This window comes from Leopardus geoffroyi, chromosome X (genome assembly GCF_018350155.1).
Source record: "Leopardus geoffroyi isolate Oge1 chromosome X, O.geoffroyi_Oge1_pat1.0, whole genome shotgun sequence".
NCBI classification, from domain to species: Eukaryota; Metazoa; Chordata; class Mammalia; order Carnivora; family Felidae; genus Leopardus; species Leopardus geoffroyi.
In genome coordinates this window covers 1,802,375-1,873,191 of record NC_059343.1, presented here as the reverse complement: position 1 = coordinate 1,873,191, position 70,817 = coordinate 1,802,375, and the positions used below count along the sequence as shown (strand labels likewise).

Sequence of the window (70,817 nt, the reverse complement as noted above, 5' to 3'; positions counted from 1 at the left end):
TGAAACCTGACTTTGACTTCTGGTCCACGGTTTTTGAGGAATGATAAATTCCCTATGAGGGCAAGAAATGATTAACATGTTCTTCTGCTCATCTGTGAATGAAGGAACACATTTCCGGGCTCCCTGATAATAGATATTCAGAATTGTGCAGCCCTAACCTCTGAGCTGTTAAAACATATTTTATAAGGAGGCATTTTGGGGCAAGTTTATTTAGAACACATTGTGCCATAGAATGGGCATATGATACAGCAATTCCACGACTGGGTATTTATTCGAAAGAATCTGGAAGCAGAGACATACAGATATTTGCAGAAGGCTGCTAACAGCATGATTCACGATGGCCAAGAAATGGAAACAACACAGGTATCCATGGCTCGATGGATGGATAAAGAAAACATGACCCAGGCACACGGAGGAAGATGATGCTGTCTTGAAAAGGAAGGACGTTCTGCACCTGTTACAACGCGGACAGACCTTGAGAGCGTGATGCTCACTGACATAAGCCAGTCGCTAAAGGACGCATCCTATGTGATTCCACATATGTGGGGTCCCTAGAAGAGTCACCCCGGGGGACAGAAAGTAGAAAAGTGGTTCCAGGGCTGGGACAGGGATGGGAGTTAGTGTTTACTGGGGACAGAGTTTCAGTTTGGAAAGATAAAAAGTTCTGGACAGAGATGGCAGGGATGGTTGCCCAACCAGGTAGTGTGGTTAATGCCACTGAGCTGTGTACCTCAAGTGGTTACAATGGTAAGTTTTGGGCTGTGTATTTGTCCCACAACAACAACAAAGCTGTTGCTTCATCCGGGTCCCTGTGGCTCTTTTTAAAAAATTTTTTTTTAAATGTTTATTTATTTTTGAGAGAAAGAGAGTATGTGGGAGAACGAGCAGGGGAGGGACAGGGAAAGGGTAGGACACAGAATCCTAAGCAGGATCCAGGCTCTGAGCTGTCACCACAGAGCCCGACGCGGGGCTCGAACTCACAAACAGTGAGATCATGACCTGAGCTGAAGTCGGACGGTGAACCGACTGAGCCACCCAGGCGCCCCTTTGTTTTATGTTTATTTATTTATGTTTTTCATACATCAGTTATTTTATTTTATTTTATTTTATTTTATTTTATTTTATTTTATTTTATTTTATTTTACTGTATTGTATTGTATTGTATTGTATTGTACTGTATTGTATTCTATTTATTTTTTAAATATAATTTATTGTCTAATTGGCTTCCTTAGGGCACACTGCGCCCTGGGTGTTGTCTGCGGTGCTCTTAAAGACATTTGTCGAAACTGAAGGAGAAATCCCGCCTCCATTCAGACACGCCTCAAGCCAGGTCTCGGCAAGTCCCCGACAAGCAGCGTGTAACACGTGACGTTTGCCAGGACCTCTCCTCACTAGCACACACCCCTGCTGCCATGTCGCACAACTGCTTGGAAGCCCCATAGCTTGCAGCCTAGCCACGCGGGACTCACTGTCCCTTTGCAATCTGTGTCTCTTGTCACCTCTCTGGTCACCCACTGAAAAACATCCTTAAAGTTCCACAAAGCCAAAGGCACTTTTTGCTTCTTACCCAACACTCCTGAGCCGGCTCCGGGTCCCGTCCGCCCACAGGCAATGACAAAGTTGGCCATTTAAGAACACCTGAGACTAAACTATTTCTTTTTAAAAATCCCTTATCCCGGTTTTAACTGGGCAATCGGACTCGGAAATTTCGGGGTGGGGTGGTTACAGACAGAGAAAATAATATCCCCATTCTACCTAGGGGCACGAAGCCTTCACCGAACCCGTAACCATGTTCTAAAAGCTGTATCAGACACTTTCCATTCGTAGCGACCTCCCCCCACCCCCCAGGAAATAATTTTATTATCATCATCCCCATTTGGGGGGCAGTGTATCTTTGTTACTTCAACACTAGCAGACTAATACACCATCCATCATCTGTGGTCCAGCTCAGAGGGCTTTGCTTTGCATCGAACAAGACAGAGGATGGTCCAAGAGAGTTTCAAGCTCAGAGTGGGCTCACGTTGCTGTCGCCAGGGTGATGGCCGATCTCCAGAGACAGTGTGTGATTCGGGCAATGGCCCAGGCTGGTTCTGAGTGTGGCATCCATCCATGCGTGGGTGGGTGGAAGGTGGCTAGGAAAAAAAGAGCATGCATCTTGTGGGATCTACCGGGGGCCACTTGGGTGGACAGGGCTGCCTACTAAGTGTTCCGGAGTGCTCCTGACGTTCTGCAAGGGCAGACTTTCTGTGCCCACTGAGATTTAACTACCATAGACAAGAGGAAATAGTTACCACACTTACATTTTTAATAACACTTCATTCGGGCTACGTCACCTGAAGCCACTGGACTCCTCAAGACTTAGGTGATCCCATGATCATATGGTCTCTGTACGCGCGACCCTGGGACTTGTACATTCCTGCCTTTTTCTCCTCCTGCCTTACAAACACTCTGAAAGAGAAAGTATTTCTCTAAGAATTGGATTTGCCAAAACGCATGTGCGTTCATTTATTCCAAACAGAGTCCAAATGCTGAATTTTCATCATTCCCTTCTACTTTTTTTTTTTTTTTTTTTCTTTTTTAGCTTTTGGCTTGAGTTTACCTCCACTCTCCCCCCGCACCTTTTAGTTCCGAAGGCACATCCAAAGAGTACACACAGAAAATAATTTAACGAGTTTTCTCTTCCTAAAGTATTTTCATAATCTCAGATGTCAGTGCCGTTGTCCTAAATTTATGTATTTTCACAAAGAAAAATATATCATCTTACAGGCACAAGAAGCTGGACTTACAGTCAAATGAAAAAAAAAAAAAAAAGTAGACTTGCTCCAAACACCAGAGGAATGAAGAAAACAGACTCTCTTCTCTCTGGTCAGTTAGAAATGCGTTCAGTTATTTTTATGGCTTCTCTGAGCCAACTTAACAAATGACGGAATGCAGGTGATACTGAAGTCCGGTAACTGTGGTTCTAATACTTGGGAAGTCTCTGAGATTCACGTGTGTCTCCGATCCAGCGGGTCCCAAGTAATGTTCCCAATGGAGCGCTTCTGCGGTCACTCCGAGATTGGTCACTCCCAGCTCCGTGTTGTCTGAGATACTGTCGTCCAGAGGCAGATCTTCAAGCACCGGTCTCGGTCAGAAGTCCTCTGGGCTGGCAATGGGTCCCCACATTGACCCTGCCCAAACCCAGTCTGGAAATTCTCCCGAGCTGGGTGTGGCTGGAGACAAACCGCACCCCAGGGGCCATTTGTTGGCCTTATGTGCCCCAGGACGTTGCTCATCCCACTTTCTACGATCATTATTTTCCATCTCCCCCCACCGTCCCCCACCCTGTTTCCCTAAAACGATGCTGCCTCCGTCTAAGCCAATGAGCTCACCTCAAACCTTATAGAAAGTATACATCCTATCAGCTGCCCTCAACCATACCTTCCCTCCATCAAATGTACCATTCTACCTGCAAAACCCCCCACCTTGTCCCTATTGCCTCCAATTCAAGTGGAAGAGGTGTCTGAGATCATTAACATTTCCACCTCCATCGCCTGCCCCTGGAAACGTCCCCCCGCAGGGCTGGCAAGCCCTGTCCGTGGCACATCTCCTCGGCGGTGCTCAGCTCCAGGGGCAGGCGATGTCCGTTGTCCTGTGCCCGTAGGCAACGTTCCACCTGCAGTGCCGGCTGATACCTGGTCCATCTCAGGGTTTGTTCAAAGCTCAGATGTGGGGTCAGGGAGGTGACGGGGAGTGCCTTCTGGCTTCTCCATAACCAACAGGAGTGGGTTTGGGGCATGGGATGTCCAACGCTCCAGTCCATCGTCAAGACTGGTCCCTGACACTCTTCTACAAGCATGCTGATAGAGTCCCCAGTGGGACTCAAGCCCAGCTGTCCCTCTGTCACCTTGCCTGTCTTCCTGTCTCTCTCATCCATCTTCTTCGGACAGCCTCCAAAATAAACCACCTCCTCCAGGTCTCTGGCCGGGGCTCTGTTTTTCATGGCAGCAAGAGTTAACGGAAAGCACTTCCGTTTCCATCATCCAGAACAAAGACCTCATCATTTCTCTGACAGTGACAAGAGGCTCACCTCAAACAAAAAGCCTGGGGAAATTCTTCCTTGGGGCTTAGAACTAGGAGCTGGATACCATCCCATCTTCCTTCCCCCCCCCCAACCTGGTTAACCCCTGATTCCTGGTAACCACTTTTCTCCCCACAGTTTCTAGGACTTTCATTTGTATTTAGATTCTATGTGGAAGGGAGATCATACAGTACATGTCTGACTTCACAAACTCTGTCTGACTTAACACATTTTCCCCGATGATGAGGGATGTGGAGCATCTTTTCATGTGTCTGCTGGTCATCTGGATGGCTTCTTTGGAGACATGTCTGTTCTTGTCTTCTGCTCATTTTTAAACCGGATTGGTTGCTTTCTTGCTACTGAGCACTGTGAGTTCATCGCATCTTTCTTGATGGTGTTAGTTTCAGAAACCAAAAGTACAATCGTTTGCAAATGGCCGCTTATTTGTGTCACAGACGGGACGCAGCATGGATGAGAGGTAAAGAGGGTCCCAGACAGCAGCACCCGTGGCTAACGGCTCTGGCCTGGGCTATGTTAGAGTTCCAACGGGGAATCACAAAAGCCTTGGGGAAAGGGCCCTGATCTGAGTAACTCACCTTGAATGAAAGGCTTAACTGCTTCTTGAGAAACTGTTTAAAACTGGGAGGCCACGTAGCTGTTGTATCTTCATTAACATACTGAAAATGAAAATTAGTTAGCAATGGCCTGTGCTCGAAACACACTTGGAGTTTTTGACTCGGATATTGACTCACTGGCGAATACTTGGCTTACATTTCTGTTCGGAAGTGGATTGTCTTCTGAAATGTGGGTACGGCGAGAGGCCCACGTGCATAGTTCTGCCACAATAACTAGTTGAACAGCCAGAGAATTGGTTTCCCAGATTTCTTAACCTGCTAGACAGGAACTCCAAGAAGCGGAGAAAGTGCCTATGTGTTTTTCTTCTCATGGAATGTTTCTCCTTTAGCAAAGTATTACCCAAGAGTGAAGGAAGCAAGAATGACAGTCTTCCCGGAAACAGGTGTATCTAAAATTATAATGTTTTTTTCATCAACTGCCTCTCTTTCATGATTGTTCTTACTTTCCCTGGACTTTATGGAGGGCTGAAATGACTTTTACCTCCAGATCATAAAGTATATGGTAACAAGACGAGCGGCTTAAGGATTTCCACGCAAGCAGAATCAGTGAAGAAAACCTCTTTTGGCGAGTGGTAGTGGTTTGTTGAAGACGTTAACCCAAGATATTCTTGAGGGCTGAGTGTCCCTTGATGGTGAATCCAGGTACAATACCCAAACCTAAAAAGAAAATCACTACCTTGAGAGGTTCTGTATATCCCAACGGATATTCCCATCTCTGTGTGTACGTTATGGGCTAAATTGTGTCATTTCCCAAATTCCTATATTGAAACCCTCATCCCCAGGACCTAAGAATGAGGCTGTATTTGGAGCTGGGATCTTTAAAGAGGCGTTTAAGGTAAAATGAGGTCACTAGGGTGCAATCTAACCCCATATGACTGGTGTCTGTGTAAGAAGAGGGGTTGGGGACATAGACACCCACAGAGGGACGGCCACGTGAGGACACGGAGAACACGGGATCGACACGCTGAGGAGAGAAGCCTCAGGAGAAACCAGCGTCAGTCCCTGCCTGGATCTCAGACCCCCCAGCCTCAACCCCTCCTTGATCTCAGCCTCCCAGCCTCCCGCCTTGCCTGGATCTCAGCCTCCCAGCCTCAGCCCTGTCTGGACCTCAGACTCCCAGCCTCAGGCCTGCCTGGGGTCGCCGACTCCCGGCCTCCAGAACCCTGAGAGACAAATCTCTATTATTTACCACCCAGTCGATGGACTTTTGTTATGGCCGCCTTAGCAAAATACTACAAGGCTCCAAATGGCTGTTTGATATGAAACAATGGTGTCAACGAGAATCAGGGTATTGTTCTCTGCTTAAGCTTCCTGATAACACAGGCATGTTCAGATTTAGGCCAAGCAAGTTGTCTTTAGCATTTCCACTCTACCCTCCCCGGGGAAACATGGTTTCAACCCAAACAGTGAGGAGGGGGGAGGGGGAACACGAGTAAATGGAAAAGAGAAAACAGCTAATGGGGGCAGGGATATGGCGGTAAAGGACGGATCATCCATTAAATTGCACTGTTAACATTGGCCCGTTTTGTTCTTTTCCCATCGCTACATCATGCACACAGAAGGCAGAAAAACGAAAAAAATATTGGAAAATGAAATGCCGCTTACTTGCTGGACCTTTAACGAAATGACTCAGAGGTCACTTTTCAAGGCAAGACTTTGTACTACCCTCATTCACACTGTGGGACATTCCCTTTATGGGCGTTGGCAGCTCGAAAACCATTTTAACTCTCAGAATCTAGTCTCTCCAACCTGGGATAACTTTTCACTGAAAGAGAGAGACAGAGAGAGAGAGAAATGAATTGCATAGGTATTACATACTTCCATGAGGTTATTTAAAAACTCATGGAACTGGAGGGGCCCCTGGGGGGTTCAGTCAGTTAAGCATCCAACTTCGGCTCAGGTCATGGTCACCCAGTTCGTGGGTTCGAGCCCCACGTTGGGCTCTGTGCTGACAGCTCGGAGCCTGGAGCCTGCTTCCAATTCTGTGTCTCCCTCTCCCTCTGTCCCTCCCTTGCTCACACACTCTCTCTCTGCCTCTCTGAAAAATAAAAGAAATGTTCCAAAAAAAGGAGTACGCATTAGAAGTAGATCACCAGAGTACAGAATTATAGGCAGACTGGAAGACTGGTGATTTACGGACTCACAGCAGCTCGGGAAGTAGAAATACACAAAGGCCACTGCACACACATGCACACGAACTGAAATTGACTTCGCATCATGTTTGTCTTGGGGCAAGAGCGGATTTATTAAATCTTAAATCTGAGAGCGGATTTATTGAGTCCATGGCCCAGGCAGCTAACCACTGGGAGATACTGTCTTAGACACCCGGGTTTCGGAGGCGTATGGCCGTGTCCACTGGCTATGGGAATGTGCCCGCTTTCCCTGTGCAATTCCTTGTAAAGCGAGAAAGGACTCATCATCAGTTTAGAAAAAATCCATTCTGTCCATCATATATAATAAAAACACTTGATACAGGGGCAAAACACTTTCTCATTGACTTCAGGTTGATTCGGTGCAAACACCCTTGAAAACGCTTAGATGTTTCAAAACGCCTTGATTTTGCAGCCCAAATACCAACCTCTGTCACGGAGCTGAAGCGGTATTGGGGAGACGTTCCCATAAAGCGCCAGCACACTGAGCTCAACAGGATCCTTTGTCTTCAACTCCAAATCTTTTCAGCACCCGGAGTTGACGGGAGGGTCCAATTTCGGATCTCCAGAAAAGCCCATTGACCGAGTGTCCCTCAAGCAATCGTTGAATGGCGACGTTTAGCGGGAGTTCTGCGCAGGGCAGAGATACAGATTTGGAAGCTGCCTCTCCGGCAAGAACCCAGAGTCCTGATGTTGACAACAAACCAGCCGGTGAAAGCCAGCGTTGTGTCTCTTCATGACCACATGGACCTGAGGCAGCATCGTGCATCTAACCAACATCGCCACCGCGTGACGTGGAAGAAGGTTGCCTGGCACGAAAATCTCCCCAGGGAATATTTCTGCTTTGACACCAATGTTCACAGTGTGCTCAACACCATAAGGAGCAGAACGTTGGCCACCGCTGATTATCCTGCACGAATTTGCACATTGTTTACCCTTATCAAAGCCACAGGTTCACTCACGTCCTTCATCAATTGATGTCGTGTGCCAATGTCCCACTTAGCCCAGGGGGGCTGTCGAGAAAAGTTCTCTGCTTTTCAACACTGAACATCGAAAACAAACAATCAGCACTCGTCTTGCCTTAAAAGCAAGCTCAGCGTTCCAACATGGTTGATTTTACCGGGTCAGCGTCTGGGCGGAAAAAAAAAAACAAAAAAAAATCCGTCTTTGACAAAGATATAGTGGCTTGGCCCCGCTCCCTTCTCCCCGCAGGTTGGGAAGGGGCGCTTCTGCAAGGATAGTCCTGCTGTCGGTGGACCTCTTTGTTTAAAAACAGTGCTCTCATGTGAAACAGGCTGCTTGTTTTTTATATATACTCCTTTTAACATGTTCTTGGGACATGAAACGCACATCAAGCAAAGACACGGACATATGCACACACACAGTGCAGACAACGGACGTGTGCAATGTTGTAAGCACACACCCACACGTAGGTGTGGTAAATCTCTTGCCCGCTCTGTTTCTTTGTCTGGGACCAATTAGAGCCCTGATGTGGGTGAGGAGGGAAACCTAGGTCACTCAGGTTTTGGGGGTAAAAATCTACAAAAGGGTGCAGCGTCCCGGCAAAGCCCTGCACCTTCTAATAAAATGACTTTTAGCCCGTTTGGATAAGCAGTGATTGGAAGGTCACAGATGAGATCCTGGGCGAGTGGGGCGTTTTTATCAGCTTCAGCCCTTTGTCCTCTGATCTGTAGGCTGCGCGGCCAGCCTTGGGCTCGCCACTGTCCCCCAGGGTCACCCCTTCACCTTCTTTGCTGCGTCTGCTTACTGGGATCAAGTGACGCTGTGCTCCTGATTGTCTGAGGAACGTAGCCCTGGAGGGACAGCCCAACTCAACACGTGCGGCATTTGCCAACTTCCCTGGCATTCGTGCTCTCAGCAAAGCTGATCGGAAGCCATCAGTGACTTAAGCGCCTGCCTCGTGCACACACGACCTCCGCAGAACAGAGGGTCCCAAACTTGGGTGCACATCGGCATCACCCGGGGAGCCTGCAAAAGTCCTAATGTCCAGTATGCATCCCTGGACAGTTAAACAGAACACCTAGCATATGCCCCGGGTGTCAGTATCTTTAAAGACGTCTGGATGATTCCAATGCACGATCAAGTTGGCTCCAGGGGTGAAGCCATTAATCAATCAGCCAGTTACCTCATTACAATAGTTTTCTTTTTCTTTTTTTTAATTTTTTTAATGTTTATTTATTTTTGAGACAGAGAGAGACAGAGCATGAATGGGGGAGGGTCAGAGAGAGAGGGAGACACAGAATCTGAAGCAGGCTCCAGGCTCTGAGCTGTCAGCACAGGGCCCGACGCGGGGCTCGAATTCACGGACCGTGAGATCGTGACCTGAGCCGAAGTCGCTTAACGCTTAACCGACTGAGCCACCCAGGCGCCCCTCATTACAATATTTTTCAGAAGATCTGCTCGTGGCCAACTCTGACATGTCTGAGTGTTCAGGGCTGTGCTGGAGATCCTCACCTTAAGGTCTTTGTAACATCTATTTGCCCGTGTCCCCGTGAGTGATCAAAATTAAATCTGGCATTGCACATCAATTCATATACTAGCTTCATGGAGATTTTTTTTAAAAACCATTTTTTTAAACACAAAATTAATGTTTACTTTTGAGAGAGAGGGGGGAGAGAGAGATGTGATGATGATTGTTCACGTGAGGTCATCGGTTGTACCTAACATTCCATCTGGCTGAGATGGTGATACTGGGGAGTCTGTGCCTGTGTGGGGGTTGGGGGGATACAAGCAATCTCTGTACTTTCCTGTCAATTTTGCTGAGAACCTAAAATTGCTCTTAAAACGAAAACACTTAAAAAATCCAATTTGCCTCACGCAGGTTGAATATTTTTTCCCCATTTGTAATTAGCTTAAAAATAGTAATTGTAGGGGCACCTGGGTGACTCAGTCAGTTAAACATCCAACTTCAGCTCAGGTCATGATCTCGCGGTCCGTGAGTTCGAGCCCCGCGTCGGGTTCTGGGCTGAGAGCTCGGAGCCAGGAGCTTGCTTCGGATTCTGTGTCTCCCTCTCTCTCTCTGCCCCTCCCCAGCATATTCTCTCTCTCTCTCTCTCTAAAAAAAATAAATAAACATTAAAAAATAAATAAATTTTTAGATAGTAATTGTAGAAAGAATTGACCTTTTCCATTTCTTTCTTTCTTTTTTGTTTTTTTGAAGCTTGAAACGTTTACATAAGCTGAGTTAGACCCCAGGCACTGGGTTCTCGACTTGCCCTCTACTCACTGGGTGAATTTTCTTCCCAGCCCTGCTCTGCAAAAGGCAGAAAAGCTGAAGGTTTCAGGGTGTCATTAATGCGCACGCGGTAAAGCAAGGACTTGCAGGCTGGTTGACCGCAGTTCTCGAGATATTCTCTCTCGTGAACCATCTTTGGACCTTGTTGGGCTTTGGGCACGATCCAGTGAGACGCCACTCGCAGAAGCCACTCCCTTTGTCATGTACTATGTCCTACAGGCAGTCTCAAAGACTGCCAGGCCAGCAGCTGGAAACATACGATGGATCTCACCCTTGAACAACACGGGTTGGAACTTTGCAAGGCTCCTTATACAGGTTTTTTTTTTTTCCCCCAGTAAAAACAACACAGTCTTGTAAAGGGAGTTTCTCTTCCTTATGACTTTCTTGGTCACATGTTTCCCCCTCTAGTTTACTTTATTGCAAGGATATGGTGTAGAGAACACGGAACACAAAATAAGTGTGAATCGACCATTTATGTATGGGTAGGGCTCCCAGTTGACAGTAAGCTATCGGTCGTGAAGGTTTGGGGAGAGTCGAAAGTTAAATACGGGTTTTCCCCAATTCAGCAGTGGGCTCCCAACCGCCATGTTGTTCAACGATCACCTGTACCAGCAGCACGTCGATCAGGGATATCGCCAAAAGTCAATGGTTGATGAAAGTCTTTTCCTTTTCAAATGAATGAGCGCATCTGATCTGGAGAAGGACATTTCACTCGTGTGTTTGGGAACCGCCTGGCTCCCTACCAGGCATCTTGGACCCGAGTCCCTGCACCTTGACAAAACAGATCTCCACATGCTTCCCAGCCTGGGGTCATCACCCGAATCAAGCAGTTCTTAGGATTCATAGGATGTGAGGCAAGCAATGCCCCCTGGAGAGTCCTCACCCTCCGGAGTCTGAAGTTTAGAAGTGAGAAAAAGCCACGTAGTCGAACGACATTAAACTCAATGTGTTGCCATGAGCTAAATAAGGAACCTCTTTCAACGTTTTCGTGAACTCTGCTGTGGGAGCTACCCAAGCACATTCTTTGCTTTTCAGTATCATCAGGAAGAGCCAGAACAAGCACTCCTGGGGGACAGAGTTTCCTGTTTAACGTTCCCGTCCAAGACAGGCTTTCTGGTAGCTTAATCTTTAACTAGCTCGGTAGTGCAGTCCTTGTATCCATCTGTTCATGGGCCATTGTGTGCTCTCGGCCAGGCACAGAGCTAGGTGATGGGGATTAGGGAGGGAACACAACCAGACGAGTGTGGATGTAGAGCTCATAGTCTAGTGGAGGCAGGTGGTCACAAAACAGTCAGGCCAGCAGATGAGTGATGGCAGGCTGTGGGAGGTGCCATGACGCAAGTGAGGATCATTCTGGAGAAGGAGGGAGTGCGTTGGTCCCAGAGGTCAGAGACGGCTCTTCTGTGCTTCAGGCTCTTCCGGGAAGACTTGGGTACAGCCACGCATCTCCAGCAGGGCAAGTGCGGGAAAGCCATGGTGCCTGGAGGGCAATGCAAACGGGACAGAAGTGAGAAATGGAACCAGGGATGCGAGGAGGGCCGGAGCTGAGAGTCTTGTGCACTAGGTCAAGGATATCGTGCGTTGTGAGAGCAACGGCCAGCAGCTAGATGGCATAAAGAAGCAGGGCTGTCTCTAGGGCAAGGGGATTTCAGAAACGTCACTGTGGCTGCAGGATAAGCAATACGGATCGGACCTGGTCCACAAGGTGGCCGCTTACGGAGCAGAGAAAGTGTCCAGGTAAGAGTCAATGGTAGTTTCCACTGCATTGACCGTGCTGGCCGTGCAGAGATACGCACAAATGACAGTGACCCATGAAGGCTGAAGCTGAGTCAGAGAAGGTGGCATGGAAACCTCCAGGCGCCATCCACCCTGGACCCGCCTGGCTGGAGCACAAGTTTGCTTTTTGGTCTCGCTGAGCTTACTAAAGTATGAGACAAGACATGCTGAGGACGTGCCAGGCAGTTTTGGAAACTGGAACTGAAATCATTCATAAGCAGAAGCAGCTCTCTCCCATTTAACATCATGGCCACTTGCCAAAACGCAGCCTTTGTTTTGTTTTGTTTTGTTTTGTTTTGTTTTGTTTTCTTTGAACGTTCCAAAAGTCACCAAGTCTAGGAAAAGCAGAAGACCGCTCCTGAAAATACTTGTTCACGATTTCAGGAAAGAAGCAGGATCCGTTCCTGGAGAAGCCAGGAGGCGGGTCGCAGCCAGCCCCCTCCCACCCCACCCCCCCACCTCCGTCCTCAAAATCTGATCAGTGGGAAGTGGCTGAGTTTTCCTGGATGGAAATGCATGTTCAGCAAATGTGATTTCCACGCCTAGCCTGCTGACCAGGCTGGAGGGCTTTGAAGGCCCTCTTGTCCAGATGCACGGGGCCCCCCTCCCGCGCTGTCAGTGTGTGGCCAGCAGCCAGTCCTGCTGGGCGGTGGGGGCAGGGGGACAGGAGACAGCCGGCCCTGTCTGGGAAGGGGGGAGGCAAGGAACCACCAACCAGGAGATGACACACGTTTCTTCCCTCCCAGAAAGAAACCCAGGATGGGAGTTTACACCGTGGTCTACTGGTCTCTCGGAGGCCACGGGAAAGGTTGCTGGGGAGAGCCAGGCTGCCCCCTGACCCCAGTTTCCTCCTCCCAGGCTCCCTCCCCCACCAAAGACCTGCCTCTCCTCTCCTTCCATCCCCTACTCCCAGAGAATGACTTTCCCTTCAGCCGACTGGCAGTTCATTCTCTTTTCTCCCACCGTCTCTTCCCAGCACATGGCCACTACACCCAAGATGGCTCAACGCTGCAACCTTCGAGAAGGGACAGCTGAGCAGAGTGTTGATCCGAAGAAACCTTCTGGGTGACTCGATCGAGCCACAAAGGCACCCCCTAACCTCCCCCGGGGCTTGAGGATACGGCTCAGAACACCAATGTCCATGTGAGTGTTCGTGTCTTACGGCTGCCGTAATGAAGCAACAAGCTTTTCATCTTCTACCAACCACAGAATGGGGGGCTGACACAAGAGACATTGATGTCCCACCGTCCTGGAGGCTGGCCGTCCAAGATTCAGGCGGGGCCGAGGCTCAGCTCCTCCCGAGCCCTCTCTTCTTGGCGTGTAGAGGCCATCTGTCTAGAGCACCAGTCATACCTGCCCACCTTGTCCACATACTTGAACTGGATCGTGTCCATCTTTCTAGGCCTTTCCATGTCAGTGAGAACCAAGGCAGCTTATTTCAACGTATTTGCCTCATGCTCTACGCCTTACCTCAACTTTCAGCTTACGTTCATGATCTATTTTATTTTATTTTATTTTAATTCCACTATATGTAACAAAAATAAACTCAGAACAGATGAAAGGCCTAAATGTGAGACCTGAAACCATAAAAATCCTACAAGAAAACACAGGCCATAATTTCTCTACATGGGCTGTAGCAACATTTTTCTAGATGTGTCTCCTGAGGCAAGGGAAACAAAAGCAAACACAAAACAAAACAAAAAACTATTGGGACTATGTCAAGATAAACAGCTTTTGCACAGCAAAGGAAACCAGCAAAGTAAAAGACAACTTACCCAATGGGACAAGATATTTGCAAATGACATATCTGATAAAGGATTAGTATCCAAAATATATAAAGAATGTATACAACTGAACACACAAAAAAAAAACCCCAAATAATCCAATCAAAAATAGGCAGAAGATATGATCTTTAACTCATGTAAAGCTTTATTTTAAAACAATGGTTTATAGAGTTTTGAAACTCTGACATAGACAGTCCATAACAATGGGTTTCAATTTTTAGAGATTAATAGATTTTGTGTATCTCTTTTCCCATTAGCAATAAAAGCTGCCATTCATTACTAACTTGTAACAAATATTCATTGAATCAAATCTCAGTAACAGCAAATGTCCAGTCACTTAAAGGATTCCCAAGTAAATCACAAAGGTGATCAGGAAGTATCACACCCTTGAATAGGTTCATAGAAACTCATAAGTCATGAGCCCTTTTGATACACAAGAAACATAAACACAAGCAAGGTAGCATTTTTAGAGCCTCCTAACAATGTGCAAAATCAATTGAGTTCAAGCCCTGCATGTGTTCACGTTTTTGTCACATTTGCACAACCACCAATACAGGGTGAAGTGTTTGTTAGGGCCAGAGTAATGAGCCAGGCAAATAAGGCAACACGTGCCCGCATGCGCGCGCACCCACACACACACGACACATTGTTGCAAGAGGCATGCCATTTTAGATTGCAAAGAAAACATCACGGTCAGCAGCTAATGTTGCCTGCTTCAAAAGAAGCCATTGTAAGTTGGATCGCGGTGTGTACTGGAGGTGAGATATGGCGGGCGTAATCTGGCACCTTACATTTGCAGCTGGCATCCTTACAAAGCTTCCATGCTTGGGTCTAATCAGCAGATTATCTCCGTGTCTAGACAGTGAGTTAGGCCTGGCAAGAGGTTGGCTTTGCTCATGCAGATAGAGGGGGCTGGCAAAGTCTATCAAAGGTCTTTGAGTACAGAGCCCTTCCCACACACGAACTGGCTTTTTGAATTCCAATGGATGTGTTGGCTCTATCCAATGAAAAACCTCCCACACATTATTTACCTAAAAACGTTGCTTGTTGAGATCATTTTTGGCAAGAGCCATGGAGTATGATTAATCATTATTCCCCCTTCTTCATATTGGTGGTCATTTTTGTTTGCATGTGGTATTCTATCATTCCCTGGGGGACGCTTTCACATGCTAAAGGTTTACCCCTTTCTGCACACAAATCTATCTAAAACTATCTCATGGCTTCAGCATCTTGTTCGTAAGTAGCATGTCTGGAATAGTAAGGCATAAAAGAAAGCTACTTGTCTGGTTGATAACAAAAAAAAAAAAAAAAAAAAAAAGAAGAGAAACATGGCCATGAACTGACTCCTCCATTGTAAAGAAGGAAAGTGCTATAAAACCATCACGATAATATTGGTTGAATGTTATCTGTGAGCTAAGTACTGTGCTAATTGCTTCACAGACATTATCTTCCTGAAACTAGTGAGTCAGGGCTATTGGGATTATTCAAGTGGGAGCTGGAGTCTGAACTCAGGGTTTGGCTTCAGCCTCTGAGTTCTTAACCACTAGTCTATACAACAGAGCATTTCAGGGCTCAGCATAATTATTATATGTGGGTTTTTTTTTTTCTTTTCACATCAGGATCTTGGAGTTCTTTCAAAGTATAAATAAATGGGGAATTTTTTTTTTGTGAAACAGAAACTTTTTGCTAGAAAAAAATTTTTTTTTTTTTGCTTTTTCTATTTAATCTTTCTCCAAGCAGAAGATTATAACTGAGGGGAAAATGGTGAACCCGCTCAAGCAGGAATAGCTGATTATGCGTAAGAAGATACGAAACACCCTTGTGACTTTGTTCCAACACAAACTGGGAGCGGGGCCGTCGGAGAAACCAGTTCTCAGCCACCAGTTGGGCCCCTCGACTTGGAATCGATGACTTCTGTCGAGGTATTTTTCATTGGTGGTTTCTACAAGGTGCCAACGGCTTTTTCTCAATGTGAAGTTTCTCAACGAGAGACTCTGTGCATATCTGTTTCCCACATGCTCCTGAAGGCCTCAGAGCTGTGAAAAAGAAAATCATTTGTTTCTGGAAGTACAGAATTGGGGACAGCCCTGTGACTTCCCCATTTTGTTCAGTTGCAAAGGGACAGTGCGGATTGAAGCTCCCAGACTTCTGTTTTTCCCTCTTTACCCCTGGCCATTTTATGTTCCCATCACACCGCGTGGTGACAAATTTGTCGTCTCTTGCTGATGGCCTCGAGAGGAAGGAGTGATCGCAGTGTGTGGTTGTTACTGGTAGGACATCCATCCGGCGAACAATGAGACTTTCTAAGGGTATTTCTTGAATCGGCCGGAGCCCAGTGGAGTCCTGGCTGAATGCCTCTATTTCAACCATCTGTCTGGATCTCTTCTCTTCTTCCTCGTGTTCCCTATTACCTCCTGCCTCGCCATGACATCGCCTCCTCCTACGGGCTCAAAAAATGGCGTCTTCCCTTTGGACAGGCAAGGTCACCACCAACGGACCGATGGAAAGAATATATTTGTGACTGAATTTCTTGCATTTGGAACTCTTCAGCCACGAGCAGTTGATTTTTTCTCCATCACGCAAAGTTCCTCAGATCACCGATACTGGCCAGAATCTGCACTGAAACGAGATCCCTGGGTGATGCATATGCACATTACAGCTTTATTTAAAAAGCCTGCCCTAGAAGGATTTCTCACATCCTTATATTATGGTTCTTATCGTTGCAAAGCAACACACATGATACCCTATATACTGAAATTAGAAAGCACCCATTTTATATTCAAAAGCTCTTACCAGGATTCCATGAAACACATTCACCCCAGATTACTCCATATACCCCGATACTACATCTACACTTAAAATTTCTTTTTGGGTTTCTAGGGGCGCCTGGGTGGCTCGGTCGGTTGAGTGTCTGACCTTGACTCAGGTTGCGATCTCACAGTTCGTGAGTTCGAGCCCCGCGTCGGGCTCTGTGCTGACAGCTTCACATTCTGTGTCTCTCTCTCTCTGTCCCTCCCCAGCTTGCTCTCTCTCTTTCTCTTTCTCAAAAATAAGTAAACGCTAAAAAAATTTTTTAAAAATTCTTTTTTTTTGAACAGATTTGCTCTCACAATCCATTAACTCAATGCGGGTTAAGTTATGAGCCAAAGAGGAACCCTAGCCCTCTTTCAAAGTAAACAGTATTCAGAAAGACTCCTACAGTGGCTCATCGTCCCCCCCCCCTCAAAACCAAAGCTAAACCCCCAAAGGGCATGCGCTCCAATGCCAGGGCACCATGTGAAATCTTAGAAACAAATTATACGTTAACAATTTGCAACCACAAATTCCCAGATGACCAGTAACTGTAAGAGTTCCTTACAAAGAAAAGAAAAAAGAAGAAACAAGAAACGAAAAAGAAAGCAGACATTCTTCCGGCGAAGGCTTTATTTTCTCATGTGGAAACTGGCTTCTTTATCACGTTTCTCTTCCAAGATGTGGATCAACTTAACGGCTGGCTACTTGCCACGTGCTTCATTTGCTTTGAAATGCCTCTGATCAATTTGTTTTTTGACCACTGCGTTCTCCTCCTTCTAATCTACCTGCTTAGCCACAGTTACCATGTACATGTGGGGTAAGCGGCTGCACTTTTCAAGGTCTTTGCCAAAATTATATAAGTAGATGCACTTGTCTTTCTTTATTAAGCTAATTTTTTTTTTTTTTTTTTTTTTTTTGCTTTCAGCTCTGATGTGCCATTGACCGCGGTTTACCCTCATTTCTACTAATCTCACTTCCACTTGTAACGGGTATTCGCCACGTGCATGATTCACCTAAAATGTGTTATATTTCCCATTTATAGTGTATCCTGTTATAGCAAAACCACGGCAGATTTTTTTTTTCTGGGTTGTGGTCTCTGTAAGAACAGTTCAAATGAAAATGTCTAAAAATGCCAACTTTCCTTTCCCAGGCCCCTCCCCCCGTTTTGGATGTAGCTGGATTGAAGATCCAAAGGGTTTTGATATCATCAAAGGTTACTTCTGACTCCAGCACCAGGATGAAGAAGTTCGAGTCTTTTGAACTCACGTCAGTTGTATTTTCAAATGCTGGTCATATAATTGTTTGCAAATGTGTGGAACATACTTTAGAAACACCCAGAAGGCACGAGGCGGAGATGATCAAAGGAGACTAGGATTAATACTTGAGTATCACATATGGAGATGAATTTTCAAAAATACATTCAGTCTGCATTTCTACTTTCAAAGAAAAGCCTCCACTTCCTGTGGGTACGGGGGTTTATCTTTGTCCCTGAGCATCCGGATCTTGAGAAATGACCCAAGTGCTGAGGCACAGAACTCAGCAACCAGCTTTGACTTTGGACGGGTATCCCTACAGTACCTAACACAGTGTGATTTGAGGCAGACAGGGACATTCTCCCACCCAAAGCAACCAAAATAATCACAACAAGAAAATAAATAATAAGAAGAATGAATAATAATAATTCTGATGTTCAAGAGCCAGGTATTTGGTCTAAAACCAACTTCCTTAGCTTTTACTTCTGAAAATGCAAATGGCCAGTGGTGGGCTTGCCAGATTCAGCAAATAAGAATACAGAACATCCAGTGAAAGGGTGGTTTTGGATTAACAATGGGTACAGGGGATTCTGTATCTTCGGTGTCCCTAAAAATAGGGGAGCACAAGGTTGGGTCTACCTGGGAGGAGAGCTGGGCAGCCGTCTGCAGACATAGAGCTCCAGGTAGGAGGTGGCACCTGAGGATGGGTTGCCACGAGGAAGGAGAAAGGCATCCTGGGAAACTCTGTCCCGTCCATCACTCGGTCCTGAGCCAGCCTTGTTGCCGGGACCATCCCAACAGATCAGTGCTACCTGCCCCTTTCGCTGAAGATACGGGGGCCACGGAATGAACTCCTGAGATGTCTGCTGGGAGCTCCCAAGAACAAGTGCATATTGACAAGTTTATCCTTGCATGCCTGAAGTCCTTCGGTCCCCTAACCACCCGTCCCCTAACTTGCACTTTAGGCCAGGTGATCCTTTCCTCTGTCATCCAGTCTTGCCCCGTGAGCTTCATGCTCTTGGTGATTTAGCAAAATAAAGTCTAAGGGGAAAAGCAAAACGTCTTCCATTCCTGCCAAGTCCTCTCTCTCTCTGTCTCATTTCATTTGGCTTCTCTTTGCCCTTCTGTGTCCTCTTGTGTTGTCTCACGAAGCTAATGCAATACTAATGACATGTGGGTCCTAGCTGGCTTTGAGTGGAGAGGTGGGCAATCAATGCAGGAGAATTTAATATGAAATTGAGTCGCCTATGCAGAGAATCCCTGATTTACATGGATCCCAAAACTCCAGTGTACTTGCCTGGCACATAGTAATGCGTTTAATTTTGATATCTATCTATCTAGGTATGTATGTATGTATGTATGTATCTATCTATCTATCTATCTACCCGTCTATTATCTAGCTATTACCTACCCATCCATGTATCCACGTATCCATCTATTATCTATCATCCATTCATCTATCTAATCTATTATCTATGTATCTAGGTATCTATCTATCTATCATCTATGTATCATCCATCCATCCAATGTATGTATCTATCTATGTATCTACCTGTGTATCTATCTATCCATCTATCTCTCCATCTATTATCTATCACCTATCCATCCATCTATCAATACATCTACTATCTATCTATCTATCTATCTATCTATCATCTGTCCAATCCATATACCTATCTACCCATCTATCTCTTGATCTATTATCTATCACCCATCCATCCAGCCATCTATTATCTATCGTCTATCTATCTATCTATCTCCTGTCTATCCATCCATCCATCATCTACCCTATTCATCCATATATTATCTATCTATCTATCTATCTATAGATATATGTATCTATTGCCCATCCATCCATCCATCCATCCATCCATCCATCCATCTATCCATCTATTATCAATCACCTATCCATCTATTATCTATCTATCTATCTATCTATCTATCTATCTATCATCTAGCCACCCAACCATCCACCCATCCATCCATCCATCCATCCATCCATCCATCATCCTACCTACTTATCCATCTGTCTACCCACCTACCCCCATGGATTAACATGGTGAGATTATCCCCTCACTTAGGTTCCAAGATCCTTATTACTTTCCCCTCACAAAACCACCACACCATCCCAAACCACCCCCATAGTCTGACCTTAGATTATTACCCAATTTTATTTTTTCTTATAAGCCAGTCCAAGCCATCAGTTGCGTTAAAGCAAGTGGGACCAATATTCCCACACCATGTCACATCTATTCTCAGTGACAAGTTTTCAGTTTTTATCCAGTCTTCTTGACTGCGGAAGTCATTACGTTTATTTTGTTCTCTTTTTTTTGGGAGAGGTGGAGATTATGCTGCTCCAGAATGTGGGCGAGATCATCGCATCCTGGAAAAACAAAAGTAGACAAGCAGTGATGACATACCTATGGGACTCTTGTGCTAAGAACAATAATCATTAAGGTTGGCATTATTGTAATTTTCAATGCTATGGAAGAAGATCCAATCTATCAGAAGCCAGTGGCTGTTGCTTCACTCGCTTCTCAAGAATCTATCCTGGCTACAGTCATGCAGCTGTCGTATGAATCTTTCCAGCTCATTCCGAAGGGATGGACCAATGGGGAGATATAGGCAGATGTATAAAGATGTGTAAAGATGTTTCTCTGTCATCTCTCTAGCGCAGAGCCCTGAGATTATTTAAAATCCTCAGAAAGTCCGGTCCAGTTGCCAACACCGATGGCTAATTCACCACCGTGTCCTCAAATTGGCTTCCCCTCCTTCTCCCCGTCACCCTCCCCCCACTTCCTGAAGTTTGTTCCTGGCTTTCTGTCCTCAAGTACATGACTTGCACAGAAGCCTTGGCCTCCGGCTCTGCTCTCAGTGGTCCTCTGACGATTTTGTGCCTACAGACTAAACTCTGGGGGTAACAAACATCATCAAATGAATGCACTGACTTCTCTGAAAGGAAATCAGTTGTGTTTTTCTCACACTGACAAAATGAACCTCATTTTATTTTAAGACTATGAACTTTTTGGCAATCTGGGTTTTTAAAAAAAATTTTTAATGTTTATTTTTAAAAGAGAGACAGAATGTGAGTGGGGAAGGGGCAGAGTGAGAGTGAGACACAGAATCCGAAGCAGGCTCCAGGCTCTGAGCTGTCAGCACAGAGCCCGACGTGGGGCTCAAACCCACAAACTGTGAGATCATGACATGAGCCAAAGTCAGACGCTTAACTGACTGAGCCACCCAGGCACCTGGCAATCTGGTTTTTAATGACTCCCACATGTATGTCATTGAAAGAAAAGTGTGCCTCAGTGTATCCCCCTGAAGCATTTGAAATCTGAGAAAAAAAGGAACATATAAACTAGACAGAAAGGTACACCCCTCCACCCCCTATACACGGGGTTAATATCTAGAATATGCAAAGCATGTCTATTAAAACAAAGAAGAAATCTAACAGAAGATAGGGCAATGTATGGAGATACATGGTTCTTATTTTTTGTTTATTTATTTGTTTTGGTGGGGGAGGGGCAGAGAGAGAGAATCCCAAGCTCCAACCCACAAACTGTGAGACCATGAGCTGAGTCAAAATCAACAGCTGGATGCGTAACCAACAGAGCCACCCAGGCACCCCCAAAAAGTGGTTCTTAGAAGAGAAACTCAAACAGTTCGAATGGAAGGAATATGTTCCCTTTCATGGCACTGGAGAATGAAGGCAGCAGATGAAATTCAGATTGCCAGGCAGGTGATATTATAATAAGGAGATTCGGGGGGGGGGCACGTGGGTGGCTCAGTCAGTTAGGAGTTCCACTTCGGCTCAGGTCATGATCTCGTGGTGTATGGGTTTGAACCCTGCGTTAGGCTCTGTGCTGATGGCTCGGAGCCTGGAGCCTGCTTCAGGTTCTGTGTCTTTCTTTGCCCCTCCCCTGCTCGTGCTCTGTCTCTATGTCTCAGGAATAAACAAACATTAAAAGAAATTTTCAGAAAATAAGGAGATGGTCCTGGCTTATCCAGGTGGGCCCAATGCAACCGAAAGAGGTCACAGGTTTGACCCAACATTGGTGGCTCTGAAGATGGGAGAAGGACCCATGAGCCAAGATGTGCAGGCAGCCCCATGGGGTCACTCTACACTTCTTCTCGCACTTTCCAGGCACTCTTATTTCCTCCACATTCTCCTTATTTCTTGTATTTTCTTATTTCTTGGATGGTAACACAGCCGCGTGTCCCTGACACAGGAGACGGACAAAACCTGTTCTGGCTTAAAACAGCAGTCCTCAAACTGGGCACCGAACCCGTTTCAGTTAGAAAGGTGTCCCTTGATTCCCATCAAACGTTCGCAGACAAACCTACACGCTATTTATCCGTGGCCTTGGCACATTGAGAGACGGTGTGTAAGTAGTTTGCGGACTTCTGCCCATACGGAGGCAACAGAAACTTTGCCTGCTCTTCTCCCCGTGATATTTCTTTGTAGAAGAATTATTCCAGGGCCTTCTGCCAGTTGCAAAATGCTCACTTGGCAAATGCACCCTCTCTCCCTCACGTGGTTCTACAGAAAAGGCACAGCGTGGTTCTTACATATTCCTCAGCTGCTCCCGAGTCCTGGGCGGAGATGCTGGAGACCCGCATTTAGCCCCAGTCTTTCGTTTCGATGGCCTGACCGTCATGGGGGGTCCCGTGATTTTCTAGGCGGCTTCTGGAAAATGGAACAGCATGCATTCCTGAGGCCGGCATTGCACAGAAAACTAGTCCCTGTTCCCCTTCAGAGTGAACCAGCAAATACGACGTACCCACTAACTTTTCCTTCATTACGTTCCATTTCCATTATGAGTCTCTTGGATGACTTAGACTCTGCCAGGGCCCTTCATGCCTGAACACACAGCCAGAAAACTGGGTTGGCTTCGAATAAAAGAGTATTACAGTATTTTGTTGTTGTTCCCGTAAAGCACGGTGTATATGCTTTATTTCAGACACATGAATGGATGGTCTCTATCTGCTGACGGGGAGACCCAACTGTCTTCCCTACCTGGGTCCACCTGGATGGATACCCATGAGCCCCGAATGCTTCACTGTAAAAGGCTGTAGACGAGCAAAGCCTGTCATGAGGTGTCTCCACCACAACACGCACATACACGTATTTATTCTAAAGAAAAACACACAGGAAGCAGAGGGATGCCCAGCGATATCTGTTAACTCAGTCGTTCCTGAGTTAAGCCCACGAGCTGTGATTTCTGTCACATGGGAGTTTTTAACAACCAGAGCTAGACAAAGGCTCAGGTCACTTGGCTTCTGGAGTCGCACACGCTTTCCCCGCATCAAGGTCACGCTGCCATTATACCAACAGCGTCCTTATCTGCAATTAATTTCACTGCATAGATGATATATACAGGTTATTGTTTCCGTATGTGGAGAGCATGTGTATCGTATCTGTGTTCCTTCAAAAAAGAAAAAAAAAAAAAGAAGGTCTCATTTTCCAGGTGTTGAATAGTTGGTTTGGCCCCAGGGTTGAGGTTTATGTAGGAACATGTTACTTGCTTTTTACTCGCTTCACGGTCCTGAAATGTTTAGTCTCCACTGGAAACTTACACAACCTCGCGGCTTGGCGCGTGTCATGTAAGGATCCAGGATCAATGCGGCTCAGTAAACAAAAGCAGCCCCTCCTTCCTGGTCCCTCGGGCCGTGTGGGGAGGTGGGAGGTGGCTCATCAGAACACGGGTCTCATCCGTTGAGATCCTCGTTTGTGTGCACTCAGCCCTTCGTGTCAGGCTGATGGTCCCAGGGGCTCAGATTGTGCTGTTCGGTGCGTGTGTTTCTCTGGGCTCCCGGGTGGCTCAGTCGGTTAAGCCTTTGGCTCAGGTCATGATCTCATGGTTCGTGGGTTCGAGCCCCGCGTCGGGCTGTGTGCTGACAGCTCGGAGCCTGCTTTGGATTTTGTGTCTCCCTCTCTCTCTGCCCCTCCCCCACTCATGCTCTCTCTCTCTCTCTCTCTCTCTGTCTCCAAAATAAATATTCAAAAAAAGAAAGCTTTTTTTTTTTTTTATTTTATTTTAGAGACAGAGAGGCAGATGGAGAGAGAGAGAGAGAGAGAGAGAATCCCAAGGAGGCTGGAAAGACCCTGCCCCACGTGCCACGTTTGCTTTCCCACGGTCGCCAAAAGAGGTCACAGGTTTGACCCAACATTGGTGGCTGGGAAGACAGGAGCAGGAGCCGTGAGCCAAGATGGGCAGGCAGCCCCAGGGGGTCACTCTGTATAGTCGGAAGGGATGGACCGTCTCTGTGCCAGCCAACCGCAGCCAGCCATCGAACGATTGCAGTAGCCCGGCCGATCCCACGTGAAGGCCCTTTTTCCAAGGAGGAAAAGAAAGAAGGGCGCCAGGCCAACGAAGAAAAACGCATCCAGCCACATCAGTTGACAGTAAATCAGGAGTCGACATGTTCAACCAGAAAACACGACCTGGTTCTATTCCCTAAATTGCAATATTTCTATTATTAGTTGAAAAACATGGCATTTTAAGGTTGCTATAAGGTTGCTTATTACCCCTATTGTCATTGTAATGCAACATACTTAACCCTCGGATAGAGCGGACGGCTACTGGACAGGGGTGAATGGTGTCCCCTCAAAATGGAACACAGAATGTTCCTTATTTGTAAATAGGGTCACTGCAGATGTAATGAGTCAATATGAGTTCATCCGGGATCAGGGTGACCCTAAATCCAATGACAGGTGCCATTGTAACACACAGAAGAGGAACACACGCAGAGGAGAAGCCACGTGAAGAAGGAGGCAGAGACGGGAGGGATGCGGCCAAGAGCCCAGGGGCGCCTGGAGCCCCAGAAGCTGGAAGAGGCAGGAAGGAGCCTCCCCCAGAGCCTCTGGAAGGAGCACAGCCCTGCCTGGATTTAAGGGGCCCAGCGTCTCCTGGATCTCATTGGCCCTGCTCCTCCAGGATCTGAGTGGTCCTGTCCCTCTGGGATCTCAGTGGCCCTGCCCTACCTGGATCTCAGTAAACCTGCCCCTCCGGAATCTCAGCAGCCCTCCCCTGCCTGGATCTCAGCGGCCCTGCCCTGCCTGGATCTCAGTGGTCCTACCCCTCTTGGATCTCAGTCGCCCTGCCCTGCTTGGATCTCAGTGGCTCTGCCCTGAGTGGATGTCAGTGGCCCTGCCCCTCCTGGATCTCAGCAGCCCTCCCCTTCCTGGATCTCAGCGGCCCTGCCCTCCCTGGATCTCAGCGGCCCTGCCCTGCCTGGATCTCAGCAGCCCTGCCCTGCCTGGATCTCAGTAGCCCTTCCCTGCCTGGATCTCAGTGGTCCTGCCCTGCCTGGATCTCAGTGGCCCTGCCCCTCCAGGATCTGAGTGGCCCTATCCCTCCAGGATCTCAGTGGCCCTGCCTTACCTGGATCTCAGTGGACCTGCCCCTCCGGAATCTCAGCAGCCCTCCCCTGCCTGGATCTCAGCAGCCCTGCCCTGCCTGGATCTCAGTGGCCCTGCCCTGCCTGGATCTCCGTGGTCCTGCTCCTCCTGGGTCTCAGCAGCGCTGCCCCTCCTGGATCTCAGTGGCCCTGCCCTGCCTGGGTCTCAGTGGTCTTGCCCCTCCTGGATCTCAGTGGCCCTGCCCTGCCTGGATCTCAGTGGCCCTGCCCCTCCTGGATCTCAGTGGTCCTGCCCTGCCTGGGTCTCAGTGGTCCTACCCCTCTTGGATCTCAGTCGCCCTGCCCTGCTTGGATCTCAGTGGCTCTGCCCTGAGTGGATGTCAGTGGCCCTGCCCCTCCTGGATCTCAGCAGCCCTCCCCTTCCTGGATCTCAGCGGCCCTGCCCTGCCTGGATCTCAGCGGCCCTGCCCTGCCTGGATCTCAGCAGCCCTGCCCTGCCTGGATCTCAGTAGCCCTTCCCTGCCTGGATCTCAGTGGTCCTGCCCTGCCTGGATCTCAGTGGCCCTGCCCCTCCAGGATCTCAGTGGCCCTGCCTTACCTGGATCTCAGTGGACCTGCCCCTCCGGAATCTCAGCAGCCCTCCCCTGCCTGGATCTCAGCAGCCCTGCCCTGCCTGGATCTCAGTGGCCCTGCCCTGCCTGGATCTCCGTGGTCCTGCTCCTCCTGGGTCTCAGCAGCGCTGCCCCTCCTGGATCTCAGTGGTCCTGCCCTGCCTGGGTCTCAGTGGTCCTGCCCTGCCTGGATCTCAGGGACCCTGCCCTGCCTGGATCTCAGTGGTCCTGCCCTGCCTGGGTCTCAGTGGTCCTGCCCTGCCTGGATCTCAGGGACCCTGCCCTGCCTGGATCTCAGTGGTCCTGCCCTGCCTGGGTCTCAGTGGTCCTGCCCTGCCTGGATCTCAGGGACCCTGCCCTGCCTGGATCTTAGGGGCCCTGCCCTGCCCTGCCTGGATCTCAGCGGCCCTGCCCTGTCTGGATCTCAGCAGCCTTGCCCTGTCCTGATCTCAGTGGCCCTGCCCTGGCTGGATCTCAGTGGTCCTGCCCTCCTGGATCTCAGGGACCCTGCCCTGCCTGGATCTCAGGGACCCTGCCCTGCCTGAATCTTAGGGGCCCTGCCCTGCCCTGCCTGGATCTCAGCGGCCATGCCCTGTCTGGATCTCAGCAGCCTTGCCCTGTCCTGATCTCAGTGGCCCTGCCCTGCCTGGATCTCAGGGGTCCTGCCCCTCCTGGATTTCAGTGGCGCTGCCCTGCCTGGATCTCAGGGGTCCTGCCCCTCCTGGATCTCAGTGGCCCTGCCCCTCCTGGATCTCCGTGGCCCTGCCCTGCCTGGATCTTAGGGGCCCTGCCCTGCCCTGCCCTGCCTGGATCTCAGTGGCCCTGCCCCTCCTGGATCTCAGTGGCCCTGCCCTGCCTGGGTCTCAGTGGTCCTGCCCCTCCTGGATCTCAGTGGCCCTGCCCTGCCTGGATCTTAGGGGCCCTGCCCTGCCTGGATCTTAGCAGCCCTGTCCCTCTTGGATCTGAGTGGCCCTGCCCCTCCTGAATCTCAGGGGCCCTGCCCTGCCTGGATCTCAGACTTGTGGTGTTCAGAGCTGGGAGAGGATCCATTCCTGTAGTTTAAGACCCCTGGTTTTTGGTACTAATTTGTTAAGGCAGCCCCAGGAAACTCTTGCAGGAGGTATCCGAGTTTGAAGCCTAATTAGAAATGGTTACCACACGGCACAGTTTGTTTCAGTTAAATCTTTTCTTGGCCTTTTTTTCCCCTTTGTAAGAATTCAGTGTCTTGTGTGGGCGTGTCATTTTCTCCTCCAGAGATTTATATAATCATTTGAGTCATGTATTTCCCCCAGTTTATTCATAAATGACTTGTATTTACATCTTTTGACACCACATTCCAAGGCATGTGGATAATTTCTTTGGATTTCATTTGGGTGTTTTGTTTTGCTTGGGTTTCGCTTTGTTTCGTTTCGTTTCGTTTTGTTTCCGGATGTTTAACACAAACACACACCTGCCTTTATACCAACGGGGGAAACCAGCCCATTTCTATTCCCTGACACGCAGGGTAGGGCCACTGTGCACAAGGAATCCCTCCTACTTGTAGGATTCAGAATGGCCTCAACTGTGTCCAGAAGGCATCTTCTGTCCATCAGCGAGGTTACGCAACCTACTTCGCAAAAGGAATCCCCAGGGAAATGTCCTTAGGGGACCCGCTGAAGGGCTGGGTCTCAGCAGCCTTCAGCCTCAGAAGGAGCTTTTTAATGACATTCCTTCATTCTGGCGTCTGGGCCAGCTTCCCCCGGAAATACCCTAGAAGCTACTGGGTTTGCATTCCTAGAGACAGCTCGCATGTACAAAAGTAGTCAGCATGAATGCGGGCCAAAATGGGTCGTCCAAAAAAAAAAAAATCCTTTTTTAAAAAGTCTTTACAACACTTTGTAGAACTTAGCATATTCACTGTTTGTAGGACCCCTTTCTCCAGTGAATATTTTCACAATGAGGTCGAGACCTTGTGTGGTTTTTATTTTGCAAAGGGACAAAGGGCTTGGTGTTTACCAAAGTGCCATCCAGCGTGGAGGCCTTGGAGGCCATGCTCTGGAATGCGAGGACGCCCCCTCGCCTGCCCCCCACCCCCCCGTCTGCCTGTCGCTGGCCTGCGTGGTGGGGACAGAGGACAGACTGATAATTCCCTGACCTCATCCCCCTGCGTTGGTTTTCCACCCGGCAGCATTTGGGGACCCAGCATGAAGGACCATGTGCCCATGACCTTCCTTGTTCAAGGGGCTTCTGCTCACCTAACGGGCGGCCAGGGGTCAACACCCTTCCTGTTGCCCAGAATCCTTTCTAGACACGCGTCATGGGGAGCTGAGTCCCCACCACGGGCCCAACTGACTTCCCAGCTGTACACGATGCATTTTCTGCACGTCGCTGCCCTACTGGCTGAGCAGAGTTGTCCCCAGCCTCATGGGCAGAGGCACTAACTGGACTGTGCTCGGGAGATCTGCCCTGAGCCTCTGATGTCTTTTCCCCTTTAAATTATGCTGCCAAGAAAATCTGGAAGCGTTTTCGTCCAGGCAATGGAGCAGGAGAGTTCCGAGCGCGCGGTGTGTGAACAAACAAAGGAAACAAGCCTCCTCGCTCCCAGCTACGCGAGGAGACGTTTCCTGTGTAGGCTCTTTTCTCTGTCTCCTGGTCATGGGACAGGATTCAGGGTCAGTCCTTCCCGGGGTGATGGAGCCTGACAGCAGCCGGCCAGGCAGTCACGTGACTCAGAAGCGAGGTTTAAAATCCCTGTCAAGCAAAGAGCCACGTCACTCCTTGCTCATGCAGGGCCCTGCTTGGAATATTAAACTTTCCCATTCAAAAGCCACAGCCCGTCCGTCCGTCCCTGCAGCCAGAAACAGCCCAACTGTCCCTGCAGGGATCCTGCCTTGATTAGGGGGAAGGGCTGGGGGAACGGACACAAAAGACACAAGAACGCAGTAAAAATAAATGACGGTCGGTTCACCGGATCATCCGCATTAAGGACAGATACCCTACTGCCTCGCACAGCACTGACAAGGGGGCATCACTGTCCTTATTTCACATGTGGAAAAGCTGATGTTAGGAAGGCCAAATAGCATATTCCAGGCCACCCAGCCAGGAAACCAGGAGGAGGGAGTGGCTTCAGCCCTGCTGTGTGACTCAGTTACCCACCGCTGGGACGTCTGTACCCTTCTAACAAGACGGGTCCTAAGGTTCTCACAATAATTCAGATGACACACACTGATGGCGGGTCCCCCACAGCAAAGGACTGTAGGGAGCCTCTGAGCCATGAGCTTGTCTTATCCCCGTGTCCTTAAAAGAACAGTTAGGTCAAGGGTAGGAGTTGGAGGCTGGGGACTGAGCCGGCAAAGCCATTAGATCAGAGATCACGATGCCTGTGGCTCTGGCTTCCAGAACGAGGCCTCTCCGCGGCTCACAGATGGTTACCTTCTTGCCGAGACCTCCCGTGGTCGAGAGAGACATCGCAACATCTGATCTCTACTCACAAGGGCATGAGTCTCTTCCTCATCGGGACCTCGTGGAAACCTCATCACCTCCCACAGGCCTCACCTCCTGATACAAACCCCATGGAGGGGACTGGCCTCTGCGTAGGGCATTCGAGGGGACACCACCCCGTCCACAGCATAGCTATTGTTAAAATTCTGGTTGAAATGGGGACAAGGAAAACACTAGCTGGCAAAATCACTAGGTACACCATGCATCCATCGAGACACATGTCATTTGGTCAGTAGCACGAATCCCATGGACCCCGGCAATATGGACGTCAATATCCCTCCTTTGCCCCAAGCGCATTCGAAGGAGCTAGCGTTCTCTTTCCTCCCCACTCAAAGCACTGATTTCTTTCTTTCGTGGCACAGTCATTGGGAACCGTAACGCCATACGCAAGGATTTGTTGTGTGAGTTGCAGACTGACCTTGTCCATCTACACGTTCCTTGGCAGAATTGAACCTCGTTCGCTCATTCATTCAGTTCCCCCATCACTGGGAAGAGAAGAAGGCACGATCTGTACCATTTGTTCAAAACAGCAGCAGCAAGGGGGTGGGGACAGTCTGGGAAGAGCTTGGCACGTCGAATGTCACCTCCGGGCACCTTGGCAACCTTCCCAGCTTGGGTGACCCACTGGGCATTGAGAAAACAAGGGACTGGTGCACGAAGAGGCTGGCAGGGGGCCCAGAGGGCTGGAAACGCGCGTCCCTCCCAAGGCAGCCGGAGAGGTGGGTATAAAGCCCCATCCACTGGGCCCAACCAATCTTAGGAGCCAGGAGCCACCAGACTGGGCGACCGGGTGACTGTGAGATCCCCCCAGACAGGCACACGGGCAGAATGATGTGAGTTTCCAGTTCAGCTCAGTAGACGATGGCAATGCCATTAACAAACATGAGAAGGCGTTGTGGGGACAAGATTTTTATAAATTCATAGAACGAGTCCCACCACATAGGTCTGCACTGCACCTACTACTGAAAAGTAAAGCTATAGAGGAAGTGAATCAAGCCACTTATGAACCAGCGTCTACTGATGACCTACCTTGTGGATACCGCCGTGGGCAAGGGACGCGGAGGAACCCACGTGTGTTTCTTGGAAGAAACCGAGGCAGCCCGGACTCCAGGCATCAGAAGCAACGGAACGCCGGGCTCCTTTGCGGCCGCGTCCTACGACTCCCCATCTCATGGCCGGCCTTGCAAAGGCTCTGTCAGGACCTCTGGAATGTTCTTTTCCTGAATCTTGGCCTTTGGACACCTAGTTTTTTTCTCCCTTCACAGAAGCTCTGTCCTTTCTTCCGGGGGCTGGGGGGGGGGGGTGTCTCTGCGCGGAATGTCCTCACCTGATCCCTTCCTAACTTTCTCGGGCCCTCATTCCTTCTGGAAGCTGGGTGCCCTTCTCCTGCGTCCCCATCTGGCTCCTGGACGCACGGCGCTCTCCAGCCGTGCTGTCGCGCCCCCTCCCCAGGTGGCCCCCAGCTTCCCGCAGCAGGCTCCCCCGCGGCTCCCCGCCCCCGCCCTGCCCCCCGCAGGCCGCTCGTGGGGGCGGGAGGAGCGCGCTCCCACCTTCCCGGCAGGCCGAGTCTGGCGGTCGGGAGAGGCGGGCGTCCAGGAGCCACCGGAGAGGCGGGAGGGCGTGGCTGCGGGTCTCACGTTGCAGCCGGGCCTGCCGGAGGGGGCTCCCGCCCGCACACGGGTTCGGGGGAAGCCGCCAGAGCAAACTCCGGCCTGCGCGGAGGGGTGCAAAGCGCGCGCCTTGTCCCTTCCCCGGAAGGAAAGGCGGCCGTTTTGCAGCCCCGCTCGGCGCCCCGGCGCGCCCCCGGCCCCTAGTCCCCGGCCTGGCTCCGGGACCGGCGGGACTCGGTCCCAAAGCCGCTGCGCGCTGGGCCCCGGCCGCTCCCGCAGCCGCAGCGGGCGAGGCGCGATGAAGAGGCGCGAGGAGGGCTGAGCGCAGCGCGCGCGGCCAGGGTCCCTGGGCTCGGGCCCGCGCCCCGTCTCCCCGGGGTGGGGCAGGGCAGGGTGGGGGTGGGCCGAGGCGTGGACTCGGGGAAGCCTCTCGGCGACGCGAATAAAAGGGCGCCGGCTCGCCGCGCCGAGCTGGGAAGCCTCGCCGCCTCGCCCCCGGCCCGGGAAGGGCATGGCCCCGGCGGACCCCCGGCGGTGAGTCAGGGCGCCCCGCTCCCGTGTGTCGCGGCTTCCAGAGGACAGGTGAGGACCGAGGGCGGCCTGGGCGCCCGCGGGGAAGGGGGCGCGGGGTCTGCTGCGCGGGGGCAGTTGGGGGTCGGCCAAGGGTGGGGGCGAGGACGAGGGCGCACAGGCCACTGGGCCAGGGGCTTGCGGGGCCTTTTGGGAAGGACAGACAGGCTGAATCTGGTGGGAGGATCCCCGTCGCCTTAACCTCTCCGCTCCCTTTCCGGGCCACCTCGCGCCTACCCATCCCTGCTCTCCAGGGAGGCGCCCGTGGGACCCCCGAGGGAACCCGAGCCCTCCTGGCGTGGGAGGGGACAGCAGAGCCGCGGGGCCTCCCCGGAGGGCGCTCAAGTCCCCCCGCCTCCTGCTCGAACTCTGGAATGTGGGTGACCCTCGGCCCGCTGGCGGCTGAGCCGCACGGAAGCCGAACAAGTCTTCGCCCGGGAGGGACGGCGCCTGTTGCGCGGGTCCCCGCAAGGCCACGCGTTCCGGGAAACCCCGTATTTTCCTTAGAGCAGCGCTGGAAGCTGGCCAGCTGGTACGGCGGGGGCCAGCCTCCCCTCCCCCCACTCCCCGGGGCGGCCCCGGCGGCTCCGGCGGCTCCGGCCCAGGGCGCCTCCCCGCGCGCGGCGCCAGGTCCGGGCTTCCCTGGGGCGCGCGCTCTCGGTCTCCGGGGACGACCCGGCCAGAGCCGAGGCTTTACAGAAGGCGTCGGCGCGCGGGGGCCCGGGTGGCCCGCGGGCACAGCGCGCGTTCCGGGCGCGGTCGGCTGGGGAGGCTGCAGGAGGCTGAGCCCCTCCTCTGGAAAGGCTGCAAGAGAGGACGCGCTCGGGCCGAAGAAGGTGTCTATCTCGAGGTTGTTTAAAGGACCAACAGCTCCGGATTCCTAGCCTGAGCGAGCGGATCAGAGCGTGTCGCCCGCAGCTATCACCTTCCCAGAGCACGCGCGTCTTTTGCGCACTTTACACGTGTATTATTATTTTTAAATAAAGTCGTTGCAAGAAGTGAGAAACACGTAACATGATTAACGGATGCGCAAAGCATGGACCAAATAATAATAATAATAATAATAATAATAATAAATAACCACGCATATTCTAAACTGTTGCTTGAAATATCCGCGCATTTCCATGTTTGCGCGCATGGCCTCACTGATCGTGTTTCTTTGATTGCACATGTTTTATGGGTCAATTCTTTTCCTCTTTATCTGATGTCGGATTTCACCAACTTCTTCCCCTATAGCGCACGCACCCACATGTAGTGGAATACATTTTGCTTCAGTGAGCGCGCACCCTTTAAACACTGTAAGAGGACATATGGAACACCTCAAGGAATGTCATTCAAAGAAGGGTATACTCTTAATAACGACCTTGTTGAGAAGTTTATTTTCAGTCAAATATGTACAATATATAATGGCTCGGAATGAACATTGGAGGCGGGGACTTTAATCAGTTACTTTATTATTATAGAAACATTATAGTAATATATATGATATTGGTATATATATAAAGTATGTATTATAGTTACTTTAATCAGTGACTTTATTATTATAGAAACATAATATATATATTGCTGTATATATAACTGTATATTATAGTTACTTTAATCAAATACTTTATTATTATAGGAATATTATGGTATATATTATATTACTATATATATAAAAGTATATATTATAGTTACTTTAATCAGTTACTTTATTATTATAGAAACATAATATATATATTACTATATATATAACTATATATTATAGTTACTTTAATCAGATACTTTATTATTATAAGAATATTTTAATATATATTATGTTACTATATACATAAAACTATATATTATAGTTACTTCAATCAGCTACTTTATTATTATAGAAACACCAGTATATCTCTCCTCTCTCTATATGGATAAGCAAATATATACACGAATATCTGTACATTTGTATATATGAACACACATGTATGTATATTTTTGTGTGTCTGGTCTCCATCCATTCCATACCCTCGCTCGTCACAGCGTCAGATTTCCAAATGGGAGCGTCAAAGTCAGGAATTGAGATGACCTTCGAAATAATGGTTCCAGATCGTGGGGAAAGATCAGGAAAATAAGTTTCGAGTCTCTTGGCCCGAATAATCTTGTGTCAGTGAAGGACACCATGCGGTGATGTCTTGGGAAGCCCCAAACCATCTTGCACAATTCGAAGAACGTTCGCTGCACGTGCGCGCGCTGCCTGACAATAAACGGCTCTCCTTCTGTGGTCCCACGACAGGTGTCCAGGGATAACGAATCAGGACAAGATGCCATCATCCCGGGCGCGGTGGCCAGCCCTGTCCGTGGTGCTGATTCTGCTCTGGGGTCATCCACCAGCCGCGCTCGCCTGCCCTCACCCGTGCGCCTGCTACGTCCCCAGCGAGGTCCACTGCACATTTCGGTCCCTGGCTTCTGTGCCCGCCGGCATCTCTAAACATGTGGAAAGAATCAATCTGGGGTTTGTACCACATTCTTACTGAACAATTTCAGCCTCTTTCGTTGTGTGTTTGTTTTTGTTTTTGTTTTTTCACACATGTACGTGCATTTACGAAACTGTCAATGCGTACGACTTTCTGTAAATGCAATCCTTTGGGGGCGATTATATGAATTTATCCGTCAACTGGAACGCTATCATATGATTTAATAACCAGGCATCCTGGATAACTTCCATGTATCGACAGATTTCCCTTGATAACAATTGCCTACCGTAGAGTAGATACAAATGTATCTGATACACACATAAATATATAAACATTACTTCAATAGACTTCAGAAACTACTAAAAATAACTTAAAAATCAGTTGGACTTCTCCGACATTCTGTAAGTTATCTGGATGATGCACTTGTGCTCTTGGGGGAATAAAAAGTCCTTGTAGTTTTTACCTATTTAAAATATGAATATTTTTTTATGAGAGGTTTTATGCAACATTTCAGGTAGATTTATATTCGTATAGATTTATATTTATATAGATTTATGTGGAGACATATATTTTTGTATTTTAAAATATTGTTTCATGTGCATAAATGCTTTGTATACATAAATATTAGTTGCCTTAAATTGCAGGTACTCATGTACAAATTAAATAATAAACAATTATTTGGACTTACTCAACAAAAAATGTAAGCTATTTTCTACCACCTACAAAACAACAAAAATAACTTAGGCTTTGGTGACTAGCCACAGACGGGATGTTTTAAGTGAAACGCAATGGCCAATGAACAAATAATTGTAAATGCGCTTGGCATCTTATAGCAGAAGCTTAAAAAAAATCTTGTATTTGTAAAGTCCTGTGGCAGAAAAAGAGAATGAAAAGTTAAGACAGTAAGATAGAAAGTTCCCTAATCGAAAGCAGTAGACCATTGAGTAATTTTCTCAGTAAGATCTTGAGAGACCTTATGATTTGAGTATCTGAAAATCCAACCAGAATCATGATAACTCAGTAGGGGAAAGAGTTTGACTTTGCCAGAAGAGAGGGTTAAATTTTTTTTTAATTTTGTTTTAAAATTTATTCTTGAGAGAGAGAGCACGAGTCGGGGAGAAGGGCAGGGAGAGAAGGAGACACAGAATCCAAAGTAGGTTCCAGGCTCTGAGGTGTCAGCACAGAGCCCCCACGCGGGGCTCGATCTCACAAACTGTGAGATCATGACCTGAGCCCAAGTCAGGTGCTTAACCGACTGAGCCACCCAGGCACCCCCGCCCCCGCCCTTAGAAGAGGGGATTTTAATAGCTAAACCAGTTTCCCCCCCTTACAGCCTTACCATTTGGCAAGTGGGAGACAGAAAGGGGACAGCAGGTACCATTGATTTGAACCCAGGTAGGATGAGCCGTGCTTTGTAGAAAGGAAAACAGACTTTATCTGTGACTTCTCTCCTCTCTCGCGTGTCCTGATGTGCAGGATGGTCCTGTCTCTGCACCGTTGCTGTCTTTCTCAGCCTATGGTCCCACCGGCTGTGATTAGCCCCCTGGTTCCTCCAGCCCGACCCCCTGGCAGTGCACACAGTGGGACGTGGCGTCCCACAGGGCGTCGTGCAGCCCCCTAGAAAGCGTGACAGTGACCAGCAGGATGACAGGTTTCTGCTGTGCTCCTGCCTAGAAGGCATGCATGTGCCGCCTGCTGTATACTGGGGCTCTGGACTGTGGGCTGGGAAAACAGGGCAGGGGAGATGCCGCAGGCCTCCTCCCACACGGTGAGCTACACGGTGCCTTTGTACAGACAACAGCATTGGGCTACGACCTGTCAGGCTGCGTTTACCTCAGTTACGATTTCCGCGGCTTTTGTCCCCTACTCGTCTTTACAGTGAAGTATTTTGTACATGTGAAACCTAGCTTCTCAGCTGGAACATAGTTTCTGGTGGCTTCATTTTAACCAACTTTATTTACTTAACTTTATTCTGAAAGAGAGAGAGAGAGAGGCAGAATCCCAAGCAGGCTCCACACTGTCAGCACAGAGTCTGACGTGGGGCTCAAACTCATGAACCGTGAGATCACCACCTGAGCCCAGAATCAAGACCCAGATGCTTAATGGAGTGAGCCACCCAGGTGCCCCATTTTAAGCTGACTTTATATGGTAAAGACTATAAATGACTGGGTCCCAAAAGCTTTGCCACTGGAGCAGTACATGGATACCGAGATCCTTCCTTTCCCTGTTGATGGCAATAATATTTTCGGGTGTTTTCTGTAATATTAAAGAAAAAAAACGAAACAGCTAAGGTATGGCTTCACTGCACGCAAGTGTATAAGTTCCGCCTGGCTAACTTGGTCATAGGAATCTACAGGCCACCTTTTCAAATCACTCTTTTTCTTTTTTTATTTTATTTTATTTTTTTTTAATTTTTTTTTCAACGTTTATTTATTTTTGGGACAGAGAGAGACAGAGCATGAACGGGGGAGGGGCAGAGAGAGAGGGAGACACAGAATCGGAAACAGGCTCCAGGCTCTGAGCCATCAGCCCAGAGCCCGACGCGGGGCTCGAACTCACGGACCGCGAGATCGTGACCTGGCTGAGTCGGACGCTTAACCGACTGCGCCACCCAGGCGCCCCTCAAATCACTCTTTTTCAAAAATGTTTATGTATTTCTTTTGAGAGAGTGCACACATGATCAGGGAGGGGCAGAGAGAGAGAGAATTCCAAGCAGGCTCCATGGTATCAGCATGGAGTTCAGTAGCAGGGGTCGAACCCATGAAATAGGAGATCGTGAACCTGAGCCAAAATCAAGAATGAGACACTTAACCGCCTGAGCCAGCCCGGTGCCCACTAAATCAGTCTTATATCCCAGCACTGTCTCGGGAAATCAGTCTGCAAGGAGATGATGTTAGTGTCATTGTGCATTTTGTTGAGGGGGGGAAGGAAGAACCAAGGGCGATGTCTAATACAGACGGGACTCAGGGTCTGATTTGTGTTTTCGCCATCTGGAAGGAGCAGCATGCTCTCAAGGAATGAGGGATTGTTGGCAAAACACTACTGAACTCTCCCATTCCTGCACAGATGTTTTTTCAGGGTGTTTAGTCGGCACTCAAACAGAGATCTGCTGTTTCCTGTTTGGACACAGCCCCAGAGCTTTTTCAAAAATTACTTTCCAAGTGTATTTTAAATGTTTGTATTTATTTATTTATTTTAGAGAGAGAGAGAGAGACAGAGAGACAGAGAGAGAGAGACAGAGCATGAGCAGGGGAAGGGCAGAGAGAGAGAGGGAGACCCAGAATCCAAAGCAGGCTCCAGGCTCTTGAGCGGTCAGCACAGAGCCCGACGCGGGGCTTCAACAACTACCATAGATAGATAGATTATATATAGATAGATAGATGGATAGATAGATAGATAGATAGATGGTACATGGATGGATGAATGGATAGATGGACAGGTATATAGATATATATGATAATAGATAATAGATACATGATACATGGATCAATAGATGGATGGATTGCTGGATCAGTAGATAGGTATATAGATAAATGATGCATGGATAGATGGATAGATAGATGCTGGATGGATCTGTGGATTGATGGATTGGTAGATACAAGATGAATGGATGGATGGATGGATAGATAGATGGATCAATAATCAATGGGGGTGGATGATGGATGGACAGATGGATGGATGGATGGATGGACGGATGAATAAATAGATGATGGGCGGATGGATCAATGGATAGGTAGATGATGGATGGACAGATGAATGGATGGATGGATGGACGGATGGATAAATAGATGACGGGTGGATGGATCAATGGATAGGTAAATGATGGATGAACAGATGAATGGGTTAATGGATGGCTGAATAGATACATAGATCGATAGATGATAGATAGATGATGGATGGATAGGTAGAAGATGGATAGATTGATGGAATGATGGATAGGTAGATAGATGATGGATGGATGGGTGGATGGATGGATGAATAGATAGGTAGGTAGGTAGATAGATACATAGATACATAGATAGATAATGGGTGGATGGATAGATAGACCAACAGGCAGCAGCGTCTCTTCCGCGTGGGCAGTTTCCAAATCTCAACACTCTTGATACTAAGGGCTGAGCCATTCTTTGTGGGCGGCCATCCTGTGCACTGTGAGATGTTCACCAGCACCCGTGGTCTCTACCCACTGGATGCCACTAACACATCCCCACTCAGCTGTGATGGCCAAACGGTTCTGTGGACACTGTCCAATATCCATGCTGTCTAATCCAGAAGGGGGAACCTTTCTATGTAATTGTCCGTTGACTCTGTGAGTTAAATGCAAACAGCAGCCATGATTACTTTTTACTGTATTTTACCCATGCATCACTTCAAAGCCCTATTGTGTTTTCTTAACGAGACAGGATACATTTCATTGCATCGAGTGTTTCCTTTGCCTAAGTTGGTCTTATAAAACAATGCAGTGTTTAAAGTCGTTCTTTGTAGACGTCCAAGCGATCAAGCTGAGTGGTTTTGCTGTTGGAGGTTATTTTTCCTGGAATTTATAGCTGAAAAGTGATGCTTCCTCAGGCTGGCTCTTAGAGGAGTCATTAGCCAGATCTTGACTTCGAAATCAGGGTTTGGACATGTATGTGTTTATAAGAATGGGGCACCTGGGTGGCTCAGTCAGTTAAGCGTCTGACTCTTGATTTTGACTCCGGTCATGATCTCACGGTTCATGAGTTCAAGCCCCAAGTCGGGCCCTGTGTTGGCTGTGCGGAGCCTGCTTGGGGATTCTTTCTCTCTCTCTCGCTCTCTCTGCCCCCTGCCCCGCTCGCATGCTCTCTCTCTCTCCCAAATTAAATAATCATTAAAAACTTATTTTTATTTTTTTTTTATTTTTTTTCAACGTTTATTTATTTTTGGGACAGAGAGAGACACAGCATGAACGGGGGAGGGGCAGAGAGAGAGGGAGACACAGAATCGGAAACGGGCTCCAGGCTCTGAGCCATCAGCCCAGAGCCTGACGAGTGGCTCGAACTCACGGACCGCGAGATCGTGACCTGGCTGAAGTCGGACGCTTAACCGACTGCGCCACCCAGGAACCCAAAAACTTATTTTTAAAAAGGAAAGAAATTGGTGTTGTCTGTTGTATTTAGCTATGAGCATTTCACCTTCACTATCTTACACATCTGTTTCCTTTTATTTAGGTGCTATGGGGAAGTCATAAATAATGTCAGGCTACATGTGTTGTATTTCAGCAGAAGCAGTGGCACAAAGCAACTGCCCTCCAATACAGAATTCTTCACTCATTTTAGAATGCCTTCTCTAGGCATTGACTCTGGGGATTCCCTTGTGCCATCAGTAAGGTAGCAATGAGGAATTTTCTTTTTTAAAAAAATTTTTTCACGTTTATTTACTGTTGAGAGAGAGACAGGCAAAGCGTGAGCAGGGGAGGGGCAGAGAGAGAGGAAGACACAGAATCCAAAGCCGGCTCCAGGCTCTGAGCTCGAACCCACACGTTGCGAGATCATGACCTGAGCCGAAGTCGGACGCTCAACCGACTGAGTCACCCAGGCGTCCCGGAGATGAAGAATTTTCAAACTGGCCAAGAAAACATCTTTACCAATGTTGATGCGACACGAAAACCAAAAGACACCAAAATGTTTACAACTAATTTGGAGAATCCATCCGAAATGGCCACCGGTCCTGGTGAAACAGAGTGCTGGTGTTAGTCTTCGTTCTTTGGTCCTTCCTAGCCTGGAGTACCTCCTCCTGTCATTACATGATGCAAAGCTCCTTCCCAAGCTGCCTGTTCCTTGGCATCGATGCTCATTCTTTGCATTCAATGAACCATGTGTCATCCATCATTATGCACACTTTCCATTGGACGTTTCCAACAAGGGGCCATTGGACCGGCTTCCTTTAGACTCTAAATCCTACTTGTGTCCCTGAAATCACCTCTAGCTGCATTAGCACATTCTTAGTCAAAATATCCAGCGAATATTCCTGAACCGAGTGAAGGCCAGTAAGAGTAGGTCATTTTCCTTTTGACCCTAGAAACGGACAAGGATACAAAGCAAGAAATGGCACCAGTACACCTCAGACTCAACAGTGGGTAAATGGTTCCCGGGCAGACTGCTGAATCTTTCCCAGATGGGGCTTCAGTATTCACTGTTTCTTATTCCAACTCTTTTTCTTCTTCTTCTTCTTCTTTTTTTTTTTTTTAGATTTAATAGTATACAGGCTTTGTCAGAAACCTCATTTGCGGGACTGAGCAAGTTGGAGCTGCTTATGATTCATGGCAACGACATCCCCAGCATCCCCGACGGGGCTTTAAGAGACCTCAGCTCTCTCCAGGTAAACCCGGGCTTTTACGAGCATCAGGAATTGCAGCTTCTACGACCATTAATGAGTAAGGGGAAACGACATACTGCTCCCCAACGATTAATAAAATTGCCGATTTTTTCTTTCCGTTAAAAGCCAGCTTAATGTCATTACCTCTCTGCCCTTTGTTCTGGTTTCTGTCCCTGCTTGTGGCTTTGTCTATTATAAACAGGCTTTTCCACTCCGCCCCTGCCTTTGTAGGTTTTCAAGTTCAGCTACAATAAGCTGCGTGTGATCACAGCTCAGACCCTGCAGGGGCTGTGGAGCTTGACGAGGGTGCACATTGACCACAACAAGATCGAATTCATCCACCCACAAGCTTTCAATGGCCTAACCTCCCTAAGGCTGCTCCACTTAGAAGGAAACAAGTTGCAGCAGCTACACCCTGGCACGTTCTCCACGTTCACGTTTCTGGATTATTTCAGACTCTCCACCATCAGACACCTCTACCTAGCGGACAACATGATTACGACTCTCCCCACGGGGATGCTTCAGAACATGCCTCTTCTAGAGAATCTTTACCTGCATGGGAATCCGTGGTCGTGTGACTGCAAGATGAAGGGGTTTCTGGAATGGGACGCCAGATCCAAAGGTAAGAGGAGAGCACGGCGAACGTGGCTCCCACCTGCATGGTGCCCACCCTTCTGGAGAGCTTATGTCGTCCAGCATTGTGCCATGGGTTTGTCTTGTGAAAAGAACATCACCAAATCAGCACGGCAGGAAGCTTCCCGTGTAAAGGGTTACAGCGTAGATGTTGAGGCACCTCGGTTCCATAATTCTCACGGCTGTCTCCTTCAGGGAATTGTGAGGCAATGATCATTCAGTTTTATATGGTTGACTATGGTTGTCCTAAACTGAATATCTGGAGTGTTCCATGCAGCCCTGGGTTATGGTGACATGTGGGACTTTCTCTGCATCCCTGTTATATGAAGAGGTGTTCAAAGATGCTTGGAAAAGGGAAGGCTGGCTGTGACACGTCTTTCTTGAGAATGGGTGATAGGGATGTTCTGCACTGATCCAGAGAACAAAAAACAGGAGGGCTGTGCAGAAGTTGCAAGAAAGTAGATTTTTTTAAGTTTATTTGTTTTGATGGGGGGGAGGGGGAGGAAGAAAGAGAGGATGAGCGGGGGAAGGGCAGAGAGAGAGAGGGAGACACAGAACCCGAAGCAGGCTCCAGGCTCCGAGCCATCAGCACAGAGCCCGACGTGAGGCTCGAACCCACGAACTGCGAGATCATGACCTGGGCCGAAGTCGGACGCTCAACGGAGCCACCCAGGCGCCTCTTGCTTCCTAATACTCTTAACTAGAAAAGACACACGTCACCTCCATTCGTATTTCATTGGTGGGAGATAGTCTCCAAACCCCACCGGGTACGGGGCGGGGGGTTGAAAATCAGTTTGGGTAGACCTTTACCAGCAAAACATTGGATCAGGGAAGTGAAAATATGATGTTTTCCTGCACAGACGGCCATCTGGGCCATTCTGGAGATACATGTGTGTGTGTGTTATGTGTGCATGCACATACATGTATGTCTGTGGATATTTGGTGTGTGCATGTGTTTACATGTGTGTCTGTGTATCTTTTGTGTGTGCATATATGTCTCTATGTGTCTGCATGGACTGTATCTATATATTTGTATCTGTGCGTGTTGGGTGATGGAGTGACACAATTATATCTGCATGTTGAGGTGTTTACTCTGAAAGTCACGTGGAAAACTGCATTCAGAGAGGCAGAACCAGATGTCGTGAAACCAGTTAGGAGGTTTATCATGCTCTGAGTCATATGATAGCCCTCTGACTGGTTTATTCCCAGCGGGGATGGAAAGAAGTGCGCAGATATCAAGATAGTTTGGTCTCATAAATGTCACCTGGGGGAGACTCTGGGACTTGGAAATAGGCACGTCAAGTAGAAAACCGGTGTGGAGTTTGTACGATGTGTGTTGACTGGAGAAGCACGTGTGGCAGCCGTCATTGGAAAATGGATGGTAACGAAAACCATACATGTAGGTGAGGCCACCTAGACCAAGTCCTGGAACACTCATCATGAACGAGTCCATGGGCAGAGAAGGATGAAGGCAGTGAAAGAGGCAGATACAGACAACATTCTGGAACACTTGGTATCCAGGAAGACAAGAGTAGAATGTGAATCCACAACATAAACATGGCCTGAAATGCAAAATTGCCGGGGCCCCTGGGTGGCTCAGTTGGTTAAGTGTCTGACTCTTGATTTCAGCTCAGGTCATGATCTCGTGGCTTGCGATATTGAGCCCCGAGTCAGGCTCTGCACTGACAGCATGGAGCCTGCTTCGGATTCTCTCTCTCTCTCTCTCTCTCTCTCTCTGTCTCTCTGCCCTTCTCCCACTCACTCTCTCTCTCGAAATAAATTAACATTAAAAAAGAAAAATTATGGCAACAAAAAAATCATGAAAGACAGATACGACGTGATCCATGGCAAAAGTGGGGCCTTTCACCTCGAACTCTTTTTATGGGTTGGTTGCGTTTGTTTATGTAGATTCTCCTGGACCTTCAGAGAAGGTAAGTTGTATTGGGTGTGTGAACAGAGTCACTTTTAAAAAAAAATAACTTGGAAATACTTTTGGAAAAAAAGCATTCATTACTCCTTGTCAGGGAGTTCCAACACGGTGGTTGTGTGCCACATTCTGTGCTAAATGGATTTCAAGTCATTGGTGAAGTCACAGAAGTGGGTGAGTGTTGAATCATTATGCACATGCAATGAGGAGATAAAGGTACACTGAAAGCCTTCATCCTCTGACATGTGCAAGGCGTGCTGCTCTTGGGTTCCCTGACTTACCGCACGCGTGTTGATTCCTTTTAGGGACTCTGAAGTGCAAAAAGGACAAAGCCTATGAAGGTGGTCAGCTATGTGCCACGTGCTCCAGTCCCCGAAGATTGTACAAGCAAGAGATTCACAAGTTGAAGGACATTACTTGTCTCAAGCCTTCCATAGAGTCCCCTCTGAGACAGAACATGACCAGGAACAGCGAGGAAGACCAGGAACAAGAAGAAGACGGTGACGGCCAGCTGTCCCTGGAGAGGTTCCAATTCCCCCCGTGGAACATCTCTTTGAATATGACCGACGAGCACGGGAACACAGTGAACTTGATCTGTGACATCAAGAAGCCAACGGACGTGTACAAAATCCACCTGAACCAGACAGATCCCCAAGAGATTGATATAAATGCAACGGTTGCTTTGGACTTTGAGTGCCCCATGACTCGGGAAAACTATGAGAAGCTGTGGAAACTGATCGCGTATTACAGTGAGGTCCCTGTGAGGCTAAACCGAGAGCTCATGCTCGGCAAAGACCCCAAGGTCAGCTACCAGTACAGGCAAGACGCCGATGACGATGCCCTTTACTACACGGGTGTCAGAGCCCACGTTCTTGCAGAACCAGAATGGGTCATGCAGCCGTCCATCGATATCCAACTCAACCGACGTCAGAGTACGGCCAAAAAGGTGCTGCTCTCCTATCATTCCCACTATTCGTTAACAATGCCCGCCAAAGAGGCCAGGCAGTCTCGGAGCAGAAGCTGGGTCATGATCGAACCCAGCCGAGCAGTGCACACAGCCCAGATCGTCTTGGAAGGGGATCCGTGCCAGCTAAGCTGTAACGTGAAGGCTTCTGAGAGTCCATCCATCTCCTGGGTGCTCCCGGATGGCTCTGTGCTGAAAGGACCCATGGAGGACCAGCATGGCAAGTTCTCCATCGTCACCAGCGGCTGGCTGAGGATCAGATCAACAGAGCAGTCAGACTCGGGTTTGTACCAGTGCATCGCCCAGGTGAGGGATGAAATGGACCAGATGGTGTACAGGGTCTTTGTGCAACCACCTGCCACTCAGCCTCCCGATGGACATACGCTGACAATTCCAAAGAATGTAGGGGAGCCTGTGATGCTGCCTTGCAGTGCGCTGGCCATACCCGAAGCCCAGCTCAGTTGGATCCTTCCAAACAAAAGGATAATAAACAATCTGGCTAACACGTCACATGCATCCGTGTTGGCAAACGGAACTCTTTCCATCCCAAAGGTCCAAGTCAGTGATGGCGGTTACTACAGATGTGTGGCTGTCAACCGGCAAGGGGCAGATCATTTTACTGTGGGGGTCACCGTGAGTAGGAAAGGATCTGGCCGGTCATCCAAAAAAGGCAGACACCCAGCTGGGAAGACTCTTTCCAGAGTGCCAGGAGATGTCGTAGAGGACGAAGGTGGTTCAGGCGTAGGAGACGGAGAGAGCACTTCAAGGAGATTTCTACATGCAAAGGACCAAGAGGAGCTCCTCAAAACAAAGGACGATGTTGTCGCTGGAGATAAGAAAACCAAGAAAGGGCGAAGAAAACTCAAACCCTGGAAGAATTCTGAAAAAGAACCAGAGACGAACATCGCAGAAGGTCGCAGAGTGTTTGAGTCCAGACGAAGGATAAATATGGCAAACAAACAGATTAATCCAGAGCACTGGGCAGACATTTTGGCCAGAGTACGTGGGAAAAATCTCCCTAAGGGAACCGAAATACCCCGCGTCATTAAAACCACCACTCCCCCATCCGTGGGTCCGGAGGTGACGCCCCTTCTGCCTGCCGTCCCTCCCCCCTCGGTAGGGGAGGAGGGTCCTGCACGGACCACAACCAGTGCTGAAGAAACCTCGGCAGATGCATTTCCATTTGGTGAGGACGATCAGGTTTCTGGCACTGTGTCCTCAACCAGGATGGGACCGGACAGTGGACATGACGGAGTGATTCTCACTGAACCCAAAGTGACAAGCACGCATCTGGAAGAATTTATTGACCATGACTTTTCTAAGACTGAGGATACAACTCCCACTCAAGTTGACCCAAAGTGGGCTACCGCCAATGTACTGATATCCATCCCTTATGAATCTTCTCCTACTCTCCAGACCCTGCACACGGTCTATGAAGAGCCCACCAATGAAAACACAAGCACAGAGAGCTGGCCTGCAGGAGATGTTGGGTCCATGCCAGAGCCTACGTCAAATGGGTATGAGTCTCCACTGGGTGCCATCGCCTTGGCTGAGTCTGAGACTGTGTCCTACGTTTACCCAGATGTGGAGGCTGACTCACAGCCAGATGAAGAGAACAGGAAAGAATTGACTTTTGATCACTTTACGCCAACCCCCATCGTGTGGGTTGATGACTCCAGGACATCTGAGCCATTAGATAGTGTCCCATTAGGGGAGCCAGCTGTCCAACGACAAGGACATCCACGGAAACAAACAGACAACACCCAGCTTGTGGAAGGTGCTTCAAGCACTCAGGGAAACCCGCTGATTGAAAAGGGCACAGAGGAGAATTCTCAGACACCGCAGGAAGGAGATATGCCCGAGAGAGACCCCACAAACTCCGGAGATCCTAAGAGTATGGGAAAGCGAGTCAAATCTACCCCTCCGCTGGACTCTGCCCCCGGAGCGATGAATGGCATCACTCCCTCGGAACATCCCAGCGACACCACACTGGGTGCTCTCTTTGACAAGGACCCCACCACGGTAACAGCAGCGATGCCAACCAAAAAGGCCACTTCGGCTTGGGGGCCGGCCACTCACCCTTCTCGAAAGAGACCCAACGGGAGGAAGAGATTACGCGCCCACAGATTCCGACACAGGCATAAACAAACCCCGCCCACGACTTTTGCCCCGACGGAGACTTTTTCTACTCCACCTACTCAAGTACCTGAGGCGAAGGTTCCAGAGCACGTGGAGAGTTCACCAGTGCCGACATCTTGGATTGGCCGCACAGTTGGGGTCCCCGAGCAGGTGCAAATGGAGAAGCAGGCAGAACCAGTACCCAAAGGAACCCCAAGAAGGAAACACGGGAAGAGGCCAAATAAACATTGGCATTCTACTTCTACAGCGAGCTTTCCCACGTCTGCCTCGACACCCAGCCCTTCCCCAGAAAACAAGCTTAAAAACGTCATTGTCCCCAGTCCAGAAACTCCACTCTTATCTACAACCATTTCTCTGACAACCGGGGACCCACGTGACAGGACTACCATGGAAGTTTCCATGACAAGCACTGCAAAAAGACACTTGTCACCCAATAAGCTCCAGGAGGCCATTCCAGTCACCTATAAACCTATATCGGACGGAAAGGAAATGACGAATTATGGTGTCACAAACATCAATGAGCATAAAACGGACAGCCCGGTCCCTGATGACCCCTTGAGTAATGCTGCCTCACCTTCTGGCTCTGAGGTCTCCACTGTGGGAGACTTTCAGGAGGAATCTGCTCCGTCTAGCTTTCCCAGAACCTCACACTGGAATCCAGGGACAGCCCGGCCTGGGAAGCCACAGACAGACATACCTGTTACCAGCTCTGTGGAAACCCTTACAAACTCACCCTCTCTGAAACGGTCGGAGGATATGGGTTTTCCTTCCGAGTTCCCTCCGTCAGTCGCAGCATCTACACTGTTTCAACCAGAAGAAGCAGTTGTCTCAACCCCTCTCTTGAGCACAAGAGTAGAGCCATCTTCAACTGAGGCAGAAACCCCCACCGGTGCTCACGATCATCGTGAAACCACTCCAGCTGCAATCACACCTTGGAATCCTGCCTCGACTCCTGCCCCAGCGGAGGGGACTGCATCCCCATTCCTGGCCACCACTCTTGTGTCCTGGGCACAGACCTTCACGGAGCCCACCTCTCTTTCTTCAAGGACACCACCATTAACAGATTCCAAGGAAAACGTTTTCTTGAATTACGTGGGGATCCCAGAAACCAAAGCAGCCCCGGTGAATAACGGGGGAACTCAGCATGTATTGAGGCCACATGATTTATCCACCCCTTCTTCCAAGCAGAATAAATTTAACTTAACTCCAAAGCGAGAGTTGGGAAAGGAAGCATTGGATGGAAAGACCCAAAACAGTCTTCCACGTGGCCCCGACGGTAAGGCTGGGAGAGTCCAACTTTTCCACCAGCCAGCCAGAGTTCCTTCCAAACCCATCCCACCGAGGGGAACGGTGAGGCCACCACATGTGGCCACAGAAGGCTCCTTTAGGTACTTTGTAACTCTCCAGCCCCCTCGTCACTTGACCAACAAACCAGAAATAACGGCATACCCTTCAAGGGCTTTGCCAGAAAATAAGCACTTTACGACTCCGAGATTACCAAGTACGACAAGTCCCATGGTTTCAGCGCAGAAGCCCAAACCTCGCCTTCCTAGTAAGTTCACTGACCAAGGAATGGACCGGTTCACTGTCAACCCCAAAGTGTTTGGGAATAACAACATCCCGGATCTAAGAGAACCTGGTGGCAAGCTTCCAAGCTCAAGCGTACCCCATTATCCCAATGGAAGATTCCCTTTCTTTTTCAACAGGACTCTCTCTTTCCCACAGTTGGGAGTTACTCTCAAGCCCCAGACGCCTACATCCCCTGCCCCCAGCGTAAGAGAGAAAAAAGTCAACCCAGGTCCCTCCAATAGGATACATTCCCAGAGCATCATCCACATGGACTTTGGTCCCCCCGCACCTCCATTATTGCACGCTCCCCGGGCCACGGGGCCGCCCTCAACAAACGCACAGAACATCCCTGTGGTCTACTCCACCCGGAGCTCCGTCCCCAACGTGGTATCTTCTGGCCAGCCTTCCAGAAGCTTCCATCAGACCAGCTCCAAGCTGTTCTCTGCTGGAGGACCACCCGCATCCAAATTCTGGACGCATGGGGAAAAGCCCCAAATTATCACCAAATCCCCTCAGACTGTGTCTGTCACCGCGGAGACAGATGCTATGTTCCCATGTGAGGCAACGGGGAAACCCACACCTTTCATTACCTGGACAAAGGTTTCCACAGGTAAGGCGTTCAAGTGTCTGCGTTTTAACTGGGGCTTGTGTAGGAAGGGGTTACTTGGGCGTGTGACCCTCGTCGAAACTACAGACTCTGGGCAAACGGCAGATGGTTGGGACAGGAGGGGACCTCTGAGAACCTAGATACAAGGGTGCTCCTTTAGAGAGAACGGAAGTAAGGAACCAGAACCCCTACTCGGGCTCTAACGTATGTGAGATTTTAGTGGGGCCATGGAAACATGTAGTAGGTTCTTTGGATACGGAATGACTGAGGCTCAGGGACATTTCAGAAAGGAGCCACTTGCCGTTTCCCTGAGAGACTCAGCACACAAGTCCTCCACCACTTGTGGGGTGCCGTGAGGGTGAGGACAGGAGTGAGCAGACTCCCCTGCCCTTCCATTGGCCAGCAGGTGTAAGCATAGCCTGTCTGGGGTGCATGAGGCATTCCTTTGACTGGTACCTACACATTGGGTTCTATTCATTTGCTTCGGTTGCCATTAACAGCGGACCACATGCAGGGTGCCTTAGACACAGGCATTTATTCTCTCCACGTCCGGAAGGCTGAGAGTCTGAGATCCAGGCAGGGCTGAGGCTGAGAGTCTGAGATCCAGGCAGGGATGAGGCATGGGCTCTGAGATCCAGGCAGGGATGAGCCTGGGAGTTTTGAATCCAGGCAAGGCTGAAGCTGGGGATCTGAGGTCCAGGCAATGCTGAGGCTGGGTGTCTGAGGTCCAGGCAGGGCTGAGGCTGTGAGTCTGAGATCCAGGCAGGGCTGAGGCTAGGGGTCTGAAATTCAGGCAGGGTTGAGGCTGAGGGTCTGAGGTTCAGACAGGACTGAGGCTGGGGGTCTGAGATCCAAGCAGGGATGAGGCTGGGGGTCTGAGGTTCAGACAGGACTGAGGCTGGGGGTCTGAGATCCAGGCAGGGCTGAGGCTGGGGGTCTGAGGTCCATGCGGGGCTGAGGCTTGGGGTGTGAGATCCAGGCAGGACCAAGGCTTGGAGGCTGAGGTCAATGTGGGGCTGAGGCTGGTAGTCTGAGATCCAGGCAGGGCTGGGGCTGGGGGGTCTGAGGTCCAGGCAGGGCTGAGGCTGGGGGTCTGAGATCCAGGCAGGGTGGAGGCTGAGAGTTTAAGATCCAGGCAGGGTGGAGGCTGGGACTCTGTGGTCCAGGCAGGGCCGAATATGGGAGTCTGAAGTCCAGGCAGGGCTGAGGCTGGGAGTCTGAGATCCAGGCAGGGCCGAGGCTGGAGCTCTGTGGTCCAGGCAGGGCTGAGGTTGGGAGTCTGAGGTCCAGGCAGGGCTGGAGGCTGGGGGTCTGAGATCCAGGCATGGCCGAGGCTTGGAGGCTGAGGTCCAGGAAGGGCCGACGCTGGGGTTCTGAGATCCAGGCAGGGCCGAGGCCAGGAGTGTGCAATCCAGGCAGGGCCGAGGCTGGGGGTCTGAGGTCCAGGCAGGGCTGAGGCTGGGGGTCTGAGGTCCAGGCAGGGCTGAGGCTGGGGGTGTGAGATCCAGGCAGGGCCGAGGCTGAGAGTCTAAGATCCAGGCAGGGTGGAGGCTGGGACTCTGTGGTCCAGGCAGGGCCGAATATGGGAGTCTGTGGTCCAGGCAGGGCTGAGGCTGCGAGTCTGAGATCCAGGCAGGGCTGAGGCTGGGGTTCTAAGGTCCAGGCAGGGCTGAGGCTGGGGGTCTGAGATCCAGGCAGGGCGGAGGCTGAGAGTCTGAGATCCAGGCAGGGTGGAGGCTGGGAGTCTGAGGTCCAGGCAGGGCTGAGGCTGGGGGTCTGAGGTCCAGGCAGGACTGAGGCTGGGGGTCTGAGATCCAGGCAGGGCTGAGGCTGGGAGTCTGAGATCCAAGCAGTGCTGAGGCTGAGGGTCTGAGATCCAGGCAGGGCTGAGGCTGGGAGTCTGAGGTCCATGTGGGGCTGAGGCTGGGAGTCCGAGATCCACGCGGGGCTGAGGCTGAGAGTCAAAGATCCAGGCAGGGTGGAGGCTGGTAGTCTGAGATCCAGGCAGGGCTGAGGCTGGGGGTCTGAGGTCCAGGCAGGGCTGAGCATGGGGGTCTGAGATCCAGGCAGGGCCTAGGCTGGCGCTCTGTGGCCAGGCAGGGCCGAGGCTGGGCGTCTGAGGTCCAGTCAGGGCTGGGGATGGGAGTCTGAGGTCCAGGCAATGCTGAAGCTGGGCGTCTGAGGTCCAGGCAGGGCTGAGGCTAGGAGTCCGAGATCCAGGCAGGGCTGAGGCTAGGGGTCTGAGATCCAGGCAGGGCTGAGGCTGGGGGTGTGATATCCAGGCAGGGCTGAGGCTGGGGGTCTGAGGTTCAGACAGGGCTGAGGCTGGGGGTCTGAGATCCAGGCAGGGCTGAGGCTGTGAGTCTGAGATCCAGGCAGGGCTGAGGCTAGGGGTCTGAAATTCAGGCAGGGCTGAGGCTGAGGGTCTGAGGTTCAGACAGGACTGAGGCTGGGGGTCTGAGATCCAGGCAGGGCTGAGGCTGGGGGTCTGAGGTATATGCGGGGCTGAGACTGGGGGTGTGAGATCCAGGCAGGACCGAGGCTTGGAGGCTGAGGTCCACGTGGGGCTGAGGCTGGGAGTCTGAGATCCAGGCAGGCCTGAGGCTGGGGGTCTGAGGTCCATGTGGGGCTGAGGCTGGTAGTCCGAGATCCACGCGGGGCTGAGGCTGAGAGTCAAAGATCCAGGCAGGGTGGAGGCTGGTAGTCTGAGATCCAGGCAGGGCTGAGGCTGGGGGTCTGAGGTCCAGGCAGGGCTGAGGATGGGGGTCTGAGATCCAGGCAGGGCCTAGGCTGGCGCTCTGTGGCCAGGCAGGGCCGAGGCTGGGCGTCTGAGGTCCAGTCAGGGCTGGGGATGGGAGTCTGAGGTCCAGGCAGGGCTGAAGCTGGGCGTCTGAGGTCCAGGCAAGGCTGAGGCTAGGAGTCCGAGATCCAGGCAGGGCTGAGGCTAGGGGTCTGAGATCCAGGCAGGGCTGAGGCTGGGGGTGTGATATCCAGGCAGGGCTGAGGCTGGGGGTCTGAGGTTCAGACAGGGCTGAGGCTGGGGGTCTGAGTTCCAGGCAGGGCTGAGGCTGTGAGTCTGAGATCCAGGCAGGGCTGAGGCTAGGGGTCTGAAATTCAGGCAGGGCTGAGGCTAAGGGTCTGAGGTTCAGACAGGACTGAGGCTGGGGGTCTGAGATCCAGGCAGGGCTGAGGCTGGGGGTCTGAGGTCCATGCAGGGCTGAGGCTGGGGGTGTGAGATCCAGGCAGGACCGAGGCTTGGAGGCTGAGGTCCACGTGGGTTGAAGCTGGGAGTCTGAGATCCATGCAGGGCTGAGGCTGAGAGTCTAAGATCCAGGCAGGGCAGAGGCTTGGAGGCTGAGGTCCAGGCAGGGCTGAGGCTGGGGTTCTAAGGTCCAGGCAGGGCTGAGGCTGGGGGTCTGAGATCCAGGCAGGGCGGAGGCTGAGAGTCTGAGATCCAGGCAGGGTGGAGGCTGGGAGTCTGAGGTCCAGGCAGGGCTGAGGCTGGGGGTCTGAGGTCCAGGCAGGGCTGAACCTGGGACTTTGAGATCCAGGCAGGACCAGAGGCTGGTTGCCTGAGATCCAGGCAGGGCCGAGGCTGGGAGGCTGAATTCCAGGCAAGGCTGAGGCTGAGACTCTGAGTTCCAGGCAGGGCTGAGGCTTGGGGTCTGAGATCCAGGCAGGTCTGCGGCTGGGGGTCTGAGGTCCACACAGGGCTGAGGCTGGGAGGCTGAATTCCAGGCAGGGCTGAGGCTGGAGGTCTGAAGTCGAGGCAAGTCCGAGGATGGGAGTCTGAGGTCCAGGCAGGGCCGAGGTTGGGAGTCTGAGATCCAGGCAGGGCTGAGGCTAAGGGTCTGAGATCCAGGCAGGGCTGAGGCCGGGAGTCTGAGATCCAGGAGGGCCGAGAATGGGACTCTGTGGTCCCGGCATGGCCGAGGTTGGGAGTCTGAGGTCCAGGCAGGGCTGAGGCTGGGGGTTTGAGGTCCACACAGGGCTGTGGCTGGGGGTCTGAGGTCCACACAGGGCTGAGGCTGGGAAGCTGAATTCCAGGCAGGGCTGAGGCTGGAGTTCTGAAGTCCAGGCAGGGCTGAGACTGGGGGTCTGAGGTTCAGACAGGGCTGAGGCTGGGCATCTGAGATCCAGGCAGGACTTGAGTTTAGGAGTCTGAGGTCCATGCGGGGCTGAGGCTGGGGGTGTGAGATCCAGGCAGGGCCGAGGCTTGGAGGCTGAGGTCCATGGGGGGGCTGAGGCTGGGAGTCAGAGAATCACACAGGGCTGAGAGTCTAAGATCCAGGCAGGGCAGAGGCTGGGAGTCTGAGGTCCAGGCAGGGCTGAGGCTGGGGGGTCTGAGGTCCAGGCAGGGCTGAGGCTTGGGGTCTGAGATCCAGGCAGGGTGGAGGCTGAGAGTCTAAGATCCAAGCAGGGTGGAGGCTGGGAGTCTGAGGTCCAGGCAGGGCTGAGGCTGGGGGTCTGAGATCCAGGCAGGGCTGAGGCTGGGAGTCTGAGATCCAGGCAGGGCTGAACCTGGGACTCTGAGATCCAGGCAGGACCAGAGGCTGGTTGCCTGAGATCCAGGCAGGGCCAAGGCTGGGAGGCTGAGTTCCGGGCAGGGCTGCAGCTGGGACTCAGAGGTCCAGGCAGGGCTGAGGCTGGGGCTCTGAGATCCAGGTTGGGCTGAGGCTGGGGATCTGAGGTCCACACAGGGCTGAGGTTGGGAGGCTGAAGTCCAGGCAGGGCTGAGGCTGGGGCTCTGAGATCCAGGCAGGGCTGAGGCTGGGAGTCTGAGATCCAGGCTGGACTGTGGCCAAGAGTCTGAGATCCAGGCAGGGTGGAGTCGAGGAGGCTGACATCCAGGCAGGGCTGAGGCTGGGGCTCTGAGATCCAGGCAGGGCCGAGGTTGGGAGTCTGAGATCCAGGCAGGGCTGAGGCTAAGGGTCTGAGATCCAGGCAGGGCTGAGGCCGGGAGTCTGAGATCCAGGAGGGCCGAGAATGGGACTCTGTGGTCCCGGCATGGCCGAGGTTGGGAGTCTGAGGTCCAGGCAGGGCTGAGGCTGGGGGTTTGAGGTCCACACAGGGCTGTGGCTGGGGGTCTGAGGTCCACACAGGGCTGAGGCTGGGAAGCTGAATTCCAGGCAGGGCTGAGGCTGGAGTTCTGAAGTCCAGGCAGGGCTGAGACTGGGGGTCTGAGGTTCAGACAGGGCTGAGGCTGGGCATCTGAGATCCAGGCAGGACTTGAGTTTAGGAGTCTGAGGTCCATGCGGGGCTGAGGCTGGGGGTGTGAGATCCAGGCAGGGCCGAGGCTTGGAGGCTGAGGTCCATGGGGGGGCTGAGGCTGGGAGTCAGAGAATCACACAGGGCTGAGAGTCTAAGATCCAGGCAGGGCAGAGGCTGGGAGTCTGAGGTCCAGGCAGGGCTGAGGCTGGGGGGTCTGAGGTCCAGGCAGGGCTGAGGCTTGGGGTCTGAGATCCAGGCAGGGTGGAGGCTGAGAGTCTAAGATCCAAGCAGGGTGGAGGCTGGGAGTCTGAGGTCCAGGCAGGGCTGAGGCTGGGGGTCTGAGATCCAGGCAGGGCTGAGGCTGGGAGTCTGAGATCCAGGCAGGGCTGAACCTGGGACTCTGAGATCCAGGCAGGACCAGAGGCTGGTTGCCTGAGATCCAGGCAGGGCCAAGGCTGGGAGGCTGAGTTCCGGGCAGGGCTGCAGCTGGGACTCAGAGGTCCAGGCAGGGCTGAGGCTGGGGCTCTGAGATCCAGGTTGGGCTGAGGCTGGGGGTCTGAGGTCCACACAGGGCTGAGGTTGGGAGGCTGAAGTCCAGGCAGGGCTGAGGCTAGGGCTCTGAGATCCAGGCAGGGCTGAGGCTGGGAGTCTGAGATCCAGGCTGGACTGTGGCCAAGAGTCTGAGATCCAGGCAGGGTGGAGTCGAGGAGGCTGACATCCAGGCAGGGCTGAGGCTGGGGCTCTGAGATCCAGGCAGGGCCGAGGTTGGGAGTCTGAGATCCAAGCACAGCTGAGGCTGGGGGTCTGAGATCCAAGAGGGGCTGAGGCTGGGGGGCTGGCATCCAGGCAGGGCTCAGGCTGGGGGTCTGAGATCCAGGCGGGGCTGAGGCTGGTGGTCTGAGTTCTAGTCAGGGCGGAAGGCTAGGAGTCTGAGATCCAGGCAGGGCTGAGGCTGGCGGTCTGAGATCCAGGCAGTGCTAAAGCTGGGGGTCTGAGGTCCATACAGGGCTGAGGCTGGGAGTCTGACATCCAGGCATGGCCGAGGCTGGCAGGCTGAGTTCCAGGCCGGGTAGAGGCTGGGACTCTGAGATCCAGGCAGGGCTGCGGCTGGGGGTCTGAGGTCCACACAGGGCTGTGGCTGGGAGTCTGAGATCCAGGCAGGGCTGAGGCTGGAGCTCTGTGGTCCAGGCAGGGCTGAGGTTGGGAGTCTGAGGTCCAGGCAGGGCTGGGGGCTGTTTGCCTGAGATCCAGGCAGGGCCAAGGCTGGGAGGCTGAGTTCCGGGCAGGGCTGAGGCTGGGACTCAGAGGTCCAGGCAGGGCTGAGGCTGGGGCTCTGAGATCCAGGTTGGGCTGAGGCTGCGAGTCTGAGATCCAAGCAGAGCTGAGGGTGGGAGTGTGACATCCAGGCATGGCCAAGGCTGGGGGTCTGATATCCAGGCAGGGGCGAGGCTGGGGGTCTGAGATCCAGGCAGGGGCGAGGCTGGGGGTCTGAGATCCAGGCCGGGTAGAGGCTGGGAGTCTGAGATCCAAGCAGAGCTGAGGCTGGGGGTCTGAGATCCAGGCGGGGCTGAGGCTGGTTCCTCCTCTGTCCTGTCTGCTTGGCTTGTAGACCCTGTCTTCTCTCTGTGTCCTCACATGGTCATCCCTCTGTGTGTGCCTGTGTCCTCATCATCCCCTTTCCTTGTTTGAACACACGCCCTCCCCGAACGCAATGCACCCCATCGACCTCATGTTGCTATAATTATCTCTTGAAAGACCCCATCGCCAGACAGTCCTGTCCTGAGATCCTAGGGATGCTTCTTCAAGGTACAAGTTGGGGAGGGGACACAATTCAGCCCACCACAAGGGTGCACACTGGGAATGCTGGGATGCCCAAAGAGCTCTCGGCTTTGCAAGGATGAGCGTCCACTTGATCTGGACGGCAGAACAGCTTCCAGGTGACGGAGGAAAGGAACATCTGACGAGACACCACGAACGGCCCATCGCTTCCCCTTCCCCGTCTTTCTCTCTCAACGCGGCTGTGTCCTTCAGGCCTGGATGCTGATCAGAGGGGTGTTTCTCTTCCTCTCTCCATTTTCATGATACAAGAATGATTTATGCTGATGGCAATGGCACTGGAGGGAGCTATTCATTCCTCGCTTAGGTTTATCTCACCAGCGTTTTGGAACCCTTCTGAAGTTCAGCAGAGGCTCTGCGCACAGGGGAATTAAGGACCTCTTTGATCCGCTCAACGTTGATGTCATATGTTTGCATAATGATCTAAGGAGGGATGTTGCTCGGAGTAGAGGGCTTTTCATCCCGAAAGCATCGTGCCTGTGTTTCTCTCCCGGCAAAACGTATTTGTGTTGACCCGTAGAATCTCTGTGCCTCACGTGATAGCAGATCACCCCCCGGACCGGGCCCCCCTCACTAGACATCCATGCGCACAGGGAGCCGTGGGTGCAGGCGGGATCCGGGAGCCCAGCTGTGTGGGAGACGAGGAGAATGCCAGAACTCAGGGCTCGCCAGGACTTTTCGTTTTGTATACATGGGATTTGGTATTCTTCAGAAACCGTGAGGCCACGACCTCAGGGAAGGACGGCCGTTGAAGACAGTGTGTTTTGCAATAAGAGGGGACCACGCAGGGAGGGGCCAGGGTCCGTCAGCAGGCAGAAGGGGCCAGGGACACGTGGACGGGAGCCTTTACTGTAGTTTGTGCAAGGAGGCTTAGGGCTGGCTGGCTTGAATCTCACCATTGGGCTCTGGGGTCTAGGGGCTTCCCGAATGTGTGGTCCCGCCCACCCTGGGAAGTTTCCAGCAGGTGAGCGGTGGCCTGGGAACGGGAGAGCCCCATACACAAGGGGGTCGGGGTATGGGCTCTGGATTGGGTGGTTTATTTTTATTTATTTGTAATTTTTTAATATTTATTTATTTTTGAGACAGAGAGAGAGAGAGAGGGAGAAAGCAAGCGAGGGAGGGGCAGAGAGAGAGAGGGAGACACAGAATCCGAAGCAGGCTCCAGGCTCTGAGCTGTCAGCACAGAGTCAGACGCGGGGCTCGAACCCATGAACCGTGAGATCATGACCTGAGCCAAAGTCGGACGTTTAACTGACTGAGCCACCCAGGCATCCCTGCATTTATTTATTTGCTGTTTATTTATTTATTTTTGAGAGTGGTGATCTACTTGTAATGCATACTTCTTTTTTTAAAATATTTATTTTATTTTTCAGACAGGCAGAGAGAGAGAGAGAGAGAGCACATGAGAGTGTGTGAGCAGGGGAGGGGCAGAGAGAGAGGGAGACACAGAATCCGAAGCGGGCTCCAGGCACAGAGCCTGAGGCTGGGCTCAAACTGATGAACCCTGAGGTCGTGACCTGAGCTGAAATCAACATTCCGTCATTTGAGGGACTCAGTCACCCAGGCGCCCCTATTAGTTTGCATTTAAAAGGTGAATTGCTTGCTAACTCTGGGACCGGCTAGTTTTGGGAGGGGCCTGGGGTCCCTCCAGGGTCAGCAAAACCCAGATGTGAAAGCATCAGAAAAGCCTAGTTGCTAACACATCCTGAGGGTGGTGACAGCTCAGAGCCCGGAGCCTGCTTCACGTTCTGTGTCTCCCTCTCTCTGCCCCTCCCCTGCTTGTGCTCTGTCACTCTGTGTCAAAAATAAATAAATGTTAAAAAAAGAGAAGAAAGAAAGAAAGAGAGGAAGGAAGGAAGGAAGGAAGGAAGGAAGGAAGGAAAAAAAGAAAGAGAAAGAGGAAGGAAGGAAGGAAAAGAAAGAGAAAGAAAGAAGAAAGAAAGAAAGAAAGAAAGAAAGAAAGAAAGAAAAGAAAAGAAAGAAAGAAAAGAAAAGAAAGAAAGAAAAAGAAAGAAAGAAAGAAAAATTTAAAGTTTACAAACTTCCTCGTAGAGATTTTACCATTTGGTTGGGGCACCTGGGTAGGTAGTTCGGGCAGTTAAGCGTCTGTCCGACTCCTGATTTCAGCGCAGCTCATGAGCTCACGGTTCGTGGGTTCGAGCCCCGCGTCGGGCTCTGTGCTGACACCTCGGAGTCTGGACCCTGCTTCGGATTCTGTGCCTCCCTCTCTCTCTGCCCCTCCCCCGCTCATTCTCTCTCTCTCTCTCTCTCTCTCTCTCTCTCTCAAAAAATAAATCAACATTAAAAAATATTTTAAAAAACCATGGGGAGGAGAGGGTGAGGACAGAGACAAGCACGCCCCCAGACTGCAGTGCGGGGAGGGCTCTCGACTCCGTGTGGAAGCAGGAGTTAGCAGCCAAGTCCGTCAGACACGGCACAGAGGGACCAGCTCAATGTCGCTCACGTTGGACTCGGGAGCCTGGCCACACGCAGGCGGTGGGGGGGGGGGGGGGTCAGCCTCCGCACCTGTGTCTCTAGTAGCAGAAGTGACAAGGGAATCCCCCGGTGCCAGGGGTGGGGTGTGGGGGGGATGGGTCTCATGGAAGCTTCCAGAAAGCCCTCCAAACCCATGCTGGCTGCTCTTCGCCGGAAGGTGGCATATCCCTCGACTCTGGGGTCGGCGTACGAGCCAGAAATGGTGACCCTGAATGTTCTGTCGTCTGCGTGGTGGAGCTGGGGGCTGGTCTTCGCGTCTGAGGTTCCGGACACAAAGAGAAGGATTGATTCAGCTCCTTAAGGAGGAATCGTCCTCCCTGGCTTGTGCGGAGAGGGTGTGTTTGCCCGGAACCTGATTGTACCTGTTTTGACTCCCAGGTGCCCTGATGACCCCCAACACCAGGTTCCAGCGTTTCGAGGTCTTGCAGAACGGCACCTTTGTCATCCGGAAAGTACAAGTGCAGGACCGTGGCCAGTACATGTGCACGGCCAAGAACCTACACGGGGCGGACAGGATGGGGGTCCTGCTGTCTGTCACCGTGCAGCAGCCCCAAATCCTAGCCTCCCACTACCAGGACGTCACCGTGTACCTGGGAGACACCATTGCCATGGAGTGTCTGGCCAAGGGAACCCCGGCGCCCCAAATCTCCTGGATTTTCCCGGACAGGAGGGTGTGGCAGACCGTGTCCCCAGTGGAGGGCAGAGTCACGCTGCACGAAAACAGGACCCTGTCCATCAAAGAGGCCTCTTTCTCGGACAGAGGCGTCTACAAGTGCGTGGCCAGCAACGCGGCGGGCGCGGACAGCCTGGCCATCCGGCTGCACGTGGCGGCCCTGCCACCCGTCATCCACCAGGAGAAGCTGGAGAACATCTCGCTGCCCCCGGGGCTCAGCATCCACATCCACTGCACGGCCAAGGCCGCGCCCCTGCCCAGCGTGCGCTGGGTGCTGTGGGACGGGACCCAGATCCGGCCGTCGCAGTTCATCAACGGGAACCTGTTCGTCTTCCCCAACGGCACCCTCTACATCCGCAACCTGGCGCCCAAGGACAGCGGCCGCTACGAGTGCGTGGCCGCCAACGTGGTGGGCTCTGCGCGCAGGGTCGTGCAGCTGACGGTGCAGCGCGCGGCGGCCAACGCGCGCATCACCGGGACTTCGCCGCAGAGCACCGACGTGCGCTACGGTGCGACCCTCCGCCTGGACTGCAGCGCGTCCGGGGATCCCTGGCCTCGCATCCTCTGGCGCCTGCCGTCCAAGCGCATGATGGACTCGCTGTTCAGGTACGTGCTCGCTCCTGCCTGAGCTCGCTCCGCTGCGCTCCGGGGCCTGCCTCCCCTCTGGGCGCTGGGGTCCCCTCCTGCATCCGCCCTGCAGCCATCGCAGGAGCCCTCTCCTTGGGGTCAGATGGGGAGGGAAGTGACTCCGTGTCGGGACAAAGATGCTCGCACCCGGCTCCCTGCGTGTGCTCCGCGCAGGGAGCGGGCATTTCTTTCTTTGCACAGTGAGTTTTTGTCTTTGGAAAGTGGGATGTGGAAGAAACATCTGCCTTTCTCCTTCTCCTTTCCTGTTCCCCCCTCCCTAGGGGAAAAAAAAAAAAAATGAACCAATAACTTCTGTTTTAATGATTATATATGGACTGCATTTACAGGGATAATATTGCCTGTAGTCCCCTAGGTTGTACGATTTTGACCCAACACACACAAGAAGCTTCAGGTCTTACGAGAAAGTGGCCTTAGCAGAAGAGAAAGGCCGTGAACACAGAAGAAGTTAAAGACATGAATAGGGCACCATGTTGGAGTATTCCAAACATTTCTTTTGGCTGCAAAGAGAGTCACACTCTCATCCAGTGCCTTAAGTTCCCAGATGTACCTAGACCACTGGTTCTCCCCTGTAGGCGGCTTTGGCCCCAGGGAACTTTTGGCCATATTGACAGACTTTTTGATTGACAGGAATCAGGAAGTGACGATGCCACTGGTAATCACCCTACACTGCCCAGGACACCCCATTCCAGGCAGTCATCCAGCCACGGGTCTCAGTAGTGCCCAGGCTGAGACACTAACCTAGCATGAAAGACCATTCTTCTATCATCTATGTGTCCGTCTATCTATCTATCTATCTATCTATCTATCATCTATCAATGATGTATCCATCCATCCATCCATCCATCCATCACCTATCTATCCATCATCTGTTTATCGATCTATCTATCATCGGTGTATCCATCCATCCATCAGCTATCTATCGATTAGGTATGTATGCATGTATGTATCTATCATCTATATCTATCATCTGTATCTATCCATCCATCTGTCCATCTATCAGCTATCTATCTATTCATCAACTATCTATCATCTATATATCTATCCATCCATCCATCAGCTATCTGTCTATCCATCAGCTATGTAAGCATGTATGTACATATCTATCTGTCATCTATATCTATCATATCTGTCTATCTATCTATCTTTGATCCATCCATTCATCCATCTGTCAGCTATCTATCTATCCATCACTTATATATGCATCTATCTATCATCTATATCTATGTATCTGTCTATCCATCCATCCATCTGTCCACTTACCTATCTATCTATATATCTGTTATTGGTCTATCTATCCATCTATCCATCCATCTATCCATCAGCTATCTATCTATCCATCAGCTATGTATGTATGTATGTATGTATCTATTTATCTATCTATCATCTATATCTATCTATCTGTCTATCATCTATGTACCTATGTATCTATCTATCTATCCATCCATCCATCCATCCACGAGCTATCTGTTGTGGTTTTCAGCTAGACAGATTATTCCCCCAGGGAACACCCATAAATGCCTGGGGACATATTTGGTTGTCACACTAGAGGGGAGGCTGCTAGTGGCATCGGGTGGGTGGAGACCAGGGACACAGCTCAACACCCTACAGTGCTTAGGACACCCCACCCCAGAAAGCCACCCCTCCCAGATGTCAGCCGTGCTGAGTCTGAGAAACCGTGGGCTACATCCTGAAGAGCCAATGTCTCTTCAGGAAGCATCTCAAGATACAGAGCAAAGAGACAATGGTTGCCAAAATGAAATCAAGGAAACATCAGTGGTGCCCTGGTGTAGAAACCCTGGCTCACGGCGCATCCTCAGCATCCACAGCCCAGCAGCTCAGGCAGGAATGCATGCAGACGTGGGTCCCACCGCAGCACGTGAGGAGGGAAGCCAGCACCCAGGGCCTCGGCGCAGCTGTGCCTGGCCTCTCCAGTTTCTTTCCAATGCAGGGAAAGGGCGAACACGCTTTCTCGAAGCCTGAATGTGAACTTTAGATGGCGGGGTGGTGCCTGGTGAACCTTGCACTCTCCTTCCAGAATACCATGCACCCAGTTTTCCCTGGACTATCTCCCAGCTGAGCAGATGTACTGAATGAACGTGCAGTTAAAGAATGTGGTCCCAGGACGAATATGAGCCACTCTGCTAGTATGTCCCTATAAATCATAAATCACTGTCTTGGCGTCTTCATTAGTACGAAACTCTGACTAATTACATTCTTAGTAGAGTGTAATTAAACAACCCATGTGAGTTTTATCAAAGAGCGGGCTCTTTGGCTCGCATACACATTGGGACTATTTAAAAATACAGATATCACAGCTTTTCTTGACTCCCGATCCCCTGTGATGCGTAGGCATGTATATGTTTCTGGGTTGCCCAGACGATTGTGGTTATGACCGAGGCTAGGAATCACCCCTCCGAAGTTTCAAAAAGCTGGCAGACATGAGGTACTGCACAGAGTTTTGAATTCTAAACTCTTAAGGCACATTGAAATATGTTTGTCTCCTCCTCTCTACTGACTCACATTGACCTGATTCACACTTGCGGCCAACCAAACGGCGTATTTGGTCATTTAGTTGTTGTTTGTATTTTATTAACAATAGTCAGGTTGAGTCAACCGTAGGCAGACTCTGTTTGGTTTTGTGTTTTGTCTTCTTTTCTTTTCTCTTCTTTTCTCTTCTTTTCTTCTCTTTTCTTTTTTCTTCTTTCCCATTCTTCTCTTTTCTTGGTAACTGTACAACACAGTTCCAGACATGCTGTCCGAATAATGCAAAATTTAGGATACATTTATGGGTTCAAACTCAACCCCTCCTCTCCTGATACCACCATGGTAAATTATGTGTAATTGCAAATTTTCAATCTGGACACTTTTTGAGGAAGAATCTCCCAGATCTTTCCACTTGTTATTGTGGGAATACCTCCAATTACTCAATGCATAGACTGGCCACTTTGCAGCTCCTCGCCTCATAATGGGATATAGTATAACATAGAATTGTCAAGAGTAGAAATTACGTCCGAAGCATTTTATTCGGGAAGAACTCTGCCTCTTTATTTGGGTCAACAGATTCATTCTCTCCATGGCTGTAGCTTCTTTTATCATTACCATAAGCTCTGCCCTGACTTCCCTGCAAATACGCAGTAATACCCACCCAGCCTAACTGGGCACAAGTCCTTGACTGCATTGCACATCCTGGGATCAGTGGCCAGGCCAGCCAAAGGTCAGGCTCTACCGAGTCAGAGTTCTTATTTGTGGCAAATCAATCATTTCCACCTGTGAACGCAGTCCCCTGCCGGCTGCAAAGACCACGTGACATTTTGCAGCCGCGGCCGTGTGCCCGGAAAGTTCCCCAGACCACATGTTTTCCTTTCATTCTGGTGACCTAAAGCCAGGATAGAGCATATGGGAGACTGACATCCCTGTCCTTTTTGTCCCCCTCGGCCAGCTTTGACACCAGAATCAAGGTGTTTGCCAACGGGACCCTGGTGGTGAAGTCTGTCACGGACAAGGATGCCGGGGATTACCTGTGTGTGGCCCGGAATAAGGTTGGCGACGACTTTGTCGTGCTCAAGGTGAATGTGGTCATGAGACCGGCCAAGATCGAGCACAAGGAGGAGAATGACCACAAGGTCTTCTACGGGGGTGACCTGAAAGTAGATTGTGTGGCTACCGGGCTTCCCAACCCCGAGATCTCCTGGAGCCTCCCGGATGGCAGCCTGGTCAACTCCTTCATGCAGTCTGACGACGGCGGCGGCCGCACCAAGCGCTACGTGGTTTTCAACAACGGGACCCTCTACTTCAACGAAGTTGGCATGCGGGAGGAAGGGGATTACACCTGCTTTGCTGAAAACCAGGTTGGGAAGGATGAGATGACTGTGCGAGTGAAGGTGGTGACCGAGCCCGCCGCCATCCGGAACAAGACGTACGCCGTGGTTCAGGTGCCCTATGGCGACGTGGTCACCGTGGCGTGCGAGGCCAAAGGGGAGCCCACGCCCAGGGTGACGTGGCTCTCTCCAGCCAACAGGCTGATCCCCGCCTCCTCCGATAAGTACCACATATACCAGGATGGCACTCTTCTCATCCAGAAAGCCCAGCGCTCAGACAGCGGCAATTACACCTGCGTGGTCAGGAACAGCGCCGGGGAGGACCGGAAAACGGTCTGGATCCACGTCAACGTCCGGTCGCCCACCATCAACGGGAACCCCAACGCCATCACCACGGTGCGGGAGATCGCGGCCGGGGGGAGTCGCAAACTCATTGACTGCCAGGCGGAAGGCATCCCCACTCCGAGGGTCTTGTGGGCCTTTCCCGAGGGCGTGGTTCTGCCGGCCCCTTACTATGGGAACCGGATCACCATCCATCGCAACGGCACGCTGGACATCAGGAGTCTCAGGAAGAGCGACTCCGTGCAGCTGGCGTGCATCGGCCGCAATGAGGGAGGGGAAGCCAGGTTGATTGTCCAGCTCACGGTCTTGGACCCCGTGGAGAAGCCCATCTTCCACGACCCGGTCAGCGAGAAGATCACAGCCATGGCTGGCCACACCATCAGTCTCAACTGCTCGGCTGCAGGGACCCCGACGCCCACCCTGCTGTGGGTCCTTCCCAACGGGACAGAGCTCCCGAGCGGCCAACAGCTACAGAGATTCTACCATAAGGGTGACGGCATGTTGCACATCAGTGGCCTCTCCTCCGTGGACGCGGGGGCCTACCGCTGCGTGGCCCGCAACTCGGCCGGCTACACGGAGAGGCTGGTCTCTCTGAAGGTGGGACTGAAACCCGAGATCAGCAACCAGTATCACAATCTGGTGAGCATCATCAACGGGGAGACCTTGCAGCTGCACTGCACCCCTCCAGGGGGCCGGTCAGCTCGCCTCTCTTGGACGCTCCCCAACACCATGCTGTTGGAGGGCCCCCAAACACGGGGGCGCTTTTCCCTCTGGGAAAATGGCACCCTCACGGTGTGCGACGCCTCCGTCTTCGACAGGGGGACCTACGTGTGCAAGGTGGATACAGAGTATGGCCCTTCCGTCATGAACTTTCCAGTTATCGTGATCGCTTACCCGCCCCGCATCACCAGTGAGCCAACACCCGTCATCTACACGCGGCCCGGGAACACCATCAAGATAAACTGTATGGCCATGGGGATTCCCAAGGCCGAGATCACCTGGGACCTGCCGGACAAGTCATACCTGACCGCCGGGGCGCAGGCCCGTCTCTATGGGAACAGATTCCTTCACCCCCAGGGCTCACTGACCATCCAGCAGGCCACACACAGAGACGCGGGTTTCTACAAGTGCACTGCAAAAAACATCTTAGGCACTGACTCGAAAACTACTTATATCCACGTCTACTGAAATGCCTCCCCCCGAATGTGGACTCCACACAGCCACTGCTTGGCAAGTTAGAACAAAGCCTCATTTGTAAGGAAAGCCGCCTCAGTCAGATGGTCAGGACTCTTAACGGATCTGTCACGGTGCATGGGAGCCCCCGTCTGGGTTTCAGGTTCATGTTGACTTTGACCTACGCTTGTCGGCAAAAGGAAGCAGGGCAAACACGAGAAGGATGGTTTGGCTTCTCCAGGGACTTTCATTCATGTTTATGGGATGTCGCGTGCTCGCAGGAGCTGACTTGCACACACCACGCCAATGCCTTACTGGGCGTCTGTAGCAGACGTAAGGAGAGCTCCCTGAAAATAAACCATAGAGATTGCCAGTGCCTTGCTACCCCGTTGAAGATGCATCCCCTAGTTAACCTGCTGCAGTCTTAACATGATAGAATGTTCTACGATGACTACCCTTCTTTCACTTGTGTCCTGTCACTTTAGAACTCCAGCTTGCCCAAGAAGGGCTTACAAGCATAGTGACTGATGTCTTTGTAATGTACAAGTTTCATACAATATGGCTACCATTTGATATGGGACTCACTTTTTATATAATGGACTCACTTTCTCCCTGGAACTCACTTTTTATATAAGGTCTTACCTAAAGACTTTTTTTTATATTTTCTTTCCAATCAGACGATGAGGCTAGAAAGAAAGGAACACTTTCTGTCTCATTAAAAATAATAAATTATTGGTCTTTACAAGACTTGGATACATGAGAGCAGGCATGGAAATACAACTGAAAAAAAATAGCCTCTAAACCTCCTTGAGCAAATCCAGTAACCGTGATTGTATTACCTTCCCCAGCAACCCTACAGTGTGGGAGGCTGGGAGATTGGATTTCCTTGTTTGTGGATTTATCTTGAGAGCTGAAGTCGGGGAGGGGGAAGGAGAGGGTAGGAGAGAGCTAAGCGGTGTCCCTGAACAATGAATCCAGAGCCTCCTGGAAAAACCCGGAAAGGTGTCTCCCTCATGCAACGCCCCGTCGGTGTGTGCTCATGGAAAATAGGAGACATGTTATCCCCATGACTGCTTTACTGTATTTTTAAGGTCAATATAATGTACATTTGATAATAAAATAATATTTTCCAAATAACCAGGCAATGATAATAGTCCTATTTTCCAGGGCAAGAGCATTTCACATGAATTTGGGTATAAGGCAGTGTTTAAAGAGCTGCCTTTATCCAGCACATTGGAATTATTTTATTATCTGCAAGGGTTTAACAGGCAAGGAAACTGCGTGGCTCTAAGCATGTACTTAACAGGAAGCTATGGTGGGACCCTTCCATCCCAGGGGGTGCTGGTTCAGTAAAAAGCAAGACAATCAGGGGCACCTGGTTGGTTCAGTCGGTTGACCATCTATCTGACTTTGGCTGAGGTCATGATCTCTTGGTTCATGAGTTTGAGCTCCAAATCTGGCTCTGTGCTGACAGCTCAGGGCCTGGAGCCTGCTTCAGATTCTGTGTCTCCCTCTGTCTCTCTGCCCCTCCCCTGCTCACACTCCCTCTCTCTCTGTCTCTCAGACATGAATAAAGGTTAAAGAAATAAAAAAAAAAAAAAAAAAAGAAGCAAGACAATGGGGGTGGGGGGTGGGGACGTGGTGCCTTTGCAATCGCTCAGGAAATTCTCTTTGGGAAAGACACATCTGGGGCACATGTCCCAGCCTTCCTTGAATATGCCAAACTGTCATTCTTCTGTTTCCCCTAAGAGGAAAAACAAAACTCGAGATAAGTATTTGGGAAGAACATGACTCTCGGCGTTGACATCAAGTGAAATGCTGCCAATCTTTAATGAATGGCGGTCACTGATGCAAAACAGTGCTTGGCTCTCCATGACCTGTGGGATGCACAGAGGGTCTCTCGTCTGTCCCTCATTAATCCATTTATTTGCTTACACATATTCGCAGTGCCCTTACCATGTGTGGGATACGAGGGCAGGCCCTGAGAGAACCACGTGTGCAGGAAACACGTCTTGCCTCAAGAGTTCATGCTCCGTAGACAAGTCTTCAGCCAAAGGAGGGCTTCTCGACCTCTGTACTCGTTTGGGTTAATGAGGGACAGACGAGAGACCCTCTGTGCACCACTGTCTGGCGTGGGGTGTCCTGTGCACTGCAGGGTGTTGAGCAGTGTCCCTGTTCTCCACCCACCAGAGGCCGGTAGCACGTGCCAATCCAGGTGTGACAACCAAAAGATGGCTCCAGATATTGGCAAACGTGCCCGCTAAGATTGCCCCTGCTTGAGAACCACTGCCATGGATGCCAGATATATGGTGGAGGACAAAGATGAAAGCAATACATAGGTAAATAGATGGACAGATGATGAAGAGGAAGATGATGATGATGATGATGATGGTGATAAACAAATAGATTGGTGACACACGGGTGGGCTCCACACGCATCCTTAAGGACTTGCCCTGTCCTGCCGGAGGCAAGATAGCACGGCACGAAGACGCCTTTGGTGGTCTCCAGGCACAGTCTTCTCAAAGGATGGAAAACAGTTGCCCAGGTCAGCTGGACACAAGCCTGAGACATTCAGAACCATTACAGGTGGTTCAAAGAGCTTTCAGAGCCCAGGAGACTCAAAGGCCACATCAGACGGAAGGGTGAGTGACATTTTTATGATGGGAAGTCATAACAGGGATGGCTGGAGTGAGTCAGATGGACTTGTTCCCCAGGAGTAAACACATTTAAGTCCGTTTGCCCACAATACGGATGTGTGTGATTTCAGATTGTTAATTGGCACCACATATGGTCCTCTCATGACTTGTAAATACTATATTAACGACATAATACATTAACTAAAAGAAGGTCTCCCCCACCCGCCCTCCACGAACTTCTAACATTGGGTACATGTGCTTGTAAATCTGGGCACACGAGCAAAACTCTTAGCTAGCAGACAGTTGTCCCTCTTTGCTCCCAGGGTTTCACCGGAAAAGAGAACCCAAACCGGGCAGTTTGGTTTCCAATTGCAAATAGAGCTCTTGTTCCAATGAAGCTGGACAGGACTCTAGATCTGGTGAGGCCAGCCTCTCTCCTGCTACTAAATGGAAAGTGTAGGATGCTACATCCTGCAGAGGACTTTTCTGCACTTTTTATCCCGTGAGACCAAACTACAGATGGGCAGTGTGGTGAGTTTCTGGGTTCCGGGAGGACCTGATATTTTGGGAAAGGAAACTGCATCCCATGTGTCCGCCTATTCAGCCTTCCTAACAGACTTAAACTTGTTACATCATGAGAAGTCAGTGGCTCTCCTTCTTGGCTTTGTGGTGTGATCACCTGGGGAGATTAAAAATTCCTCATGTCCTGGTGTGTTCATTTCCTGGGGCTGCCGTAACAAATTACCACAAATTGGGAGGGGGATGGGTAGGGCTTAAAAGAATTGAAATTTATGCTCTCCCAGTTCTGGGGAGCAGATTTCTGAGATCCAGGTGGGGCAGGACCATGGAGATCCAGGAGGGGCAGGGCCACGGAGACCCAGGAGGGGCAGGACCACTGAGACCCAGGACGGGCAGGACCACGGAGATCCAGGCAGGGCAGGGCTGTGCTCCCTCCAGAGGCTCCAGGCGAAGATCCTTCCCAGCTTTTCCAGCTTCTGGGGCTCCAGGCATCCCTGGACTTTTGGCCACGTCCCTCCCATCTCTGCCTCCGTTCTCTGTGTCTGTGTCTCCCCTTTTTTTCCCTTATAAGGACACCTCCCATTAGATTTAGGGTCTATTTGGATAATCTAGGATGAACTCATCCAGAGATGTTTTACCTAATTATGTCTTCAAAACTTGTTTTCCTAAATAAGGTCCATTCATAGGTTTCAGGGTTTAGGACGTGGACATATCTTTTGGGGGCCATCATTCAACCTAATACACCAACCCATATGTCTAGCTAATTAAGTCAGAATCTTAGAAGGAGAAGGCCCTGTAATTATAATCTGTGTCAAGGTAGAGGTGAACAAGTGGCTGGTGTAGTGCTGAGATCCATCAGGGGGTTTGGCAAATCTGTACCATGGTCCATTCTGCATTTCCTTATGGGTTAACGCTCTGTGGGGCAATCTAATGTGCTCTTTTCTGCCATATTGCAGGGCCCCTGCCCGTGTAGACATCAGAGCCTTGGTACATGCTATTTAACCTCCCGTGCTCTGTTTGCAGACTTGGGAGAGAGAGGAAGCTCCCTGCACACCCACCTTAGAGGGTCATTGTTCAGATAGAAAATAATGTGCTTAGAACAGAGACTTACCCATTGCGTGTGTTTCCTATGCTTTGCGATTTCCATACTTAGTGCTTTTAAATTTTTTTTTTCAACGTTTTTATTTATTTTTTGGGACAGAGAGAGACAGAGCATGAACGGGGGAGGGGCAGAGAGAGAGGGAGACACAGAATCGGAAACAGGCTCCAGGCTCTGAGCCATCAGCCCAGAGCCCGACGCGGGGCTCGAACTCACGGACCGCGAGATCGTGACCTGGCTGAAGTCGGACGCTTAACCGACTGCGCCACCCAGGCGTCCCACCATACTTAGTGCTTTTATTTCCCAAACTTTTAAAATAGCTCTGGCTTCCAATGCATGTTCACACACTGTGTTCCATTCAGTCTTCACAAAGGCACATGGAAGGCTTGAATTCTGAGGACGCGTCTTCGTGATGATATAGTCTGCTCCTATGCCATGAGTCTTTGGCTGTGACCCGCCCATCCGAAGCCACGTAACAGGACCAGAACCAGAAGCAGAAGCAACCCGTGTACTGGGCTGGGCTCTGCTCAACTATGAGGCTTATTAGAATATGGCAGAAAAAAAACAAAGCTTTGAAATCAATGAGATGCGGTCTTGAATTTAGGTTCTGTCCCTTATCAGCTATGAGAACCTAAGTATGATCTATGCTAGCTTCCATTTCTTTGTATGTCAGAGGACATTAACACTCCTCACTTTATAGGATTACTAGGAAATCCACTGAGATAACATACAGATAGTGAGACAATGGTTAAAAGTCCAATTAAAAAAAAAATCCTACAGCTGTACCTATCACATATTAGAGTAACATAAATCATCTGAAAGAGAAATACACATATTTTTGTTGTTTTAGAAACTCTACAACACCTTTTGATTATGTAAAAAGAAAGTCCAGCCCCAGTTTGGACTCTCAGAAACATGTTGAGGTGTGAGAGCAAAGAAGTGAGGGGGTGCAAACAGAAAAATAGAGGAAAGAGAGAGGGGTAGATAGATAGATAGATAGATAAGTGTTAGATAGGTGATAGATGATAGATAGATAGATATGATGTATAGATAGATGATAGATAGATAGATAGATAGATAGATAGATAGATATGGGTAGATAGATAGGTAGATACATAGATAGATATGATGGATAGATAGATGATAGATAGATGATAGATAGATAGATAGATGATAGAAAGATAGATGATAGATAGATGATAGATAGATAGATAGATAGATAGATAGATTTGGGTGGTTAGATAGATATGATGTATAGATAGATGATAGATAGATAGATAGATAGATAGATAGATAGAGGTGGATAGATAGATGATAGATAGATGATAGATAGATAGATAGATAGATAGATGGTAGATGATAGATAGATGATAGATGGATAGATGATAGATGGATAGATATGGTACACAATATATAAAATATTTACAAATCAATATAAAGTTAATATGTATGAATATTGGGATTCAAGATTCAAGAAACCATAGTTCAGCTGACTATTAAATCAGTGTTTACATTTCCTGCTGAATATTTCGGTATCCGAAATGTCTACGTAAACCTCACATGGTGCACACTATGTCCTGGCTGCCCGTTTCACACACCATAAAACGATCATCCCTAGCACCTTGCAGGATCTGTTTGCCCCAGTTACTGTACATCATGTGAGCAGATAACTCTCATCGGTCTATGAAACGTCTTCCATTCATAAAGCAAAATGCCACAATCCTGAGTAGTATCCAGACCTTCCCACACATCTTAACACAAGTCTTCTTAATATTTATTTCTTATTTTAAAAGTTAGGTAAGAAAAGACAGAAAAATGAACAGGTGGGACTCCAAGGGTAAAGCTGGATAATTGCAGAAGTCACACATAGCAGGGAAAATATAACTTGGGTAGCACTTTCAACCCTGAAAAATGAAATTTAAAAAATCTTCGTACTACTTTCTTTGGTACCTATTCCCATTTTACTACATAGAAAACACTTTTATTTTTATTTTTATTGAAGTTTATTTATTTTGAGAGAGAAAGAGAGTGGGGGAGGGGCAGAGAGAGGAAGAGACAGAATCCCCGGTAGGCTCCATGACATCAGGGGTGCCATCGACACATGGCAGGGCTCGAACTCATCAACTGTGAGACCATGACCTGAGCCAAAATCAAGAGTCAGAGGATTAACCGGCTGAGCCACCCAGGTGCCCCTAGAAAACATTTTTAAAAGGCAACCCTACCACATACTGTAGCCTGGATGCAGACCTGGTGTCCAGTTACTAAGTCTCGGAGTTTTTTCCCCTGCTAGAATGTCGACAGCAATGCCATTTCCCTAACACCAAGGTGATTAGCTATCCTTGAAGCCTGAAGCATCTCCTGACACATTGCGGAATGTTGGTGAGGTACATCTTCCCGGGCAGGCTGAGACTACATTTCC

At 50.4% G+C, this 70,817-nt stretch overlaps 2 protein-coding genes across 4 annotated transcripts; one reads left to right on the top strand and one right to left on the bottom strand.

Moving 5' to 3' along the window:
• Positions 1-20,042: 20,042 nt before the first annotated feature.
• LOC123595319 (basic proline-rich protein-like) lies at positions 20,043-31,582 on the bottom strand. Of its 2 annotated transcripts, none has more exons than XM_045472887.1 (2): positions 30,190-31,582; positions 20,043-20,090 (listed from the first exon to the last, which is right to left on the bottom strand). In XM_045472887.1, the coding sequence occupies exon 1, from the start codon at positions 31,579-31,581 to the stop codon at positions 30,499-30,501; it is 1,083 nt and encodes a 360-aa protein (XP_045328843.1). In that variant the 5' UTR covers position 31,582; the 3' UTR covers positions 20,043-20,090; positions 30,190-30,498. The 2 variants fall into 2 exon arrangements, with proteins under 2 accessions (XP_045328843.1, XP_045328844.1); XM_045472888.1 differs by lacking the exon at positions 20,043-20,090 and adding an exon at positions 29,490-29,645 and having other exon boundaries at positions 30,190-31,283.
• MXRA5 (matrix remodeling associated 5) lies at positions 31,242-65,281 on the top strand. Of its 2 annotated transcripts, XM_045472886.1 has the most exons (8): positions 31,242-31,352; positions 33,595-33,813; positions 39,982-40,111; positions 40,340-40,730; positions 42,974-46,583; positions 46,623-47,950; positions 57,869-58,769; positions 62,251-65,281. In XM_045472886.1, exons 2-8 carry the CDS (start codon positions 33,623-33,625, stop codon positions 64,157-64,159), a joined length of 8,460 nt encoding a protein of 2,819 aa, XP_045328842.1. In that variant the 5' UTR covers positions 31,242-31,352; positions 33,595-33,622; the 3' UTR covers positions 64,160-65,281. The 2 variants fall into 2 exon arrangements, with proteins under 2 accessions (XP_045328842.1, XP_045328841.1); XM_045472885.1 differs by having other exon boundaries at positions 42,974-47,950.
• The last annotated feature ends 5,536 nt before the right edge of the window (positions 65,282-70,817 follow it).

What these genes read in the sequence shown, in the direction of transcription:
- LOC123595319 (XM_045472887.1), bottom strand. Translation starts at nt 31,581, where the DNA reads ATGGGTAGGCGCGAGGTGGCCCGGAAAGGGAGCGGAGAGGTTAAGGCG.
- MXRA5 (XM_045472885.1), top strand. Translation starts at nt 33,623, where the DNA reads ATGCCATCATCCCGGGCGCGGTGGCCAGCCCTGTCCGTGGTGCTGATT. An exon ending in GAGACCTCAGCTCTCTCCAG is followed by an intron (nt 40,112 to 40,339) that starts GTAAACCCGGGC and finishes CTGCCTTTGTAG; the next exon opens with GTTTTCAAGTTCAGCTACAA. An exon ending in ATGATGGACTCGCTGTTCAG is followed by an intron (nt 58,770 to 62,250) that starts GTACGTGCTCGC and finishes CCCCTCGGCCAG; the next exon opens with CTTTGACACCAGAATCAAGG.